Source organism: Cinclus cinclus, chromosome 3 (assembly GCF_963662255.1).
Source record: "Cinclus cinclus chromosome 3, bCinCin1.1, whole genome shotgun sequence".
NCBI classification, from domain to species: Eukaryota; Metazoa; Chordata; class Aves; order Passeriformes; family Cinclidae; genus Cinclus; species Cinclus cinclus.
In genome coordinates, this window is record NC_085048.1 from 81,345,979 (window position 1) to 81,417,136 (window position 71,158).

Below are 71,158 nucleotides of genomic sequence, written 5' to 3' on the forward strand. Positions count from 1 at the left end.
TGGTATCTAAATATGAGATTGTTTTGTGATTTCAATGTCGATTAAAAGTCTGCTATCCAGGGTTTCTGGTCTGCATCATCAGTGCAGGTAGCAACTGCAATGTCTACTCTTGGGGGAGTCTGAGTGTGGCCTCCTCTCATGAGATGGACAAAAAATGAAGTCTCACAGGTGATAAGGTGCATGCTGTGCTAATGAAGGCAACTGAGTTGATACAGTTTTGATATAAATTTAGAGATAATGAGGTATTTTGCCTCACATTACTTCGGGGACATATGAGCTGGCATTATGGGAGACTGCATCTGCTCAGTGATGCCAGACAAGCAGCTCTTCCTTTAAATGAAATTCGCTGTAAAGTCATTCTTCCTCTTGCTGAGGCAATTTGATTCCAGTGATGGCAGCAGAAATCCTCAAACTAAAGTTACTGGGTTTGAGGCTGAGGCTTAAGCATGGCTGTCTACAGGCATGTGAGAAGATACCTCAAAAAAGGACTAAATAGAAAAGGACTTCATAGAAAATACTCTTCCTTCTTTGCTGTTGCTATTTGATCACATCATGGAAAACACATAGATATTGCTTCATGCACTACAAAGACCCAAAGCCCAGTGACTACTGAAAGTGCTTTTCTATTAGGCACTTTGAGGATCATACACTTTCATCTCCCTTAACTTTTGATGTTTATGTTTGAGCTTCTGCTCCAGGCAATCTTTATAGCCAATGGAGAGAGATAGGCACTTCCAGGACTTGGTTCATCCGAGCGCTTTTCAGCATCTACCTTAAAATGAGATTATCCATGTCCCAGAATGCCTGTTTCTCTCTGCTGACTGTTAAAGTATGTCTAGACGTCTAGCTCTGATGTAAATGCCAACATCTGGACAGGTTTATCCCAAAAGCACAATGTCGCCTGGTAAAATCCAGAGCAATTACTATGTTTTCTTGAAAGGACAAACACCCAAATGAGGGGTGAGTGCAGAGAAGAGTGAGTCTGAAGAGAAATCCAAGAAGAGAATGATAAAGTGGTCAAATTTCCACACCACTTCAAGGCCAGTAAGGATTAGAATGGATGTGGAGGCCTGGCTCATCCCCTTATCTATGGATTTGGTGGGAAGAACTTGTAGATTTCAGAGGGAGGATCCAGGAGGATCTGAATGTTTTGATATAGTTTGTAGGAATGAGCTAATAAGTACTGGCCCTGTACGTAAATGAAGTTATATTGTCCTATTAGCCTAAACTCTATGATAGTGCTCTGGCTTTAAAACATGACCTATTATATGCAAAGGGTTTAAACATTTTGGGGGAAAAATTAAAGAAAGGAAGAAAAAAGAAAAAATTCTAAAAAGGAAAAAAAATTAAAAGAAAATACAACCCTTCAGTGTTAAAGAAGAACACAGACCCACTATGGCTTAGATCATTCAGTGACAGTTGTACTGTTTCTCCACAATAAGAGCAAAAAAGCAATTCTGGGTGGAGTATCAGCAAAGAAGACTGCTTTTTCTATCAGATCCCCCCGAACAAAGGACCCTACAGATAGCCGTTTTCTCACATACTTGAGAATACTTGACAATTTTCAAATTTCTTTCTTTTCTATACCCACTCTTCCATCAAACCAATAGATACTGAATTATATATCTCTTTAAATTTGGTCCCTTAGATACTGCAGCTTTAGAGTTGCTGAACTTGACCATGACAGTGCAACATTACTTGGTGTTCACTCATACGCATAGGTGACTTTTTAATTTTCTTTTTTTTCCTTTTTCTTTTTCTTTTTCTTTTTCTTTTTCTTTTTCTTTTTCTTTTTCTTTTTCTTTTTCTTTTTCTTTTTCTTTTTCTTTTTCTTTTTCTTTTTCTTTTTCTTTTTCTTTTTTCTTTTTTCTTTTTCTTTTACTTTTTCTAAAATTTTCTTCTTGAAAATTTAAGATGCATCTATTCCTGTTGCTGCTTGTAAAGGCAATTACTATTTTGTGTGAGCAACGCCCTCTGTGTGACCACAATATATATTTATTACTGAGTTTTCTTCTGTAATAGAGCCAGTTAAAATTCGTTTAGTGCAAGGAGTAAAATACCAGTGTGACTGGTGGAAAATAAACCAGCAACAAATGTCCTACATAGGTGTATTCATACATGACTTGTTATAAAATATGGCATAAAATATGAGAGGAGGAATGTTGCTATAATTAAAAACAAAGGACTTGAAGCAAGAATATCTGGTTTCTTCTTTTGACTGTGTCACACACACTCCGTGTGGCTATGGAAGGATCACTTCTTTCTCCTCTGGGTTTCCCCATCTGGAAAATGGTCTAATGATACCTTCCAAAAAGGTGCTTGAGAAGCATGACTCATTAGTATTTGTAAATATCCAGGGATCAAAGGGCCTGTAGATATACAATGTAACATATTATTATGCCACTGTTCTTAGCCAATTTCCCTCCTCTGTAAGGATGAGCTGTTTGAATTTATTACTTTTGACCCAGGAAAGTGGCCCCACGGGACTGCATGTTTTTATTGACTCCAGATGAAGATTTCTCATGTTTACAAATAAAGCGATAACTTACTGACCTCCAATGCCCACCCTGCAAGTCCTCCCTCGGATTTGGTTCCCAGTTCTCCCTGGTGCATGGCAGTAAGCAAAATGCCACATTTCTGGTGAGCAGAACCAGTTTTGTCTCTCATAGATGGATGGTTCCTGTGGGGATAGCACAAAGAGAAATGCCCTGAGTGGGAGTTTTGAGAGTAAGAAGCACAAAGCAGGCACAGGCAGCTCAGCTCTGACATAAGGAGTGGTCACAGCTACAGATTTTTTGCAGACCGTGACACAATGCTGTTCTACTAACAATTGGTCCTGTTTCCCCTGCTCTGGGATGCAGAGATTTTGCAGGTTTTCTTAGGAGGAAAATCACTTCTGCAGCTGCTCTGCTGAACCGGAAGAGCCAGAAAGCAGCTCTTGCAAATTATTTTCTCTAACTGAAGAGAATATATTACCAAACCAAAAGGGTCTCAGAAACATGTGAAAATAACACCAGAGTTATAAACTTCCAGCTATTGGAGTTTTAGAGAGAGTCTGAAAGTGCTGGAGTCTACTGGCAGATAATATTTCCAGAGAGTGATTCTGCATATTTGCAATCAAAGTGTTTCATCAGCCCTCAAAAAAACAGAATTTACTTGAAAATTCATTTATTTTTATTTTGTTCTTCAGGGACATCTGAAAAAGTTTTCACTCTGGTAAAATGAATGGGTAGCTTTTAGTTACTGAATACTTATGTCTTTTGGAGGTGGATAGAAACTGTGTTTTGCTTAAAATAAAATGTGTGAGCATTTCAGATATAGCTACATTTCTCCAAATGCACTGTATGACCCACTAGAGAAGAAAAAGTCTGATGGCCGAAAGCCAACATTGGCTAAATTAGGGACAGAAGTTTTACCCAGAGGAAAACTGCTTTAGTTTTGGGTAACTTTTAAAAAAATATATTATTCAAAAATGTTAGCTTCATGGGAACAAGAGGTTGCAGTAGAGGCCAGGGCTGGCCACTCTGAGCAGGAAATTATTAACGATTCTTATCTTCTGGAATTTGAGAAGATTTGGTTGGTGATCTTTATAGAACAATATTTATCTTTCCCTGGTGGACTTTCTCTTTGTCTCCACCAGCTATCACAATTATAACCTGGCGTTCTGCATGAGTGGTCTTGCAACTGTGAGCCAAGGGACCCAGGAGCAAGGACAATAGAATTACGGTTATGGTTGGGAAATTATGAAGACTTTTTGTTTAAAGGTTGGATGGTAATTACTGGAGATTGGGGTTTGTGATTACTAATGGACCTTCAGTCCCCTCTCCCATGTGAGTCTTTGCTTGTACAGAGCTGCAAGTAATTGCATGGAGTGAGACTATTTTTTAATATGCTCTATGTGAGTTAAGATTTCAGCATGTTTTTTTCCCCTTTCCCTGTTCTGTGTTTATGAAGGAGAGGAGAAATACTAATATTCTTTGGAGACCACCTGATGTTCAAAACTTTCTCATTCAAATTCATGTCTTCCTCAACCTCCCGACTGCCTTGGGCAAAATTTCTCATTTTCTTTCCTTCCTACACCACCTTATCTGTCCTTTCTCACTCATAAAAACCCTAGAATCTATATGTTTGCATGACTTTTTTCTTCCACTCTCTTGAGCTATTCCTGCTGCATATACAAGAGTAAACAATAACACAAATTGATGTTTGTTTTTTATTCTTTGTATATAAATGTGCCTAGTTCCAGTTGTTGGGAAAAGTTGCTCTTCACTTCCTTGCTTGAAAACTGGCAGTGTTTTGTGGGCTAACAGTGTGAGAAATGTCCTACCACAGAGGAAATCAGTGGTGGATTCCTTACCAGATAGGCCAGAGATATATTAAAATTTAACCTGTTGCTGGTGGGACTGTTCTGTCCCTTTTACAGCAAGGTCTGTGCTCCCTTACTGCTTTATTCAGAGTGGTTTTGTGGTGATGTGCAGCCCACAGATAAGGTCACATGCTGGCCTTTGTGTTGGTAGGCATATCAGTGTCCTTTTGTGTGAAAGGCTGAGGTGCATTTTTCCTCATGAACCAAATTCTGAAAGAGAGTAGGTTGGGGTAGAGGGGGAACTTCAGCAAGAGTTACAGCCTTATTTTGGCAAAAAGATATTGCCAAAGAGATGAGGTTATCCCATGGGTTTCTTGAGCCTCGGCTTTCTCCAGCTGGACTAATGATCCTATTTTTCATCTATGGAGTTTAGCAGCCTTACCACAAAGTTCTCTACACACAAAGAAAATGCTCAGAGTAGCTTCAGTGTGCTCAGGGTCAGGCCTTCTAATGGCCTGATGGGATCTGGGGACTACAAGAAATATGAGGTGTAAGGCCAGTTCCATTTCACTCTGGAATTTTTCTGTCTTCTTGCAGCTAGAATGCATTCCCTGGAAAACCCAACTAACATGCCCCTCCATTAGCTGCATGTTAATTATTACCAGCTATCTCAGAAACTGAAATCTTGACTCATTTTTCTCCTTAATCCCTATCCTCAGCAGAAAAGTCCTGTCTTCAGAGGATGGCCATCAGGAGGGGACAGGCCTTTCTTTTGAGTCCTCTGTTTGGCCTCTTAGGAATAACAACAATAGTAATAAGTTAATTTTTAGCGATCTCTTTCTGCTGGGGTTATGACCATCCTGTCAGAGGGCACAGGTAATGGGATTGTACTTCCACTTCCAGCTATGGGTCATGCTAGCCATTAATGACATTCCTGTTCACACACCGGCCCAGTGACCCTCCTTTGGTGCTGTTGAGTCTTTCCTATGGTGGCATTCACAGGCAGAGACTTCCTTGGCTCAGGTGCCTGTGTTTTCACGGGCATTTTTAATTTGTAGCGTCGGCCGAAAAGAGGCACTCCTCATTGTTCCCCTCATCCAGGCTGAAACTCACGCCCTGTCGAAGCACGTATCTGAGGGATATTTAACCTCACAGACCTCCAAGGCGCTGGAGTATATGCCACCGTGATCTTTTCCGGTCAGGATATGGAGCTGGCAGAGACAGAGAGAGGATGGAGTGAGAGATGGGGCAGGCTGCTGCGAGTTCCCAGCGCGCTGCGACCAGCAGGGGGGAGTGTGGGCAGCGAGAAAAGCCGGGCTCTTAGCTCCTCGGGTTAAAACTGACCAGCCCACCAAAAAAGCTGCCAGGGTGTCGGTGCCAGTGCATGACACGGGAGTTTGTCCTGGGTCCCTTCCCCGCTCTGCCATAACCCTGGAGTATGATGTGGGCGAGTTGATAGTCACGAGAGTTGCTTTACCTGGTCAAAAGTCGCCTTTAGTCACCCCCAAAGCGGCCGGGACTCAGGTCTGAGGCAATGACACATCTGCTCACTGTAGCTGAAGAGAGAGACACAGGCATCTTCCCAGGCGTCTGGAGCATCTTCTTCCAGAGACATCTCTTGGGACTGAACAGCAGGAGTAGGGTTGCAGGAATGTGAAGACTTGGGGACACCCAGGACAGGAATGGAGCGGTGGGGGAGCCAGGAGTAGCCTGTGAGAGTTTGAACCTTGTGGAAAGCAAAGGGGATGGCGATGAAGTAGACTTCTTCTTCTAGATACAGCAATGAAGAAGGAAAAGAGGCTGTCAGGAAAAGAATTGCAACTGGATGCAGAGAAACAGCACTGACTGACGAGCAGGTCGGTGTGAATCCCTACTGCAAACAGAGAAAGCAACAAATGCAACTTCTATAATAAATCACAAAACATAGGTCAGAAGGGGCTGTGGTGGCCATCTCATCTGATTTGTATAACACCTGACAAAGAAACTTCCTGACTTGGTCCTTGTTTCACTTAAGGATAAATATGCTCTTTTCTAGAAGGGTGTCTAGAAATATTTCCAGTTTTCAGAAAACCCACCAGAGCATCTTGTAATTTTCCGCAGTTGTATTTTTGCCTCATTTCTAATCTCCAAGATTTTCTTGCGTTATCTGTTCCTACCATCTCTTTCAATATTTGTAATCGGTAAACCAAGGAGAACCTCGCTGTTGCGTTCCTGTCTCCAGTGTAAGACTCTTACATACCATTACCAAATCACCCATGACCTTCTGTTTCATCCAAAACCAGGATGCATCATGGCAACCTGTCTGCATGGCATCTTTTTCAGTGCTGCACTCATCCTCTGGCTCTTCTCAGCACCCTCCCGACTCCTTCCTGCCCATGCAGTGAACCCAGGAACAGTTTTCTTGGTGCTAAAGGCTGGCATAACACAACCTCCCTTTTCCTGTTTAATAGTTCCTGTTTTGCAGCCCAGGATCTTATTACCCTTGACACTGTATTTCACTCTGGCAGATACTTCCATGACCTCCAAGTACGCTCCAGATTTCTGGCTTGCTTGGGTAGAAATCCCTTTCTGGTAGGAGGACTCCTCCTTTCTGCTACAGCTGAGTCATACATTTCTGCATTAAAGTACACGGTGTTTGCATGAGCCCATGCAATTTGTGTTGTTCTGCACCAAAGACATCCTGATCGCCACTTAGTCATTCCATCTTTACATTGTCTTCAGACTTCAATAGGAATAATTTTGTACACATTTTTGAGTTGGATGTGGATGAGCTGGGCCAAAAGCACCAACTATCAGTGACTCTTCACTTACAAGTATCACTTCCCAAGACCTACTAGCTGTCCGGTTTTTAATCCTCTTTATATGATCCGTGCATATTTTCTATCATTCCAGGGTGTGAACTAAAACAGCCTGAAGAAGTTAAATAAATTACATCAACCTTTTTACCTCTGTCAAGCAAACTTCTAATCTCACTGATAAAAGCTGCCATTATACCAAGCTGGTCCATTTTTCTATGTGTCTAGACTCACTGATGCAAATGATACTATCCTCTTGAATTAGTTCTACCTAGTTGAAAAGCTCAGGAATGGAGGCTTCGCCAGTTCTCTGGGTGTCTTGCTGCGGTGCCACCCAACATTCCTGTTTTACTCATGGTTATACTGGAATACAGTGCCACCTTATTTCTAGGCATATGAAATCTGTTTTCCCAGACTTATCAAAGCCCCTCAGAATCTTTTCCTAACACACTTTTTAGCGCTTTACACATTCGGGGGTTTGTGTGAGTTCAACCTAAATCACTGCCTTCAGGTTTCTTTAGCTTCTGGTACATTTGTAAAAAACTCCATAGTCTCTCTTGGGAAGAAAATATGTGTCATCACTGTCCAAACTCTACAACAGCCCTATTTGTTGGCTACAGCTGTTCCCTGTATCATTATAAAATAATTATTCACTAGTAGTACCACAGAGTAATTGTCTAGAACTAGTTTTTGATATCCTTTGGTTTCACTCTGCTTAAAGAAGCTGTCTTACTGCCCTTAAATCTCTTGTTCACTGATATTTTCATGTGCTTTTGCTCCCCATGTCAATTTTATACAGTTTCAATCAATTAAATGGCAGTAATTATTGCTACTAATTTCTCTCTTCCCCCTATATTTATATATACACAAATCCATACAGAGACCAACATCTACATATTTAATTATTGCTTTATTTTCCCTCCAAACCACCCTTCTTTCTCAATTATGATATTTCAGCACCAATAAAATATTCAGTTTCATAACTATTCCATTATTTCTGTTTGTGTTTCTCTCCCATCTCATTTAGCTTAAAGCTGAACTGTTTTCCACTTTGAAAACTGGCCTTTTTAAACCTTCAGGTTTGTATATGAGCAGTTTGGACTTTATTCTGTTTGCCTGTAACAAATCATATTGAGTCATGCTCGTTTCACTCTTAACTAATCAATAACTAATTCTCAGTTCTGTAGTTACTAGTTTTGCTCTAGTGCAGTGTACTATTAGGGAATTAATTTCCTCCAGAGGAAAGTGTTTTGGAACTTCCATCCTGACTCTTTCTACCCCACTCCACCTCAGTTTTTCCAGCAGAGATGTGTGCATCTCTTGTGGGGTCACCTTCCATGTTAGCCTAGACATGACCAGTGGTGGCCAGAGAAAAATATGTACCTGTCTTCTGGGATGCAGCTGACCGTTTTGGTCTTAATCCTGCAGTGCTTTAGAGTTGGACATGCTTTGGTGCCTTCGGGACAGGAGCAGCCAAGCAATAAACCATCCTGGATAGTTTTTTCCTGTTCGCCATCAAGTGACTGTCCCTAAAATGTCTACAATGACAGAGCACAGTCCATGCCTCCATCTAACTGTTATCCATCAGTGTGCAGCGATATCCATGTGGCCCACAGCCTGATTCTTGTCTGGTTTCTGCTACCTGGCCATACTGGGGAGGACATCAGTCCTGAAGTGGGAGCCTGCCTTAGTGATGACCCCATCTGAGACCTTCATTCTCCCACATGTCCAGATACAGAGGTGCCAGGAGAGCAGAACCAGTATGATCCTCTAGGTCCTCTCCTTGCCAGAATGAGTCCTGGACATGGGAGAACTGGTAGCTGACCCAATAGATACTCTCTGAAGCACATATGTATGTTGTTGGAGAAAAACGCAGCCAGCTCAGGCAACCTCAGCAGCTGCTTAATGAATCTTGACTCGTACTTATTTGCCTAACTTTTTGACTGGATGAAATTGGCACTGGCTGATGCAGTTCTTTCATTTACACTGCTCAGTCTGGAACAGAATGAAAGCCAAGTGCTTTTGACTGAAACCTGGCATGAGCCCCCAGCCACCAACCTCAGCTCTCTGTCACACAGGATGCTGTCCAGCAGTGAGGCCAGTCTGCACATGGTCTACACCTGGGTCAAGAATGCGTGTTATTAAAGAAGGCAACTCCCTTGGCAACCACTTCATTCTTCAAGGTGGTAGCCCTTGGGCTTCTCAGTGTCTCTGATTGCATCAAAGGTGCTGTTAGTGAACTGGAAGGTTGTTGTCCTCCTCTCGTGGAATTCTCCAGGCACCATCCCTTGGGTAAAGAGCTACAGAACTTCTACCATCACCCCCTCTATCAAGCCCTGCGTCATCTTCTCATCATGCACTCTGCCCAGCCCAGTCTTATGTGCTCAGACCTCTGTTCAGCCCCAAAAAGGCCAGGAATGAGGATACATGCACAGCGGGTATGCTCAACAGTGAAAGAACTGAAATACAGAACAAGTAAGTTATTTAGCTTCTAGAATTCACCTCTTCCCTTCAAGGATTTTAAAGCTACCTTCCTTTCAAGGAGAAAAGGCCAGCTAAATCACAGGCCCAAATGGTGCTTCAGCAGAGCTTAGCAGCTGGAGCCATTCACCATTACAGAGTCCTTCTGCTGAGAACCAGGAAAGATCAAAGCAAACTCCCCAAGTGAAATGCAATGAAATGTATCAGTGTGCAAAGAGGAGAGTAAGCAAATGTGTCAGAGACAGGACTGCTGGTCTCCAGAGCCAGGCTAGCTAGCTGGCCATGGCTAGCTTCATGAAACATACTTATTCTTGCACCGAGTTTCCTGCCTGGTTTCGTTTGCTTAATTATTTGTTCTCACAGATAGCACTGGTTTGTGCAATCATTTTCTTTGAAAACGGAATTCAGCTCATGTTATTTCACCTAACTGGGCTGATGTTGAGTAAAGCAAAAGTTGTTTTGCTGACAGCCCTGGTCCCCAGCCAGTGACTGTACCTGGGATGTTGCCTCAGAGAACAGTTGTCTTGTCCCAGTGTCAGGTGTGTCCTGGGGCCCCAGCACAGCACTGTACTTGGCACTGGGAGACATAAAAATGAACCTCCCCAAAACGAATGGCACACAACTCCAGCTGTGACATAAAGATATTTTGGATGGGCAGGATGGCTTTTTGCCATCCAAGCTTCAGGGTCATGAGCATACCATAAAAGGTAAAGTGATTTAAACATTTATTTAGTGCAGGGTAGAGAGGGTGTTTTCGGGCTTTTCCAACTTTTGATTGTCTAAATGCAAAAGGAAGATGGAAAGAAATGGCACGCTGCTGTTTCTAAAGGGTGAAGGAAACTTTATTCTAACTGGACTGCTTCTCTTGTATGGGCAAGCTGCTTGGCTTGGGACATGGGCTCTCCACATATAAATGCATTCCTGTAAGAACTGTTTTATGAGTCACTTTCAGCAAAGAGAAACTCTTAGGTACTTAATAGCAAATGGTTTTGGAGCAAGAGCTATGGATTTTCCTTTGCTAGGGAGGTGGCTTGTCGTTTCATGACTGCTGCTGCCTCACATTGCAATGACAAGAGAGTACTGCCCTGCGCAGGTCTGGACCACTGGGTCTGATGGTCCTGTGCTGTCCTGCAAGGTAAGAAAGGAATTTGTAAAGGATTTTCCAACACTGCAACTCAAGTGCAGATGGATGCTTGTCCATCCACAACTCAGCTCTTGTGAAATGTCCAGGAAGGGGAGCGGGGTAAACCTGCACTGTCTTTTCAGACAATATTCTAGATTCACTGGTGACTTATAAACTCACATCACTTCCTCTGTCTGTTGGCCTTTAAAAGACTTAATATTGTATATTTGGGAATACACGTAATACTGAAAAGAAATTTCTCTATTGAACTATAGATGTCAAAAGCTATGCTCTTTGACCTATAGTTTAGTTCCAGAAAAACCACTTCTTTTCAGATGAGCAGAAAATAAGCTGGAAATGATGAAACCGATCATATGTTTGAACTTAATTTTGTTGATGGATGGCATATGTATTAGTAGCTGTCTTCTATGGTTTTTGCTTTAAATCATTTGGGCTTTTAATATTGACCTTTCTGTGAATTGGTGACATAAGAAAACATATTACTCAATTCAGATTTTGCCAATCTTCTTCAAAAGTAGTTTTATTTATGAGTATCATATTTGTAAGAAAGGAGGCCTTTCTGACATCTCAGGCATTCTAAGCTTTGGCTACATTTTGTCCTACTGTTGTAAGTGAAGTTTTCCCAGAACTGACACTAGTGAACTGTTGTCTCAAGTTAAAGCTGTTTTGGACCAAAGTTCCTTCCTCCAAGATTTGGCCTCAGAACTCAGTTTTGAAATGCTAAGAGGAAAAAAGAATTTGGGAAATTATAATTAGCAAGGAGGAGTCAATGAGATTACCCAAGGATGAGCAAGGTTCTCCCTCACCTTCTTTTCTCAAGAAATGCTGTACAGCCTGCATTTCAGTTCCAGAGCTAAGAAGTGCTTCCCCAAAAGACTGAGAGCCAGAGAATTTAGGAGCCTTCTAACAGATTATTTGCCCTTCATTTTGATCTTTATTTAGTTGGGGTATTGCCCAAGCTTTTTTGGGGTGTGAAGGTGTGGTTCTGGGCAGACAGCTACCAAGGTGTGTGGGCATCTGTGGAGCCTAAAGACAGAAGGAATTTAAGAAAACTCCCCTGCTTTGACCACCCCAACATGCTTTCATGAAATTGCTCACAGAACTGTATTCAATAAGTTCTACTTAAGATCCTCACAAACTGAAATACAATCTTGTGTAAACTACAATTGAAAAGAGTTATAGAATTTCCATTTATCCAAAACAATTTGTAGGGTCTGTTATTTTTTTAAAAATTGCATGTTTTTAGAGTGTGGAGCCAGACACTAGAATACCTCTGAGATGGAAGCTTTGCAATTGTATGTATGGTTTGTGGTTTACACATCAGATAATAATCCAACATAAGTATGAAAATATTTAACTGGAATCCAGCTGCAGATTTCATTGGAGCATCCTTTGGTTGGGGTTTATAGCCTGCACAATTGAGTGGGCAGGATTTCCTGAAGAGATCAGGTCCCAAGTCATTTGTGGAGGTGAAACTGGGATGATCATGAGTTACTTGTGGGAAACGGGGTGGGAGGACGAAACAGTGCAAGGAGGTCTCCAGTCACCTGTGGGGAAGAGGTGTTTGGGGATGGGGAGATTCCCTACCTCAGACCCTAATTACTGGGGAAGAGGCACAGGTATTGTTTTGGTACATATACATTTCCCATGTCCCCAGAATTTATTCTGACTATCAGATCTGTGGGCAGGAGGGAGTTATTTCTGGATCAGATAGACACCACTGTTTGGGACATGCTACCTTTCTCTTTGGTGCTAGCTGCAGTGATAGTTGTGTGGGGCACTGGTGCAAACCACAGCCTGTCACTGCCAGGACTTTGGGGAGAGCCTTGCCCCCTTTATGTGGTGAGTTGTGTTTGTGGTATTTGGGCTTTGCTACAGCTCTGAAGTGCAGTGAGAAGTGCTGGGGGTCTTTGAGGCCCATGGAATGCAGAATAGGTGCTTTGTGGGTTCCTCTGAACTGAAGTCCTGTTTTCTTGTCTTTGCAGAGGACTGCATATGCAGAGGACTGTCCAACTGGTGTGTCTCTGTTATTGTACTCATTTGGTACTCATTGTGGTTGTTCTGATTTGATTGTTGAATAGACTTATTTATTGTTTAAGTCAATATTGCTAAATGCCACCCGATTTGCAGGGGAGGGATAGGCATACTTGAGTTTAGTTTTATTTTTGTTTGGTACTTACCAAAATGTCAAAATCTGAGATCAAGCCATATCTCCTTCAGCAAGCAACATGTGTCTAGCACCTGGGACAAACATCAAGTGATCGGCCTCAGACAACAGAACAGTCCTCCTGAAATTAGCGTTTGGTTCTTAGACCCATAGACATGAACAACAATCACTCCTTATGCTCAGAATGTAAAACGTGAACTCCAGGACAAATGATAATAAATGAGCCCAAATGAATTCTCCCCTCCAGGAAATGATTTAATAAGTAAGGCTGCCCCGTCAGATACTTCTCCAGGGAATGTGATGTAAGTGTAAGGTGAAGTACTATCACAAAAACCGTGTGTGTATATTCCTACCAGATCTATTAGCCAGGGAAATACAAGCCAGGGTCAAGATGACTGTACCCTTAAGCTGACATAACATATTGTTTCGGCAGGAAGAGCTGTTTTGAGTTTCTTGATGTCTCCGTAGATGTAAAAAAAATCCTGCTGACTGTTGAGGACCTGTCCTGTTACCTCCACTCCCTTGTCACTGGCCTCTGCTGCTTGCTGCAAAAGGATGATACAAAGATCCAGTGAGTGATAGGAAAACAGACAAAGAATAAGGAAAGGGATGCAACTCCTCATAACATGATGTGATTACTGACTATGGGAAAGCATCCAGGGAACAAAACCAACCCAGAAGGACAGAATGAGTGATGGTGCTGTGCATTCATGAGTATTTTTCTCTCTTTGCAGAAGCTGAAGATCTTTGGGAAACTCCTGAGTGACAGAGGTAAGTGAAACTGCCAGTGGGTGGTGCATGGGCATCTCTAATGCTTGCAGATCCGAGCTGAGCGCTGCCCTTACCCGTCACATGTATTCTGTTTGCATCACAGCAGAGGGAGCGTCGGCAAAGCATCTCAGAGGAGCAACCTTTTGTTATACCTGCTGCTCCCTTCCCTGTTAGTGCAACCGACACAAAAATAATCACAATAATAAGACTCATGCGGTTAATTGATTCACCATTTTGCGACCATTGCAGCCGACTTGGCCATAGCTTGGTTATTGCATCTTGTGTCCCTGTGATTTCTTACACCTGAAATACCTCAGAATGTTTAGGGTCGGTTCACCTGTCTGCTTCTCTCAACAGTTCACTCCATTGTGGCCTTTTTTCCATATCTGCTAGAAGGCCATACCAAGACGTTGATTTTTCTTGTGCTGTCCTCCATGCTCTGCGCTGAGGGACTATATTTGAAATCATTGAGTGAGCTGTGTGTTAAGAAATAGCTCTGGCACTAAAACGCTTAAAATTACTCTTTGTTTCTCTGACTTCTCTCCTAATTTGGATTATCCCCCCGGACTTGCCCACAAAATTGAATACTAAGAAAATATTGTTTTGTTTAATTTGTTTTTTGATGTCCACATTTCTCACATTTCCTGTTCCAATTTCAAAGTGAGTCTGAGATCCTCCACTAACATTGCTCTGGCTGTTATTTTGGGGATCTGAGAGAGGGGATTAAAAATAAACAAAGTGCGGGTAATGTGTTTTCTTGCCACAGGTTCTCTTAGGCAAGTCAGTAAAAAGTTATTGACATTTGTCTCCTTTCAGGTTAAATAGAGGGATTAGATCAAGGGTATTACTAACACAGGTCAAGGTATTAAAATATGGATGCCTAAATTTAGGCTCCTAATTTTGTATTTTGACCCTCTAAATAAGGCTTGATCTTATGCCCTTTGAAGTCAATGCCAAAGCATTGACTGAGTTCAATCTGCAAGATAAAGTCCTAAATTATTCTTAAAAGTTCTCAGGGTCTCACAGCTCCAAATAAGTTATCACCCTGCCTCTTTGCAAATCACGCATCTTTCCTTAAGTTCCTAAACATGGGGCTTGTGCTTTTAGGTATTCCATATTTAAAATCCTGCCTGTTGATGCTGTCTTTCTGTCTCAGGGGCCATGGACATGGGAGTGTAACAAGGCTAATAAAGAAGCGTAGCTGGGACACAGACAGATTTGCTTTGTGGTGAGCAGTGCTTAGCATGAACACTGCAGATTCTCTAGCAATGTCAGTATTTATTGCGGTGTAAAGTTAACATGGAAGGCACATGAATGTCCTTGTTGGTGCCAGAATTCAGCAAGTACATGACCATTTCCACAAACTTCACATACACTGCTCTCCTAGTAACAGGATGTTGGCAGGTGGGAAGATCACAGGATCCAGATGAAACATAAAACGAGGTGAGCAATCCCATAGTGGTAATTTTAGAAGTTGGGTTCTGTACATTATTTACAGTACATTGTAGCTTTACGGGGATAAGGCTGCCCCTTGCCACTCATGGATTTAATGTTTTCTGTGGGGTTTCTGTGGGGAACTTTTCTCAAAGCAGCAGCTAGAGGGATTTTTTTCCATATAGAGGAGGGTTAGAATTGGAAGTTACTTGCAGTAGAGCTACCTTCATTCATGGAACACTCATCTAGCATGAGGGGAAAAGGCATCTAAGACCTTCCACCAAATAAAAGGATTGAGTGAGTTAATCTGCTTGCTGCTGGTCTGATGTGCAGAGGCCTGGCATAAAGACGGAGCTGTTCACAGTGAACTGGGGCAGAGTTGGAAGTGGTCCCTGCCTCCAGGAACTTTAAATTGGCTTTACTTTCAGTTAATAAAATATCCCCTCTTTTTCCTGAGCAAGGTTGAATTCTCCCTGTCTCTTGGAAGCCATTTTTAGCAATAGCATCCTGAATAAGGGGAACTCCAGTTATTGTGGATGGGTATTTGTTTCTTCAAAAACCCCTCTGCAAGAGTTTGTAAAAAAAAAAAAAATACAGAAAAAGCGAAGGAAAAGGGATTATTTTGCAATGTTTGAACAACACCCAACACTCCACTGTAAGAACGTGTTCCTTGAGGAGAAATGGTTTATATTCTCCTTCAGGCTTTCAATTGGGCTGGGTTTCTACCCTTGCTCAGATGGAAGGCTGTGGGTACAAGGGGTGTGGGGTGTGACCTGCAGCTAGGGCAGTGGAGGGTCCAGAAGGGAGCTGCTCCTTGCTCAGGCAGATCTATCACTCACCACCCAGCCTTTCTCAGGGTTAGTGTGACCAGGGCAACATCCCCACATACTGCACCAAGAGCGACACAGAATCTTAAAAAATTAAACAAAGGGATGAACAGGTCTAAGATCTGCCAAAAGCAAATTTTTTTTTGGGGGGGGTGGGGTTTTTTCATGTGTTTCTCTCAGCCAGCAGGTGCCTCTATAGAGTCAATGCTTTGCCTGTATCACTATGAGTCTGTGGCACACCATTGGAATACCTGCTTTTAAATGACAATATAGGCTTTTCTTTCTTCAGTGTCTCTCCCCCTTACTCCTTCCTCCAGCCCATGGCGAACCCTGGGATCTGCCCTGGGATCTTCCACTCCATCTGCCGCATCAAGTCCTTGGAGGATGAAAGCAGAAGATGTATGTTGACACAGGCATATTGTTAGTATGTATGCCGTATTAAATGTTCTGTGTGACAGGAACCAAGTAGCTCAGCTGGGGAATGCCCGCGCCAAACTCAGCGAGACAAAGCTGCCTCTTTGCCCTTCCAATACCTTCTCAGAAAGCAGGGTGGGGTTTGTCCGGCAAAACCTTCAGTATAGAAACCCTTCTGCACACCCGGGCACCACTCAGCCAGCACAGGCAGACCGCTGAGCCACGGGAGAATAGCACTGGGTTAAGAGATAAAACCCACCTGAGGATAACGCTCCTCCAGCCCTTTAACACATAGGTGCTAAGAAATCACTGTATCTGAAAAGCCAAGTCCTGGGGGCTGGTCAGATGATGACTGTGATTACAATTTGTCCCCCGCCGCCCCTCTCCCCAAATGGCTCTGCTGGACTTTGGAACAATTCCCACGGGCAAAGTGAATTTTGACCCAAACGTGTATCCATCGCCATGGCAGAAAGCGCGGCGAGAAAGCAGGGCAGGGATCTGGGTTCGAAACGTCCGAGCCGCGCGGCTACGGGCGCCCGCGTACAGAAACACGGGGCTACGGCCAGCTTGGAGGGCGGGGAGAAGGCCGGGCCATCGCCGAGGAGGTGGGACTTGCCGGAGCGTCTCTCCCCGTGGCCGCTGCGATCAGTTGCAGAGTGCTGACGAGCGGCGGGCGGTGGGGCGGGCGCTGCGCGGGGAGCGGGCGCTACGCGGAGCCGCCGCTGGAGTGCGCGGAGCGGGGCTGCCGCCGCGCCGGGGGCGAGGAGCGCACGCCGCGCCGGCGGGGGACAGCGCGCCGCGGGAGCAGCCCTCCCCGGGCACCGGGACCTGCTGTTAGCTTGCCGCCTTGCTTTATCCTCTCGTTTAATTTATTTTTTTCCCCACCTATACTTTGATCCGCTGGGATTTTTTTTTTCCCTCCCTTTCCTACAGAGCCTTCCCACGCCCCAGTTCCCTCCCTCTCTATCCAGCTTGGATTTTTGTCCTTTTTTTTTTTTTTTTCATATATTACTATTCTGATTTTTTTTTAAGCGGTGGACAGAGAGAGGGAGAGACAGTAACAGAGAGGACAGGAGGAAAACGCTCTGTTCGTCCTTTCTGCCACCACCACCCCGATTTGCGGAGAGGTGTCGGGCCGAGCAGCGGCGAAATCATCCCCTTTCCCCCCGGGGAGGCGACCCCGGCTCCGGGAGCCGCCGGAGGCAGCCGCCGCGAAGAGGGGGCGCAGGAAAAGAGATGCATTGAAAGTTTCCGCGCAAACTTTGCCGTGAGTGCGCGAAACCGAGCGAGCGCGGCGCGGGTGCCTGCCTGCCCCGACGCGGGGAGAGCGCCGCGGACGGGCGCCGCTGTGGAGCTCGGACTACCCGGCGGCGGGGGCCGGGCGGCGGCAGGGCGGCCGCGGAGCCTGCGCTCGGCCCGGCGGAGCGCCCACGGAAAGCAGCAGCGGGGGCCGGCGCAGAGCCGGGCATATGGAGGGGTGAAACCGGAGACACGGAAGAGGAGCCCCCCTTCCCCCGCAACCCTTCGCAGCGCCCGACCGGCGGCACCCCAGGAGGCGGCGGCGGGCACGGAGGAGGCGCGGGCGAGAGCGCGGCGGGGCGGCGGCGGCGGCGGCGGCGGCGGGGCGGCGGCAGCGGCGAGGCGGAGCACGGCGGGCCCCGCTTCGTGGCGTGCGCCGGCAACCATGAACTTTCTGCTCACTTGGATCCGCTGGGGGCTGGCGGCGCTGCTCTATCTGCAGAGCGCGGAGGTAAGCGGCGGGACGGGGGCTTTTGTGCCCCGCGTACCGGACGGGGAGGGAAGGCAGACGGCCGAAAATACTTCCCCCCCATTTTTTTTTGTTTTCTCGTGCGCCCCCTCCCCCCCCCCCCTTTGCTTCCCACCTGCTCGGTGCGGTGCAACCGCGCCGCTGGCGCCGGGTGCGGATGGGTGCCCGCAGCACAGACACGTGTGCGTGCGTGCGTGCGGTGCTGCACCGGGGGACAGCGCTGTCCGGAGCTCCGCGGGGCCGCGGGGCAGCGGCAGAGCCGTGCGGAGTGCCCGCGCACATGAGCGCGCCCCGGCCGTGGGGTCCCGCCGGGGCCGGGGCGCTGCGGTCGGCGGGGCGCGGGGCAGGGAGGCAGCGCGCTGCCTTCTTGCATCAGCCTCGGGTCTCCTGACATTGCAAAAGGCTGTTTCGGCGGTATTTGCCTTGGGTCCCAGCTCGGGTTCGTGACGCCGAGTGGAGTTCAAAATGCCTAGCTGGAAAAACAAATAAGAGATCAAAGAGGACAAAATGGGCCCAGAATTTCTTCCAGATTGGGAAAAAAAAAAAAAAAATCAAAATACAGATCTCCTGCACCGAGATTACAAAACCAAGGATTTTTCTTTTCCTCTTCAGTCACTTTTACCTCATTGTCATTCTTGAGGAATGAGAAACCAACTCTTCCTCCTTTCCTCTTTTTAGAGAAAAAAGAAGGGCAGCTTTCTTTGCAAACCTGTCCTATAAATCTGTTTTCTAAAGAGTCGAGAGGGCTGTGTTGCCAAGAGATATTAAGGGGTTTAGACAGAGTGCCCACGTGAAAGTGGCTGTTCGCGAGGCAGGCATGGATTACGTTTTAAAGGTTATGACAGGCTAGTTCTCTCCTGCCATTTCTGCTCGGCACTTGGAGAGAGCGCGGGCCAGATCATCTCCCACAATCGTGAAAATAAACGTCGCTTGCAAACTAATCAGTTATTCACATTGTTTGTTCAGCACCGATGCTGGAAGGCAACTCCCCAATTAGGAGCCATTTCAGCTGTAACTGAAGTCATGCAAGCACTGCACGCTTTGTTTCTAGCCTGTTGTATCTCTACTTTATCCAGTGACAGCCGCATATTAGGCTGTGCTCGGCTGTGCTCGATGGGAACTGAGAAGTGCTCTTGAGTGTGGTACAGAGCAGCTCCCTGCTGCCTTCCTGCCTGATTTGACTGGTGGGACAATTGCTTCTGCTCTCCAGGAGTTTTTTCCACCGTCGCCCAGAATAGGGGTTTCTTTGCCTCCCATCTCCTCAGTAAACTTGTATAGTAGCATCTATTCCCCACCTATATATAGACAACTCTGTATCCGTGTCCAGTGATAACACCCTTTAACCCTCCCCTTGCTCCTTTTCCCCTCCCCTTCCTCTTCCCCAGAAGAGGAAACGGCAGATCAGGTAGAGTCGAGGTCTGTCTGTCCTCAGGAGTTGCATAAAAGCTTCATGCTGCCTTTTCTCCTAGGCTGGAGGGTGGTGCAGATGAGAAAACAGTATAACGAAGGACAAAATGGTAGGGAAGAATTGCAGGAGTTTGGGGGAAAATGTTAGAGGGACGGACATGAGAGATGGATAGAGGTTCAGGTACCTGGGTGATGTGGGCTATATAAGTGCTCAGGCAGATCAACGGTCAGATCTGCCCTTCAGTTCGGTCCTTATTTGTCCGTTGGTTGTCCAGGCACCAGGGTGATGGGAACGTTAGAAATACCAGCAGATCTCACGTAGGCAGCTCGATGATGACTCTGAACATGGCAGAAGGCATGACTCTTCACACGGGACTAGGGTTTGTGCTTTGGCGATAATATTTATCTGGCTGTCAGGCTGATCTATCTAGGTAGCCAGGCACATTAGAGGGCATTAAATAAAAGCCCTGACAGAGTCTGAGTTGGGGAAGCAGGGTCCAGCATGTGTCAGGCAGCTTTCCTGGAAGTGAAAGAGAGGGATGAAGGAATCATGACGCTCCTCTGGTAAAGTTTCAGGGGAATGATTCCTTACTGAGGTAGTTGTTATGGTTGCTCCTGCAGCAAGACATGGATGGTGGAAGTTGTTTCATGGTGAGGTCTGGGCAGCACTGATGCCACAGGTGTCTGCCTCCACTGGTGGTTATAGCCTTTCCATGCAGGCGAGGGAAGGAAAGGTGCTTTTGCACTGCCACCCTCCCAGCTGATTGTGCTGAGCAGTGTGCACAGTCCTCACGAACCACAGGATTAGAGAGGTTGCATTGTTGTCCCCTTCCAGTCTTCCCTTTCCTAGAGAACGGGGTATAAGTGGTTATTCCCCATCTTCCTTCATCTGCGGGTCTTGCTGCCAGCCTGGTGAGAGGTCACTCCTGATGATGGTTTGGGAGCTCTTCCCCTCCTGCCCTGAGCAGCAGAGGGACCTGGATATACCAGTTGTATTGCCATAGGGAAGAGGCAGTGATCAGACACTGAGGGAGGGAGAGCAAGCCTGTGACTAGACTGTTAATGATTGCACACCCACCAGGCTGCTTGCCTTTGCTGTGTCTCTGCACCACGCCACGATGGGGAGCCACCAGAACCTGCTTCCACAGCCCTTAGGCAGCTGGGATGCAGCAGGTCACCTTCCCCAGAGCCGTTCCTGTGCTCTGAGGATGGGCTAGAAAGAGGAACAGTCCTTTTGGAGCAGGGGAGAGGGATGTCTGAGGGGCTCACTGATTCCTGAGCAACCCCAAATCCATTCTCCTGTCTGTTCTGTCAGAGGTGCCTTGGCTGTGCTGGCAGCTTGCAGGATTACTGACCTCTGTCTGCATGTACAATGGAGAAGGAGTGCAGTGAGTCCCATTTCCCCCCCTCTCCTAAGCAGAAAACGCTGAGAATTTCTAGTGCCTAAGACGAAAAGTGCCTTAACTCCTGTCCCAGAGTCCCTCTCAAAGTGGATGGATTGTTTGTTCCAGTCCTAAACAGTTACAAAGCTCTTTTAATGAGGCTGCACAGATTAGGGGGAGGGGAAGGGAGAGAAAGAGTGCTGATGGTGGTGGTAAGGGGGGTGATGGTTAGAGAGGAATGACTTGATTAACCTTTTCTCTCCCTTCAGAGAAAAGCTTGCTTTGGACAGGGACTAGGGAAGAAGGGAGACAGGGGAGGTACAGACACATGGATGGTGTGAAGTGGGTTTATTTGTTAGAGAAGGTTTTACCCCGCAGAGTGAGGGATGTGCATTTGCTACAACCCACAAAAAGCACAGACAGGAGCTTCCTCTGTTCCTCTGCCCATTCCTGGGCTCATTTATCCTACTCTCAGGGCTGGGCTAGGGGTTTATTCCACACTACTGTGGAGTGCTGAAAATCTATTGGAAGGAAATTGTGTTACAGAGCTGTTGGGTAATGCCAAAAGCCAGCAGAGGAGAGCATGACCTTCAGGCTCCTACCGAAGGGCACAGTTGGCCTGCTTGTCCTGAGGAATGTTTTTGGTTCCCTATGTCTGATATGCAGCAGACTGTTTTGAAGTGAGGCACAAGGTCCTGCCTCACCTGCTGTTCTAGTGGACTTGCTTTGATGGCACTAGGCACAGGTGAAAGGCACTGCTGAAAGGGCAGAAAAGTTTCTTGGAATAGTGAGCAGAGAGCGTGTTACTGATAGTTCTGGGAAGCCTTTCTAGTTTCTGCTGAGAGCTCCCCTGGGAAAGCTCAGAAGCTCTTTGCCCACTTTGCACCAATCTCCTTTCCCATCTTTGGGGTCAGATCACATCTTAGGTCCAGGTGAGCACTGTGAGAGTGTTCTGGCTCCTGCTCCACTACATCAGGGGCAGGGCAAGGTGCTGGCTAGGCACAGGTGGGTAGCAAGAGCCTGTGGCTTGCTTCTGTCTCTGATCACTTGTGCAGCCTGTGTGCTTGCATGTGAGGACACAGCAGGCTTGGCAGCTGGCTGGGTAGTTCTGCTTTAGAGGATGGGTAAAAATGACCCTCAGGGTATCTCCAAGCTAATTTTGCTCAGTCTGTTATGGTCATTTTGTGTGTGAACCAGAAATCCCTCTGTGAAAAGTCTTGGGGGCGTTGTGACTTGAATAAGCTGACTTGGCTCATGATCCTCTTCCTGTGCCATAGCAGATTGAGGCTTTTCTACCCTTGTTGCGGTTTTCTTTTTGCCCATAGATTGTCCGGCTGAGAGGCTTTGGAAGGCCACTGCAGCCTCCACTGCCTCCATTTTGTTTGTGCTGTTGCAGTGACCTTCACACTTCAGGAATGAAACTGTTTCTAGGAACCTGTTTTTTAAAGTGTTGCCACAGCACTGAGACTGGGCACACAGCCCCCTCCTCCCCAGAGAAGAAATAGACTGACACACAGGGCAGCTCAGGACTGGGCTGGGAAGTTATGCCCAGGTATAGAAAGACTTTGGTTGAAATAAGAAATAAGTTTGGTCAGGGTGACCTTAGACAAAGGGAACTATGCACAGACACAAAGGAATGTCTGGGAGAGGGGCTTCTAGCTGGCCCTCTTGCCCCCTCCTTTTAAAAGCTGACACTTTCAGCTGCTTGGATGGTGGTGCTGCCCTGTGCACAGGACTGCTTAGAAGACCATAGGCGGTAGATTCCTATTGTGAGCTTGGGATAAACTTGGCCTAAATTCAGTTCTGTGCTCAGCTACAAGATCAGGGGACCTTTTTCTAAGCCTGAACGCTGCATATTGCTGACAAAGCAGTATTTTGTATGGATCCCCATGCTTCTTATGGGGCTCTGCTGAAAGGCTGCAGGTTCTGGGGTGGATGGCATCATACAGGTGGCAACATACTTCAGAGAAGTGAAGAAAGCTGGGCTTCTTCCATTTTGGTTCAGAACAGAACAGCAGGGGGAAGCCTGACTTGGCTGGAAAGTTACGTCAGAGCTAAAGCCCTCACGAAGAGCAGGAAGAGTCGCGTTCTTGTTTCACCTGGAATTAAAAAGACTTCCTTAGTAAAGTGGTGTAATATTTCTTCATACCACTTTGGGGGTGGGTTACCTGTCACCACTCCTGCCTGCATCAGTGCTTTGGAAATGTCCCTAGTCCCAAAAGGCAGCAGGAGTGACTGCAGAGCTTGCAGCCTTTTCGTTTTTGGCCCAGGGGAAGCTGTGGAGTGCAGGAATGGGATCCACGCAGGGGCTGGGAACTGGGACCAGTAGGTGAGGGCGTGCCTCCCTTCCATCAGAGAGGAAGAAAACCCGGGCGGTTTGGCGGCGTCCGTCGGCAAAGTGGTGCTGTCACTGTTAATCGCCCTGACACCCGGGCGGATGCCGACACCTCCGTGGCCACCGCTTCTGGGTGACGGGACATCTGTGACATTGAGAGGGGAGCGGTGACCTTCCGTGCCTGGCAGCTCTTCTTCCCGTTCTGCCCTCCCGGGCCAGATTCACTTTTACGGGGACGAAGCGGTGCCCGGGTCTACCGGTCGTGGCAGCAGCAGCAGGTCACCCCGTTACTTTTCTCCGCCGGGCTCGCATTTGCTCCCGGTGTTTGCCCGCGGTCACTGACAGCAGCTCCCCGGGGACGCGTTTCTCCCTTCGGGGCCTCTCTCGGGACCGGCACAGCGCCCTGCCAGCCCCGTCCCCCAGCCCTGGGCCGGCCCGCCCGTGCCCCTCGCGGCTCTCCCGGCGGACGGGGGAACAAAAGGTCCCTGTGTGCCCGCCGGGGAGCGGCTCCACCTCGGGGACGCCCCCTCCCGCGGGGCTCCCTCCGCCCCCCTGTCCGGCGGGGCGACGGGACCGGGATCCCCGGGGCCCCTGCCCGGGACCCCCCGCGCCCTGGGACCGCGTCACGGTTCCGCGTCGTGACCGATTTTCTGTTGTCTTTGCAGTTGTCGAAGGCTGCGCCTGCCCTGGGGGATGGGGAGCGGAAACCCAACGAAGGTAAGCGCTGGGCTGCTTCCCGGCGGGCGGGGACGGCCGGGGGCTGGGGGGGAAGGACCCCCCGGAGCCGCCGGCGGGCAACACCGCCACCTCCCGGGGAGCGGGACCGGGGGTGCCGGCGGGAGGCGCCGCCGCCATCAGCCCCTCGGTGGAGGCCGCAGCGCCGCCGCCCCACGCCGCGGGCCCGGGCCGGGCCGTGGGGCCGGGGGTGGCCGTGGGGCCGGGCTCCGGGGCGGCCGCGGTGCCAGGGCGGGCAGCAGGGCTGGCTCAGCCCGCCCCTGGCTTACCACAACTCAGAGGGAAACTGCGTGCGTGCGTGCGCTGGGGCACATACGCACGCTCATTTATATATATATATATATATATCTCTACACGCACACGGGCGCACACAAAGAGCTGAGTAGCGGCGAGCAGTTTGCTGGGGATTCGCCACAGTGCTATAGGAAGGGATTTGTCAAATTTTGCTGGCCGCCGCTTTCCCAGTGGTGCTGGGGAATGCCCAGCTGCATGGCCAGGGCTGATCCCTGAACAAAGGCCGGAACAGCCCCCAGACGGCACGTCTCTGAGGAAGAGAAGGAGAAAGGGGCAGTCCAGGATGGTTTTCTGGGCTCATGCCTCCCAGCAGTCCCAGGTACTGCCACAGACAGGAGATTGCTAAGCACTGTGAAGAGCCAGGCTTGAAAAATACACCTTTTTATTCTGGTTTGGGCTGGCAGACTTTGCAGATTCAGGGAGCAGCACTATGAACTGACAGGTTCTAGTAATTGGTTTGTGGTGGCCCAGTATGCGCAGGACCATTGCCTGGCGAGGAAACAAGGTGGTGCCTCTGCCGCTGCTGTGATCTTGTGTCTTTCTGGCTGCCCGAAGGCCAAGTTGTGACAGTGTCCCCTGCCTCGTTGGTTCATGTAAGTAAATGTAGACCAAAAGGGCAGTCAGCCCCTGGGTTAGCCAGAGATGCCTCCTGCGAGCTCCCTGTCTAGTGAAACCCTATGTGTGTGTCAGGAGGTTGGCTTCTGTCCACAGTCCTCAGTTCGGCAGTGGGATAAAAGGGCTGTGGACTTTGGAGCCTTCAGGCTGAGGTGATCATCACCTGCTTTAAGACCATCCTGACCGTGTTTTCCCCTTACCTGCATAGCCGAGCAGATTCACTTGTTGCATGGCAGGGTCTGGCAGACGTCTTGCAGGGTCCCCACGGGCTGTGACCTTCAGCGTTATTCCAGCTGGAGGTCAGCAGAGGGCTCCAGCAGTGTGGGCCCAGATTGGATTTTTCTTTTTTTTTTTTTTTTCCGTAGCAGTCGGTTTCAATTTCTGTAACTTTATTGGTGTGACAGGCTCCACGTGTGTTGCCAGAGGTTTGTGGCAGGCTGTGCTTGGGATAGGTGTCCATTTTGCACGGGCAAAATTTCTGATTTGCTGATGGGCTGCCGCCTGTTGCGCTTGACCCTTGCTCCTGCTGAAGTCAACAGAAGAAGGTTCAGTGACTCCAGAGGGATCAAGATGGAGCCTGCTGTGAGGCTTATTTTGGTAACCAGTTCTCTGCTGTTGGTAGAAATGAGCTAGTGTCCTCATCTGTGCCATTTGTTGTGTCCAACTAATCCCTCCTGGGGAGGGAAAGAATCAAACAGAATTAACTTCTGTCACAAGAAAGCTGATGGGATTGCAGGAGAAGCTGGTCGGGCAGTGTAAGTGGTGAGATATCGTTGTTATTGTCCTGGTAATGTTTCAGGTTCTGTGAAATAGTTGCATCTGTGAACTAGAAGTCAGGACTCCTGGCATAACCTTCCCAGCTCTATTTCTGTCCCATGGCTTGACCTTAGAGGTCCTTTCTTTATACCTCAGTTTCTCCTCTGTGAAGAGGAGATGGTGATGGGCCTCTGTTACCCAAGGATCGTCCTGTAGTTCCTTCTACTGAAGCTCTTTGGGGCTTGGGTTGAAAGGTGGGTTTGTGTCTTTGGCCGTTTTATGCTTTCTTTGAGATGTCAGTCTGTGATGGGTTTTTATTTGGGATGGACTTTCTCTGGTTGGAAACTGTTATTTTAGCTTCAGCCCCTACCCTTTTGTGTTCAAGAGAGCCTTCCACATGTTTTGTGGCACAGGAAGTTGTAGAGGAGTCAGACAAACACTCTTTGTTTCACGGGAAAAGATTTTCTGGTATAAATAAAGGAAACCACCAGCACTTGTGGCTGCACTTTTATTTTCAAAATAACAGTGTGTCTGTATTGCTGCTAAGCTGTTGATGGGGAGGGAGACAAAATGCTCATAGACTTTCTCCTTTTCTAGTCCAGCATGTTCTCACTCAACTGCTCCAAATTTGAACTTACGCCTTGAAAAGTTAATGTGGGTCCTGTCTGCATTTTAACCTTACTTCCCCTTTCATTCACAGTGAAGAACCTCTGACTCAAATCTGGAGGTGTTTTGCAGGGTAGGAGTGTGACTTAATAGTGGGATTAACTTCTAATGTGGGCTGAAGCCCAGATTGCAGGAAGGGAACAGACCTAATGGTATTAGTCCTTCGGTGACCTTCCTGTGCTTCCCCATGAAAGAGACCTTCTTCCATTTGTGACACAGCCAATGGAAAGTAAGCACAAGAAGAATCAGCCCAGCAAAGTGTGGAATATAACTCCCAGTAAATAGGAGTAAATGTAGGTATGGTAGAAGGGGCAGGGCTTTGCTGTGAGGTTGACTGTACCTCAGTCATGTGCTCCAGTTTGGTTTGGGTGGTGACTGTGCAAATGAACTACAGAGCATTGCGCAGCCTCCATGTGAATGCTCTGTGTCCAGCAAAGTAAGGCAACCTGCCTTTTGTGGCAGGATTTTCTGACTGGTAGCTAGGGAAAGATTCTCTGTTTCTTTTTCAGAGGCTGATTCAGACTTTGAAAAACTATCACGTGTTTAAGTAAAGGTAGAAACTCCCAAATTCTTAATGTGAAGGATTTAGTTCTGTCAAATCTCCCAGATCTCAAGTACAGTTGTCAGGGTGCAGCTGTGAAAGTAAAGTCCCTGCAAAAGGAGTTGAATGTGCTGTTCTGGGGCCAGTCTGTAATCTGGATTCTCTGATGTAATCCAAATGCCTGGGTAGTGCAAACATTTAGGAAAGCATGGCAGATGGCAGTTTCACTTCACTTTTCTACTCTGTTTTGGTTTCTGCCTCCTGTATGCCCCAGACTTGTGTGGTGAACAGCATTTGATCTGCACAGGTAACTGCTGCATTCCCTCCCTCTTACTTTCCGTCCCTCCCCTTGACGTAGGCAAGGGAGCATTTTTATCCTGAACTATGCCTTTACTGCTAGAGTTCTCAGATCCTGTGTCTGGCACAGTGTGAATAATCAACAGTGCAGTTCAGCGACTCTCTTTGTGCCTGCAGGATTTCCCACATGTTAAATTGTTCAACTTGTTGGAACATAGGCGGTGACTAAGGTCACTCCAAAGGGGAACAGGAAGAAGGAGGAGAAGGAGGTAGTCACAGACAAGATAGGAGAACAGACAGGAGATATACGGTAGTTATGGGAGGAGGGAAGAGGACGGGAAGGAACAAGAAACAGAAACATGTTGTCTTCTAGACAAGAAATACCAACAAGCAGTCCATGCCTGCCAGGTTACATTTCCCTTTCACAAGCCACTTTCTCTTCTAATAGCTGCTCACACTCTCTGACACTTCAAACTCCTTGGATGGAAGCTCCTCCCCTCTTGTACCCGCTCTCAGCACTTCAGAACTATGGTACTGTCAGCCCTGCATGACCTAGAATTAACTTTCAACAATTAACTGCGGGCTGTGAGCTCCAAGCCCTGAAGCTTTTGCATTTTTGTGGCAAAGTAACCTTTATGCCAGTTTGTCACAAGTTCAGGGCACTTTAGAAACGCTTACTGGAGACCATTATTTTCCATGATGCAAGCAGTTTGCTCTTATCACTCTAAGTTATCAACCTTGGTGCTGGAGGACTCTGCATACTGTACAGGTGGATCATTATAGTGCATAACAGCATGGGGCAGGTACTATCTCCTTGTGTATACTCTTATCCTCTGCTACATGTGACATCCTTTGTTGCCATTGTGGTGCTAGAGCTAGGAGGCCTGGAAGGATCCAGGCACTTGCTGTTTGCATACTATACTAGCACCAGGGTTTGTGTGTGTGTATTTATCTATACTATCTCTCATCTCTTTAAATCTCTCCAACCCTTGACCAAGCAGCAAAATGAAGCTTTGGCAAGAGACTGGGAAACATTGAGAAATACTTGTGAAATCAGTGCAGATCGCAAGCAGTTAGTGTTTGCCCCATTCGTAGGGAGGGCATGGGATAATGGCAGATCCACCCTGTTCCCCCTCCCACACTGTCTCAGTGTGGTTCAGTAGCCAAATATATAGTCTGGTTAATCCCGGGGGTGCTGTGAGCCTACTTTGAATCTTTCAGTGGGTGGCTTGGTTCCTTGGTCTGGGAAAGTGGTCAGTGTGGAGACATGGAGGCTGTGACTTGTAGTGGATGCTGTCATGGTTTCTTGGTGACCTGCTGAGGTGGATGTTCTGCATGGCCAAAAGAGGTAGATGGTAGGAAGGGTGAAGATGCATAGCTCCATAGTTCAGAGCCTCTGCTTGCTCTTAGAAGTGTCTGTGTGCTGAGGTCTGTATAAAGGATGCTTCTGGCTTTAAAACCCACTGGGGCATCCAGTGGCTGTTTTGAAAGGGAGTAAAGGGCAAACCAGTGAAGGGCCTTAATCCAGAGTGCAGATTATCTGCTGGAGCTTTATATTTTTTTTTGGCTGAGCTGATATTCTTAGTGGCAGCATACGAGGAATATGGGGAATAGCAGAGAAGAGGTTTGGGGAAGAATAAGCTGTGGCATGCATCATGGTACCAGGGAGGGAAACAGTGAGGCTCTCTTGCCTTTGCCCTGAAGCACCTGTAGGAGGAGATTGTCTTTTTCCCCTTCCTATTTGATGTGTGTGTATGTAGAGCACAGACAAAGGATTTAGGCCTGCAAGACTGTTAGTGAAGAGCATAGGGTAGTTGTGTTGCAACTGTCTGGCTCACTTTAAGGGGTGAAGCACTAGACATTCTTGAGCTAAGTTTGCATTAACTTATTCCCTCCATTCTTCTTTTAGTTATCAAATTCCTGGAAGTCTACGAGCGCAGCTTCTGCAGGACTATTGAGACCCTGGTGGACATTTTCCAGGAGTACCCTGATGAGGTGGAGTACATATTCAAGCCATCCTGTGTGCCTCTGATGAGATGTGCGGGTTGCTGCGGCGATGAGGGCCTAGAATGTGTCCCTGTGGATGTGTACAACGTCACCATGGAGGTGAGGGTCCAGTTTGCAATCTGCCATGCTTGGAGGGAAGCAAGTCAGCCATCACAGCCACCCCAAGTCCCAGCTCCCAGCTAATTCAGAGGAAGTGCAACCTGCCCCAGGGAACCTCTCTTCTGACTCTGGTGCTCCATGTTACACCACACAGGGTTAAAAGATGAGTTGCCTATGTCTATTTAAGGCTAAGAAGAGAGTCTTTTTTGGCTCTTGCCCAAATACAGGAGGTAGGAGCATGTGAAGCAGCGTTTCTACAAAGGAGAACTTTGTGCTTAGAGAATGCAAAGGAGCATTTCTGATGGTGTTATCTCCAAGTTCCCAAAGAATATACTCCTTGGGCTTTTGCTCCACCTTAACTCCTCACACAGCTGTTGTTCTGAAAGCACTGAGTGGGGCAAAAAAGGGGAGAACCTGTCAAGACTCTCTCCTGAAGGGCATGTGAGGTCAGCCTGCACCAACAGAGCAGGGAAATTGGGTCTTTAGCTACCCTGGCACAGCAGAGGTTAAAGGGGCTCTAAGAAACAAATTGCTTCTATGTCAGCTGGAAAAGCCATTCGGCCTCTGGGCATCTTCCTCCTTTGTTTGGAGGCTGCTGAATTTATTTCTTGGAAGAGACAGAGGTGGCCATGATAGCAAAAGCTGGGCCTATAGGGAAATATGCAAATTGGTCCAGAGAGCTTAGTTACTGCCCTTGTCTGTCATACTGGACCCCAGCTCTTGTCCAAAATCATGCCGGTGCCCATTACCCATAATCCCTAGCTCCCTCACCTACTTTTGTCCCTTAGTCTCTTGAATAGACACTGTAAATGTTGCTGTCACTTTTTAATATCAATGAGAGATGTGCAGTGCTAAATGATTAACCAGCAGGTCCTTTTACTTGAAACATGGGCTGTGTTTGAACTGTGTTGGAAAGCCTGCCTGTGCCCTTTCGTGTTTCCCCATATTGCTTTTCTACTTGCAGGCCCCAGCCTGGGGCAGAGCATACTAGCTTGGTGTAACTAGGGATAGTTTTCTTCCTACCATTCCTTGCTGAATTGCAGTTCTTGACTAGTATGCCTGCATGCCTGTAAAGGGTCAGAAGCACTTAAGCAGATCTCTAGAGCTAGTTTTCCAGCCATGTTCTGGGTTAAGAGAATGTGCCAGTATTCCATAGCTTCTAAATAACTTCCCTGGGGATACCTGGGGCTATGGTCTGGGTGATGGTCTGGCTTTGCAGGTGTCTTAAACACAGATCTCCAGATTTATTTTGTGTGTCAAGTTACTGAGAAAGTGAGATGTCAGCTGGGAAGGAAGGGTGGCTTAAGGAAAAGGAGTTGGATTTGGAATTTTTGATTGAGACTTTTGTGTGAGAATGAAGCATGGCTTCTGCACAAACAGGCTGAATGTTTAGCTACTGTCTGTCCAGCATCAGCCAGGGAGGGCTCACTGAGAACCTTGCTGTGGTGGTACACCCTCTCCCATGTCTGTCTCCAAGGCAGTCCACCGGTTTTTGGCACCGGCATGCACGAGCAAACAGAGCTTTGGCACAAGTTTGGTGTTGCTGCTCGCTTGTGATCAAAGGCCTTCCCTGGCTGGGAGAACGGGGCCTCAGAGCTAGCTTGAACTCTGCCCTGTTCTTCCCAGGAGCACCTGGGGTGTGAGTGCTTTGCTGCACAGCAGCTTGATTTGGAGCTGTGAATATGAAGAGTGAACAGGCAGTGACCCTCTGTTTCTTTCATTCCAGATCATGAGAATTAAACCCCATCAGAGTCAGCACATATCACACATGAGCTTCTTACAGCACAGTAAATGTGACTGCAGGTGAGAATGGAGCAGCACTGGTTCCTCTTGCAATAAACTTACTCTGAGCCTTTCTTTTTTTCTGCCATTGGGTTGGGCCTCTTGTTCAGACACTTCTGCAGCCTTCTTGATTGGTTTGCAGTGGGGTGACTGAGCCTGGGAAAATAAGCCCTCCGCTGTCAGGGCTCTTCCCTCTCTAGCTATCACAGGTGGACAGTGCTAGCCTGCATCTTGGGATCTTTTGGCACTATCCAAAAAGCAAGGGTCAACAGGAGAGCAAAAACACTTTGAAATGGACCACTTAACCTGTGCTATGGGCATCCTGCAATGCTGCCTGTACGTGTCCTTCCCTGGACTTGGTGGGAACTGGGGATAATACCAGAAGTATATGTAATAAACTCTCTTCTAATGAGGCCTTTGTTCTGTCTTTTCCCACAGACCAAAGAAAGATGTCAAAAACAAACAAGAAAAGTAAGTGACAAGCCTTTCCTCCTTTCTCTTTTGGTGGTTGGTTGGCACTCCCTCTCCCCACTGCCCCTTGCCCTTTTCTTTGGTTGCATATTCTCACTTTAAGAAGGTGTTTTTGAAAATGGCATATGGTACTGCATGGGGCGATGCTCTGAATCCATTCCAGGTGGTCACAGAAACCCAGATCTGATGGTCCTTCCTTCATACCCCAGACATGGACCTTGCATGACCCATGGCCATGGCAGTCATCTGTAATGCTTTTTCCCAAATCAGGGAAGTCCCGTCATGTCTGTCCTGCTGGAATGGATTCAAGGTGCAGCCCCCATTCTCCCCTTCCCTCTTCCTGGGGTGTTTCTGGTTACTGCAAATTGCTGCCTTTCTTTGTTATTAATTTTTTTCTTGCTGCTTGAGTGAGTACTTGCTGGCTTCTTTCACAGCAGCTTTGGTAGGAACTCTGCTGGCTACAGGGAGAGGTGGAAGTAGAGGCCTGGTGGAGACAGGACTGATGCCATGCAGGATGTGATGCTGGTTTTGGTTGGGTGGGGACCTGGGAGGATGTAAAGGGAGGTGGATGTCCTAGCTGGGTCTTGGTGAAGGCTTTCATCAGGGGTTTTTTGAATCTGATAGATTTGCTTTGGTGGCCTGAAGGAGGTTAAGTCCCAGCCTTCCCTTCACTTCCTCCCCAAAGTAAAAAGGTTGTGGAAAGTAGAAAAATAAGATCTAATCCTGCAGCAGTTTCAGGGATGAGCATAAAACATGAAACAAGAAAAGAAAATAAAAGAAAGAAAAGAGAGTTGAAAAGAAAGAGTGATCTCTCTGAGCGAGAGGATCAGCTGGACTGCACGTGACTGGGAAAGCAACTCCCCCATTCAGAGGTGTGGAGTTGGAGAGGAAGGAGTGAATATTTGGAGATGAGGCTGAATCTGAGACAGAGGGAGCAAACAGGAGAGAGGGAGCTTCTTTCACCCCTCTCCTGGTGATTGTATGTTTCTAGCTGCCTTCCAGCCTCTCCTCCCCCTGGAAATCTGCTCCTGGCTGCATCAGACTGCGTGCAGCCTACAGTCCTCTCTGCACAGGGCCGTGTCGGGGACGGTCGGTCTGTGTGGCTCTGCAGTTTGAAGGTGTGCGAGAGTTTGGTCTGTGTGAGCTCTGGTGAGGATGGGGTGTGGGTGTAGCAGCCAGCTCGGACTGTGTTGCATTCACTTTCCTCTTCTAACAGCACCTTGCCTGCTCTTTGCTGGTTCTGCACTCCCCAGGGAAGGAAGGGAAGGGATGGGAGAGACTGGTGTGCTTTGATTTGTGCTGGATTGAAAGTCTTGTTATATTGGTACCCCTCTCCTCCCTTCAGGTTGATTTTCTTCCCCTCACCGTCTCCCTGTGACTCCTGCCTGACATGTAGGGCAGAACCAGGATTGAGCTGATGCTCTGACACTCGTTCCACTGAGACGACTTGAACAGGGCCTAGGAGACACCTATGGTGCTTTCTCTTCTGTCCTTCCATTTCCCTTTGACAGCTCTCTCCTGAGGTGGGCTGCACCAGGGAACGAGGGAGCCTTTGCTGAACTGCCTCAGAGCTGGGACTCATTTGCCTGACAAGCCCTGGTGCTTTGCCTAGGGCCTTCTCCTTGCATGTCTCTCCCTTGCTCCTGTGCTAATGTGGCTCAAGGAGCAGTACAGGCTCCAGCCTCCCTCGCTCCCTGTGCTCTTAATGGCCCATAGGGATCCATGGTTAGTGTCCAGGACTGCGTGTCCTAGCCCCTGCCTGCTCAGCTCCTGCCCAAGAATCAGAGGCACCTGTGAGTTTTTCAGAATGGAGTCAGTGTCTTGGCTCCATCTGCTTGTCTGGCAGATTCACGTGGAAGGTGACAGGAGGGAAAGGAGGGAAGAACTGAAAGCAGAACTGCATACTCATTATCTCCTGGGTAAAATAACTAGGTCAGGCCATCCTTTACCTCCTCTTTACTCTTCAGTACTCAGAATGGAGGCTGCCAAAGGAGATGTTAAGGACATCCAAGTAAGGCCTCCTGGAGTCCTCTGAACCACAGGTGGGAAGTGAGGTGGATGAGTAAAGCCTTCAGGTTGGATAGCCCTCTCCCACACAGCAGTGCTGTGTAGATCAGATCTCTTCCCTTGTCTGTGGAGCACTCCCATCCCAAGGCAGGATTTCCACCCGACCTGCAGCAGAGCTATTGGAGCTCAGCTGCCCCCTCCTAGGCCCAGTGCTGGGCAGTGCATCAGGTCAGAGTGGTTTCCTCTTCCCTAAAGAGAGCCCTTTCACTCAGGTTGCCGTTCGTCAGTTGTTGTGCGCCTGTGCTTGTCGCCTGGAATGGTTGTCTGCACTCACTGCGGTGGCGTGATGCTTTCACAAAGCTTTCTGTTCTTTCTCCCTCTCACCCCCTGCCCCTTTCCCACTGCCCCCCTCTGGAGGGGGCAAGTGTCCCTCTGAGGCTCCAGCAGACCCGCCTCTGCTCGCAGCAGCCTTGCAGGAGGTGGTTTCTGCTGAGCTCCCTGGTGTTGGCTTGGCTGTGGGCAGGCTGGTGGTGGAGCTGACAGGAGCGCCGGAGCCGGTGAATGTGTGTGCGAGGTGGAGATCTGTGCTTCGGCCCCGGGATTTACCCTCCAGTCCTGCCTCATGTGCTTCTCCCCTCCCAGCAAGGCACATGGCTGTATTTTTTTTCTCTTCTTCCTTGCATTTTCTTCCGTTTTCTCTCTATCTCTCCCTCTCTTTCCCCCTCTCTCTCTTTCTCTTTTTTTTTTTTTTGTTTTTCTTCCAGAAAATCAAAGCGAGGAAGGGGGAAGGGTCAAAAGAGAAAGCGCAAGAAAGGCCGGTACAAACCACTCAGCTTGTACGTTTGTGTCCTCTGCTTGTAGACTCTTTTCCCTCCCTCTCCCAAACCAATCTGCCTGCTTGCTGCTCGCTCAAATCTCACCCTCCCCTCCTAGTCACTGGTGGGCTGCAGATCCTGCAGGGGCAGCACTGGTGGTGGCACTGCTCTGGCACTAAGGCTATCTCAGGGAAGGTGGCTTTAGCTTGCTTGACTCTCTAATCATCACTGGCGGCCATTGTCCCAAGGCACAAGAGTGTGGTGGGTGGACAAGTACCCTGCACCTCTTCATGCCTTCCGGTTGCAACTCTGTCATCTGCTTTCCACCACTTGTCTCGTGCCCTCACTGCTATGATGACTGGTGACAGGCAGGCTGGTATCTGCCATGCATGTGTGTGTGTGTGTGTGTGTGTGCGCGCGCGTGTGCACATGTGCGTGCGTGTCTGGTGGAGTCACAGGTGGAGAGGAGAGGTGGGACAGTGGGAAGCCAGAGAGGGGGTGTTGGGGAGCTGGGGGTGGGGTCTTTGTCTGTTGGGGGTTTTTTTGTTTTTTTTCTCTCTTTCTGCTGGATTTGGTGGCTTGTCTCTCCCTGTATCTTTCGCTCTGCTTCTCTCATGGTGGTTCACAAAATTCTGCATTGTAAATTCACGGCCCTTCCATAGGAGACTCCTAGGTGGAAAGGTTGGGATGGGGCTTATAGAAAGGAGGGCAGTACTGGCTGCAGGAGTCAGCATGTGATTCTGGAGCCCAGCTGCTTTCTAGGGGAGGAGAGACCCTGTGCATTTAACTCGTTTAGCCGCTGGCCTCTTTCTACTCGAATAGTCCACTTCAGAGAACTCCTTTCACTGATGTGTCAATAGCTGGCTGGGGCCTCTCACCTTCCCATCCTTGCTTTCCCCTTCTTCCTCCCTCTGGCCTGAGCCGATGGATCGATCCAATGCAGCATTTGTGAATACTGTGCAGAAGGCCTGTTTTCTTTCTCTACGCTAATGCAAGGGGTTGCTGTCCTGGGGCTGTCGAGGTGCTGCTGGAAGATCTGTCAGCCCATGGCACTCCAGTGGGCAGCATGGGGGCTGTGGGAGGGGGCAAGGGGATTGCTTTGATGTTCAGGGTGTTGCATGTGTATTTTCTTTCTGCTGAAGCGCTGTAGCTTAGACATCTTTCCTTTTGCCTTTTTGCAGTCACTGTGAGCCTTGCTCAGAGAGGAGAAAGCACTTGTTTGTACAAGATCCCCAGACCTGTAAATGTTCCTGCAAATTCACAGACTCACGTTGCAAGTCGAGGCAGCTTGAGTTAAACGAGCGCACTTGCAGGTTTGTGTCCTGAAGGATGAAACACATAAAGAGAAAGAGAGAAAGAGAGAGAAAGAGAAAGAGAAAGAGAGAGAGAAAGAGAAAGAGAAAGAGATAGAGATAGAGAAAGAGAAAGAGAAAGGGGGGGGAGCTTGCTTCCTGCTAACTTCTGGCACCAGTGCTATTTGATTACTTCTTTTCTCTGTCCTACGTGGGCTAGAGAGCAGAGGGACTAACTGGGGTGAGGACAGAGTTTCCTTGTGTCAGAGGGCAGCTGTGTGTTTCAGGTGTGCTCTCAGGACTTGGATGGGGATGGCTCCCAGAGACAGGCCCTTTGTATCTCAGGTATTCTTTACCAGAGAATAGGATAATGGAGTTCATGTTGCTGAGGTAGGCAGGGGGAGGGTCTGTATCCCTGTGTACCTTACTCTTACTTGCACGCAACTCTGAGTATACTGTTGGACAAAGACAAATCCTTAACTGACTAGGATTTGATCACCCCTGTCTTCCAACCCCTTTTTCTGTGGCTTCTAGATACTCTGCTATGTGCAAAATAAAGAAAGCCACTAGGAGCCTCCCTCGAAGCTGAGCCTACATTCTCCTTTGCCTCTTTGTTCTTCTAAAAGCCAGGGAGAGCACCCTGTCTTCTTGTACTGTGCTCACAGTCCCCTATCCATGTCCTGTTGTGGTTTGAGTTGTGGTTTGAGAGGCTGCACTCAGGACTGTGAATGGAATACAGCAGATTAAAGTCTGACCCTGGGTGAAGGCGGAGTTGAGTATTTCAGGTGTTGAGACAGAGTCACTGTGGGGTTAGTGTTAGTTCAGAGATCCATGCTTTGCCTGTGTCATGCAAGTGCTGTCGCACACCATCTGTGGCACAGACACATAAAGAAACCGATTCCTGGTTCTCACCTGAGCACTTTGGTGATCTCAGTGGGGTGTCTTGACTTGCACAAGCCATGTGTGCACCTCTGGTGTGGGATCATCCTGCCTGTGTAGAGGCACACATAGAGGTGGGGTTATTAATGAACACCTGGCTGTGACTCTGAACTTGGATCCCTTTCACAGAGATCTAGGAGATTGTTCCTGTAGTATTGCAGTTGCAGGGGCTCAAGGGGAGAATACAAGGGAAAGAGATCCAGAGTCCTCTGTGGCTATATCTTGAAAAGAGGAGACATCCATTGGCTAGGTGGCTAAGGCTGATACAAGTTGCAAGTGCTTCCTTTGGGTGTGAAAATGCTTTGTGTCCAAGCCAGAGAGGCATTGGCACTGCCAGCATGGTGGAAACTGTTCTGTATACAGAGAATTTTTCTGGGGTGTTGTAATTTCAATGGGAAAGTAATTGATGGAGGGGCCAGAATAGAGCAACTTGCAGATTTAAACTTCTAGCAAGCAAAACTCTGAAGTCTGAGACCAGACTTAATGTTGGCCTTTTTCCCTTCTGCTCCTTTTCCCAAAGTCCAGAGTAACTGATAATTACCTCACAGAGTTTGAAGGGTGAGAAATAGTAACAAATACAATGAAAACCCAAAAAATACCCCGAAAAAATCATGACGGCAGAAGGGGTTTGCTAGTTTCACTTACTAGTCCCTCTCTGTGATGGCATAATTGCCACTAAGGGAGGTTTACAGAGGCAATGTGTTGGCCAGGAAAGTGGGAAGGAGTCATAGAATGGTTAACCTATCAGTTCCCTGATAAAAAGCTGGTTAAGCTGAAGTTCCTCTTGCTCGCTCTTACAGAATTAGAATTGGGACCTACAGGGGAGGGTGAATTCTCATTTCTCCTGCTGCTTCTTCAGCCGCTGCTGTTCTCTGGTGCTAACCCCCACTCACAGTAGCTAGTGGAATGAAAAGCACTTACTTTTCACCTTCTTGCATGCATGAGGCTTGTTTTCTGCACTGCTTCCAACCCGAAAGAGAGGCTAGGTGGAGGGCCAAGGGTGTGTCTCTGCATGCATTGCTTAGCCTTGTTTTTCTGTGTTTGTGTGTATTTGTGTGTATGGTGTGCAAAGATGCAAACAAGACATTCAGCTTATCTGTGAGGAAGCCACTAATTCTGCTCCAAAATTTACCCTTGTTTGAGTACCCCCCCTGCTCTGTCTAGGTGAGCATGGGGGAATAGAATTCATTGACTCGTTTTGGGGTCGAGATTGTCAGCTGATTGGCCCCATCTGCACAGCACTTCACCCCACCAGTGACGTCATGCCATGTCTTAACACCATGTGCTCTTAAACACATTAGCCACCACCCTTCCTTCCCTTCCCTGCCCTGGTTGCACCCCCATCACAAACATTAACCCCATTCTCTTTTTTTCCTTCCTTCTCCTCTTTGACAGATGTGAAAAACCAAGACGGTGAGCAGCGGAAAAGAAGGGGAAACAGCCCTGTTTCTGGAGCCTGATTTCTCGCCTGGACAGAATAAAACAAAACAAAACACTAATCCAAATGAACCCTAAAAATGAAGGATCGGTAGAGCACAGCACTTTCAGTACGGACGATGGACTCCGGAAGGAACATTCCCCAAGGCACCCGCCGCACAGAATTCACCTTTGGGTTTTGAACTGTTTTATTTTATTTTTCTTTTTATGCTGCTAAATAATGGAGCCAGGAAGACTTATAGGGGTGTATTTGATGGGTTTTCCCATGCATACATATATATGTGTGTATACATGCATATACATATATATATATGTATATATATTTTAACCACATCTATATATACATATATGTATATCTTAACCACACACACACACATATATATATATTATATATATATATATATATATATATACTGATTATTTTTTTTAACATTGCTAATGTTATTGGTGTCTTCACTGGATAATACTCGACTGCTGTGGACACAAGCGGGCTACTTGGGGCATAAGAAACAAGCTAAGACTGGACTTGAGTAGAAGCGCTGGGTGTAAACTTCTTAACTCTAACTGACTTGTGCGGCCTCCGCTGTTTCTCTGTAGAGTGTGCTGTACCACAAACCACCTTCTCCTTGCCTGGGACAGGGAGGAGAGGTGATGGAGAGGATGGGCAGGGAGTTCCAAAGAGCGGCATCCTAGGGTGTGATGGGTCAAAGGCCAAGGAAATGGCCATCTCCGTGATCAAGGATTCCTCCTCCCCTCTCTTCCCCCAACCTTCGCCCTTACTCGTCTCATAACCTGCCTGCCTTGCTGGGACATGGGATGTCAGTGTACATTTTGCGTTGACTTTATTCGCTGTAGAACCTTTGCCAGAGAGACATGCTGGCTTCTCATAAGGATGGTGGGCAGCTGATGCGCACTGACTTTCTGTTCAAGGAATTATCACAGGAGTCTAGATTTCCCGCCCTTGGTGGCTGCAGAAGGACACAAGGTCTACAGTGTGCTGAAGCAAGAATGGGGACCGGTGCATAGCCACACAGTTGTTCAGCACTGTCTGCTTTCTTCATGCACAGAGCTGCCACTCAAGAGCATCCAAGATGCTTATGGAACATTTCTGGAAAGGGATATTAATCAAAAGTATATACACAGTAGTGGGGGTGTGTGTGTATGTATGTGAATGTATGTGTTTGTGTGTATGTATGTATGTATGTATGTATGTATGTGTGTATTTTTCTTTTTTATATATATATATTTATTTTTATACATATATATATATAAAAAAATAATATATATGTATGCCAAGATTGTAGGGGGGGGGAAAGCAACTTTTGCTGCCTTCAGTTTGTCTGCCCAGTGTGAACGACCCTAAAGAACATCAAGATTTTTTTTTAATGACGTACTGTAAATATCAGGCCCCTTTTCCATGTCTTGGGCTGGGGAATCAAATGTGAAGACAGCTGGAGTCCCTTAGCTGTGTCATGATGTTCTTGGCTATGTGTGTATCTGCAGTGTAGGCTGTGGTGAATGTGAAACCCACCTTACACACGCGTGCACACACACACACACACCCCTGAAAGTGTGTTTGTACATCTATGTGGATATATATAATCTAGTTCTGTGATTAAAATTATTATTAATAATAATCATCATCAAAAAGGTACTCGGTCTGTGTCAGAATGCTGCCAAACATCATCTGCAATTGAATTTTCAACGCCTGATAATGTACAACACGGAAAGCTTCCAAAAAGACAAGACAGTCTAAAAACAGACTCACAACAAGCGACTACTAACCACTAGGATCTCCCCATTCAACTGATGGCTTTCAGAAGGAGAGAAAACACACGGGTGGGGGCTTGCATCTGCAATGTAGAATACTCATGCTGCATCATGTGCAAGACAGAGGCTTCCGATCGGGGGAGGGAAGAGAAAGTGTTTTATATACTTATTTAATATCCCTTTTTAAATTAGAAATTAAACAGATAATTTAATTAAAGAGTAGGGATTTTTCAGTATTCTTTGTTAATATTTAATTTCAACTATTTATATGCCGTACCTCCTTTTTTTTTCTCTTTTTTTTTTTTTTTTTTTTTGTACTGGTTGTGTATAAATTTAACCTTCCTGTTGTCCCATCCCGTCTCTCCCCAATTGTTGGCAGAGTCAGTAGCATGTTATGGGCAGTTATTTAATTAATTTCTCTAACACCTACCCCTACACATTCCTATTGAGACAACGGTTAGATATACATCTACATACTATATATATATTTGGCTATGTGTTTGTATATATATATATGTTTATGTATATGTGTGATTCGGATTAAATAGACACTACGATTTTTTTATATATGTAAAAAGAAGAAACAGGAAAAATAGAAAATTCTACATCTTGAATCTCTCTCCTTTTTAATTTTAATATTTGTTATCATTTTATTTATTGGTGCTACTGTTTATCTGTAATAATTGCGGGGAAAAAAGATATTAACACTACATATTGTGTCTAGTGAATTTTTTCAAGATATTCCTTAGTACATATTTATTTTTAAACAAAGAAATTACAGATATATCTTAAAACAACAACCACGACGACAAGCAAACATTTTTTTGTATTAAAGAATTTAATTCTGACCTTGATTTCCTTTGCCTTCTCCTTCTGCCTTGCATCCTGGTTTTCTTCCATTGTGTAACAGTTTCTCCATCATTGCCTCTGGAGGCTACAGCGCATCAGCAACCCACCAGTTGGACTCTGATTTGGGCCCAGAGCCTCCAAAAGCCTCTAGGTACCTAAAACCCGTTGAAATGAATGGGAGATGGGCACCAGAATCCTTGTGTGGAGCTCAGCCCAAGTTCCTGCTTGCTGAGAAGAGGGTGGTGTGATGGGCAGGACCAAGGGGGCAGGACTCCTGGGTTCCTTCCTAGCCCAATGCTGAGCAGTGTGGTGATGGTCCCAACCCTGCCTCTCTTGTCAGAAGCCAAGTCCCATGAGCTGGCTACTGAGTAGTTGCAATCTCCTGGTGAATTTACAAACCAAGATGAAAGTAATGCTGTGTGCCTGCCCTTTCTGGTCATGAATTTGGTGTTTGCAGTTGGACTTGTGCGTATGTAACTCACTGTTAGTGATGGCTCAGCCAGACCTTGCCATCCTGGACAATGCTGAACAGAAAACTGTTTCCTCTGACAGTGCTCATCATTTCTTGAGGGAACTTGATACCATTGCATCTTTTGTGACGTGCTTTAGGGTCCATGAGGAAAAACTCTGGAAGTGGTGTCATTTCCTTGTCATCCATGGAGATGAATATCTCATGTGTGAGTCCACATGGAAAGTCCACACTGGAAAGGAGCATGCAGGATGTGTCCTGGATGTCTGGGAGGTGACTCAGGGTAATAAAGACCACTGAGCTCATGGCTGCATCATTCCTGCTCTTGCAAAGGTAAAGAATCTGGCTTCTATTTAGGATGGACTCGGGTAGCTCAACAGGTGGACATGCAGTCACTGTCACAGCAGAGGGTGAAGCAGAGGAAAGAGGATGAGTACCTGAGGACACTTTGGTTCACTGTGTTCAGTAACATCTCGTGAACTGCAGCAGCAAGGTGAGAACGTGAGCCATCTGGATGTTTCTGCACGAGGAACCCAAGGAGTTGCTTCCCTTGTATATTCACTGGCTTTTGTTCTGTGTGGATCTATGGGCTCTTTTCACATGTGGCTGTGCAAGGTAATGAAGACAGCAAGCCTATCCTCAGGAGACCTGCACTGCCTGTTTGTGACCTGGAGAAGGTTTACAAGTCATCAAATCGGAAAAATTGAAACCAACAGGTAAATACCCCTGTCCTGGGCTGAGCTGGATGTGAAATCTCGGCATGAAAGGACCCAGGTCTTCTGGATGGATGAGTCAGCATGTTCTTGTCAGTCACAACGCATCCAACCCTCATCAACCCATCAAACCCAACACATCAAACGTCCCACTGGTGGCAAGCTGGACTGGCTACTTCTGGTGCCCGTCTCTTTTCCTACCACTAAAGGCTCAGGAGAAGTAGGATATCTGCAGAATGAGGTGACCTGGTAGCCACCTACTTCATGAGACAGTGGCTAGATGGCATATTTCAGGCGGGACAACTCAGAATTTGTGTGGATGCAGCAGAGCCAAGGTAGCTGCCTCAAACAACTGCAGCAAGACTCTACCCAAGCTAGCTCTGATGGGGGTTACTGGGGGCACTGGAAGCAGTCCAACTCTTTATTCTCCAGAGTGGGTATAACGGAACTGTCACATCTTGTGAGGAAAGTGATCATAGCTTGGTGTTGGAAGTGAGCTCAGGCTGGTTGGAGAGGCTGAACATGATTGAGAACCCTGCCTGTGGAGAAGCTGGGATGTAGGAGAGCAGTTGGCCCTCACCCTACCCAGAGTTCACACCTGGTTCGCCTGCGCCCTGGCCCGAGGTGAGGCGAGGACACATGGAGGGAGGTCAAGTTTTCAGGCTGGCACTCTGATCTCATCATACAGCCTTTCACCCTGTGCACGAGAACATTCCCTGAAAGGCTTCTAGTCACATCCACCTTTTGGTTGCTGGCTAATTAAAATGCTAACTTCAGGCAGCCAGCTGATGCTTTCGTCGTGCCTGTTGCATTTATTCTGTGTGATTCAGAGAGCAGAGGCACCATGAAAGGCAGAAAAGGGTGCCCTGGGCAGACACAACAGAAAATCCCACTGGCATTGGAATAAAGAGTGCTTTTGGTTGGAAGCTCTGTCTTCCTCTCCCTTTTGGCACCTGCTAGCTGGTTTAACCCCTTGTTGCTGATGGCTTGCACTGCTCATCAGGTCTGTAAGTTGGCCAGGTTTTGCTTGGGCTCTTCCACCACCTATAAACCTCCTGTCATTTAGCATGGTCCCTCAAAGGACCTTGGAAGCTCAAAGGAAATTCATTTCACAGGCCATGTCATCCACTGTCTGCCCATGGAACCTTTGGTAGTGAGAGATGGGTATTTTTATAGTAGTCCATGTGGTGAGTGTGCAGGCTGTCTCTCTGTGCTTGGGATGGCTGAAATTCAAGGCTAATCCAGATCATCCAGCAGTCCTGGTCTGGGCAAGCACTGTGCTTGCTCCCAGCTCCCCATTTGGGGCCAGGCCAGTGTGGCCCTGGTGGCACTATGCCACCCCACAAGTAGCTGCTGTCTGTTGCTGTGTCCCACAGCACTTGACACCCTGCATGATGGGGTGGCTGAGCTGCTGGCCATCCCAGAGCAACCAGGCACTCATGCCTGGACCTCCAGCCAAGTGCCCCATATTTCCTAAGAGGTGGCGAGTTGTGGGTAATAGCAGGGAGGCGATATCCCCTGCACAGCAGTGAAGGAGGATGTGAAAGGAGTGCAGAGTGCCTGACCACAGCTTTGGGGAAGGGTTGCCCTTTGGTGTGGGGAGGTGGGAGGACCCCAGGGGCTCTGCATCATGAAGGGGAGAAGGTTCCCCTTCAAATGTCAGAGGTTTGCTGGCTGCCTACCTCAGGATAGTATCTCCAGCAACTCGCTGTCTGTGTGAGGTGATTACAGACATATAAAGGGAAGTGGGCTTGTTGGGCAAGTGCCACCTGTTTACTTGCCCAAGGCTGGCTTCCCAAGGCTGGCTTCCCAAGGCCAAAAAAGCCTTTCCATAAAGATTTCTTTAAACTTGCTGCCTGAGCTGCCTCCATATATTCAGGTGAGCAGTGCTGCCCATCCACATCTGGGAGAAATCAGGAAATATCTGCAGTTCTGGGCTATAACTGTATGTTGTGACACGGGATTAATCTTGCTGGTTCATGCTCTGTATTTTTACCTCACTTTTTCAGATGCCCCAAGCACATTCTTTGGGAATGAAATAAAGTGCCCCATCTCTCCCTAGCCTGCGTGTGCCCTAGCATCTCTTTAGGTGTCATGGTTGCCCACTGCAGCCATCTGCCATAGGGCTCTCTGTGTGTTTAGCACCCAGGTGCCTCTGCTGCCCAGCCCACCACATTGCCCATCTCCTGGCCAAGCCTGGTGCATGCAGCAGGGGGAAGGCATCCTGCAAGCCTGATGCCAGCACAGGAGGTCTGTACTTCAGGGCTTGCTCTGACACCTCCTTTGTCAGCTATTCTGAGAGTTGTTGGTGCACTCCATGCTTGGAGTGTGTTACGTGGTGGAACCCAGGCTAGGGAGGGCATCTGGCTCTGCTCAGCCCCCTGCCAGCACAAAATGAGCAAAATTATCAACTTAGCAAGTCATTGAGTTCCACCACCTCTTCAGAGATTCTAAGACCTGAGCCCTTCACCTTCATTTGCCCATAACTCCTTCCTGAGCCATGGTGTACACTTTAGAATGATGGCCAAGGTGCCATCTCACTGCCTGGCCTTCCTGCCCTTCTCACCTACAGAGAACCTGCTGGCACTGGATCCAGCCTCTGCCACAAACATACAGATACCAGGGATTGTATGTTTCTGTCATTGGTGTCTTCTCCAGAAGCAAGTCTCCCACCAGCATCCCTCCCTGCCCTTCCTTGTGTCCTCAGCTCTGACACCATGAGTGCAGAAGCAAAAGCCCCAGTAGAGATTTATGAAGGACTCATTCCTTTCAAAGAAACCCCTCACCTGTGCAGACACCTGTGCGGGTACTAACTTCTGGAAATGCAACTTCCTGTTGATCATCTCTACTTTTTTTCTTCACAGCTTCAGTTTGTCCATTCCCCCTCCAAGTCCCCTTCCTTATGTTCAAGTCTTGTTTTTTTGCACTGCAAGGACCTCACATCTGGGAGAAGCAGCCTGAAGACTCTTGAGCAGATTATGTTTGTTCAAAGGTGTTGTTGCTCCTGGGGATAAGAAGCTAACTCCTACTTACTTTGATTTATCTCACTACTGGTAGTGTGGTGAATGGGGGTCAACGGCACAGGATATGATTGTTTCCAGTCTTCATAGGCATAATAAATTATGAGTCATAGGATCATCCTGAGTTATTCAGTGACTAATCTGAGGCTGGTCTTGAGGCTGAGGGCCAATTTTTTGTTTCAGTATTGGCTTTCCAGAGCTCTGTGTTGTGGATGTGCAGTGTAGACCTAGTCAATACACACTGCCTGGGAGAACTGGCTGAGCTGCCGGAGGAGGTGCTGATGAGTCAGGGAGTGGCATTGCCCTCTGCACCAGTACCTCACTGGGGTGGCTGGATGTACAGTGCAAGTGGCTGTGACTTTTGTGAGTCACTTTGTGGGACTGAGTGTGAACCACACCCTTGCTGAATTGTTGGGACCAGTCACGGACTCAGAAACATCCCAAGAGGAACAATTTGTGGCTTTAGGTTGTCTTATTAACCTTGTGCTGCTGCCCTGAACAGCCTAACCTGTTGTACTGCCTGGACTCAGTCTTTATCGTTACCTTCTCTTTTCTCTGACTTGATTTCACCCTTAAGTTTGCAAACGTGTCAGTAGGTGTGTTTCCTTTCTCTCTGACGTGGACCCTCATATGCCTGTGGAGTCTGATTACATCTCCTCCAGTTACTCCTGGAGTAACTTCTTAGCCAGCAACATAAAATGGATCTTTAAATCCCGTGGTGTCAGCTGATCTAGCTCTGCCCTCTATCATTCCTCTTTCTTATATCCCAACACCTTTAATATATAAAAATAACACTCCTCTCCCCTCAAAAATTGTCTACTGCTGAATACGCTCAAAGGTGAATCGCTCCCAAACCACAGAAGATGCAGCTGGCTCTGAACATATACCTTTATGTCTCTCTCTAGATGCATCTCTCCATGGTTGCTCTTTCTCAACCTCTTCTGGCAGTTCTGCTTTCCAGGGTGTCCCCTCCCACTGCAAAGCAGCTTTGCCCCAGATACATTAGCTTATCTTTTCCCAAGTTAAATCTCATTTTGTTTCCTGCTCATTTCTAATCTCTCTAAATCCTTTTGGAGGATTTCTCAGTTTGCTCTGGAATTTGCAATCACTTCTGCTGGAGGTGCCAGCTTGGAGAGTTCATGGGAGAACCTTCTCCTTGGTGCTGCTGAGTCAGGAGGGTGCTGTGGCTGCCAGTGCTGGGGTGGTGGTGGTGGTGCCCACGGAGTGGATGCAGTGCGGTCCTGCACGTAGCTGTGCTCAATCATCTGGTGAGCCATGTTTCTGCCTCACCATCAGATAGGGATTGCCTCGCGCAGCTGAAGGAACCGCGGGAGTCAGCGAGTCCTGGTCTGTAGAACAGAGTAGAGATGTGGGAAGAGAGGGAGCTGAGTTCAGTTCCTACCTGGATCACTGATACCTCACTTTCCCTCCCTTGCCTTGATTCCTTCATGCATAAGACAAATCCTATCCTCCCTTTTTGGACCCTTGACAGGCACCAAGTGCCATTTACTAATTCTTATTTTATTTCCGGTTAGTAGAAGGCTTCCCATCTTGCTGAAAGGGTTAGGGTTCCCTGTATACCTTTTCCCAAAGCAGGTAAGCCACTGGCCTCTCACCATGCAGTCCCAGTGACAGTCACATCTCACTGCTCCTCTCCATCATTTAAGAGAGAACCTCAACAGTTATTTGGTTATCAACAGCATCTCCTTCCATCGGGTATTTAGGAAGGAAACAGGAGCAAACAGGAGATGAGGAAGAGGGGAGGGGGGGCAACAACACAGCTCAGGAGGGGTTTTGCTGGCTGGGAGAGGCAGGACATAGAGTAAAGATGGTGAGGGTGGAAGGCAAGAGATGCCCTGTGAGGTGAGGTAAGGTGAGGTGGGAGCATGAGAAGGAGTAGGCTGGCTGTGTCTCAGGAGAGGGGTGGGGCAGGGCTGAGATTATCTGGCAGCTCCAGGTGCAGGGAACCCTCCCAGTTATGAAACCTCCTGCACTCCTATGGTCACTTTTTTCACTGGTGTGAATTGCTTTGAGTGCTGGAAAACTCATGGTGAGGGCTTGCAGAGTGGCCTGAGCTTCCATCCTCCCAAGCACCTGGTGCACCTTCCCTGGGCCTCCTTGGCCTCCCCGTGCCACAGAGAGCCCTGCTCCAGACAGAAGGGTGGTGAGATCCTGTGGCTACTGACTGTGCAGATGAAGAGGCACCTGCTAGAGCCCAAGATGGCCAACACTGAGAATCCTGTGCTACATACACTGGCAAAAGACCAGTGTGGTGTGAAAAACTACCTGCTCTTAGCCAAACCAAAAAGATTTTGGTCTTTCATGCTCCTAAAGATATGAAATCCAATATGACCCAGGTATACTAAAAAGCTCAGAAGGCAAACGTCCCCAGATTGCATTAGTTTTCAAAGTGCTCTGAGGTTCAGCTGGCCAAGTGGTTTGGCAGCTATGACTTTCCTTCCTAGCCTTGAATCCTGACAGTGAGTCCCCTCAGGCATGCTTCAGACTCTGCTCTTCAGGCTCCTGCCATATCCCTTTACATCCAGTTTCCACCCTATTTTTAATCCACTCCCCATCTTCTGGTGCTGTCAATCTCAGATCTTTCCTAAGACTGGAAGGGAGCTGTATATGCATTCTTGTCTTGCTGTGGATATTTTACAGTTTCTCACCCAGTTTTAAGTCACTTGAGCTCTAATTGCCTCTTGGGCTGTAAATATACACAAACCCCAGACATCCAATCAGGGGTATCCACAGCAACTGCTAAATATTTTTTTCCAGGGGGAGCCTTCAAACATCGGTGAAGAGGTGAAGTTCCAGCTGTTCTATGCCAGGGTACTCACCTTCTGCCTATCTGGGGGCCCTTTCAGAGGGCTGCTACACTGCTTCACACCAAAGTATCTTTACATCCCTTTCAAGCACCCCAGACATCCCAGCACCATGAGCCAAACCCATTAGCTCCTCATCCCCAGTGTCCTGGGATCACTTGGAACCAACCAGAGCAATGGCACCCTGCAGCTTCCTCACTGGAGGCTCTGCTCCAAGCAGCAAGTTTTCACTTTTTCTTTAATCACATCACCAAGTTTTAATGCCCAGCAAGAACTTTGACCCTTATCCAGGGATTAGTAGTTATCCTTAAGAGCTTTCTGCAGCAAGCTTTATAAAAGAACTCCAGCTTCGGAGAATGTAGGCAAATCATGTCCACTGGGTTAATTTTCTTTATTAGCTGACTACCTAATTTTTCCATCCACAGCTCTCAGATATTGTCTCCATGCTCTAGGAGAAGGACTGTTCCCATCAGTTCACAGGAAGTTCACTGCTGGGATTCTTGCTAGCACCAAGCCACCCTTAGCAAAAAAGGGGAAATCTTGGCTTTGGTGAAATTAAGGGAAAAATGTTATGTTCCCTCATCAGGCTGTTTCACATCCCACCCCAGCACAATTAGGCAGTGATGGAGGGCTGCCAGACAGATCCTATAAAGAGGCAAAGCGTTTTAAATAGGGGCTGTAGAGGCAGCTGAGGTTAAGCAGAAATAGCAAAATCCATTTGGCTGATTAGCAAGTTTCTTCATGAAAAGAAATATGGGCATCTGTGTGTCTTTCCTTGCATCTCTAGCATAGCCTATTTCAAGTGTAATCCTGTTTTCTGAGCAGGATTTCAGCAAAGCATAAAGGGGAAATTCTGTTCGGATTCTTGGCTGTTATTTTTCATGTGTGTGCAAGGTACACAGATGAGGGAAAACCGGGAGCACAGTGTGTTTTGGTCTAAATAATTAGATTCACAGGTATATTCTGGCTGCTTTCAGCCTTTCCCGTGACAGAAAGCAGCTGCACACCCAGCATTAGCCAATCTGCTAATAGGCTGTGTCACAAGACACAGCATCACCATGTCTCACAAAGCAACTGCATTGTCCTCCCTAAGCTTATTGTGTGAAATATCACGGGAACACCACCAAATCGTGTTCCACAGACCATTCCAGACTAAACATCCATGGCCCAGCTCCCTGACCCAGACTGAGGGTCCTTGAGGGAGGAGAGAAGGCACCTTGCTTTTGCTGTGCTGAGAGCACAAGAGGTCTGTACACTCAGTCAGCATCTCCACGCAGACCCGCCTGTGTGAACAGATGCTAATGCATCCAGAGACTCCTCATTTTCTCCTTCAGATGATAAGTGTGGGAACATGCTAGTGACAAAAATCTTTTCTGTGGATACCTTTGAACTAGATCCTTTGTTCTTTCAGTCCAAGCAGCTTGTAAGACACCAGGAAACAGTGGATCCTTTGAGTTTGGGGTGCTGGCTAGCACTGGATGACTGATCTCTAACTCACTGAGAGTGAGAGAGTGCGAGTAAAGACGGAAGGCACTGTAAGGATGAGAAACCTGCTGGGAGGATACTACAGAGAATGAAAGGAGTTTTGGATAGGCTCTTGTAGCCAAGACAAATCAAAGCTGCAGCATCTATAGAAGATTCTTTTTGCCAAACACTTTGTTTCGTCTTGGTGTAAAAGAAACTCACTAAAAGTTGTGGTGTTGTGCATTACAGGTGATTCTGTATCTTGATATTCTGCCAGAGCTGGGAGTCCTGGGTTGTCTTCCCAGCTCTGTCCCTTGTTTCCTAATTAGTGTGGTTTCAATCACTGCTCTGGTCTGTGCCTCAGTTTCCTCAGCTCTTAGTGGTGATAACAGCACGGTGATGACAACAGTATTGAGCTGCCTTGGGGCATGATCTGTAAGTGAATTAACGGTGAGGAGTTAAAGAAGAGTTAACTGGTGGCATCTGTTGAGTGCTAAGAGATTCCTCGATAGTGGGCAGTGAGTGGTGAGCAGAACTTTTGTGTGCTGTGCGGATGCACGGCTTCCTCTCACATCACAGCCTGTTCCTGGGCCCTTGCTCCTCGCGGCCTGACTCCAAAGGAAAGTCACACTTTGATTAGGACAAGCGCTCATCTGTCATGTAATGTCATTTCCAGGTGTGCAGCGGGCTGTGTGGGAACGGTGAAGCAGCTTCCCAGCTGCAACTCATCTTCCCTTAAAGCTATATGTAATGAGATAATCCAGGGCAAACATTCTCTGGGAGACCCCTGCGTGTTGCCTGTGATGACAAAGAGAAAGGAAAAAAATAGGAGAAACAGAGTGAAGTGGGATGTTTCTTGTAGCACACTCATGCTGTAGTGTTTTAACCATACACTGGTAAGAACTAGAAAGCACAGCTCTTCAGGAGAGAAACCTGAAGAGTGGGGAGCATCACATAAAGTTTGCTGGGACAGTAAGATCAAAAACTGGAAAGAAATGTCTGGCCTCCAGCTCCAGAGTATGAACTGTGAGTCTGGGGAACGACAACAGCTTATTAGGTTTCAACTTTTTTTCAGTCTCTGAACTTCTGCCCCTCTTTTAGGGCTGTTTCAGAGCTTTTCAGAGAAGTTGGGTATGCAGATCTTTGCAGAACACCCAGCAAAGCATCCTACTTCATTGATTCTTCTGGATCACTAAGATGTAGTAATGAAATACTTGGAGATGTCTGGAACACGAGCAGTAGATCCCCCTTGTTGGATCATTTCTCCTCTCTACACCTCAATTTCCTTTCCTGTGAAACAAGGATGTTAAAAAGTCCTAAACAGCAGCTTGGTGCCTAGAGCTTGGCAGGGACAGAGCAGGGGGGTCACATGTGGGTCTGAGAGAGGCCTGAGGAGATCAAGACTCTTCACGGGTAGGGAAAGGTGCCTCAAGCACAGCTGAACGCATGTTTTGGGAAGAAGTTGGGTGCTCAGTACTGGGGTCTGCCCTGCACCCATTTGCACGAACTGCACTGGGTGTTACAGCAGTCACTCTGGGGCACTGGGGCCCCCCAGTCCCTGGGGGCTGTCCTGTGTCTCAGGCCAGGATGCTATGCCTGTAACCTGCTCCTCTGCATTCACAGCAGGTCCTCGAGGCAGCCGGGCTCCCTCTCCCCATGGTTTGTGCCTCCAGAGATGGAGCCTCTCTCCACTGAGAACGGAGCAATGTGGCAATGCTCCCAGACCTTGGCTTGTAACAGCAGTAACCTCCAAGCTGCTGACTGTTGCTCAGCAATAAACACCACTCGTGCTATTAATAAACACTATCTGTCAGCCTTGGTATTTTTAATGCTGGGACACTGTGCCCTGGCATGTGGAGCCACTGGGAGACTGAAGGCCGGATTCACAGATGAGCCTAAACTGCTGAGAGGTTCTCCATGGTGCAGCCCATGCCTGCTGCAGGGTGGAAGGTCTCTGTTGTCCTTGGTGTGTTAGACAGGATCCAAGTTCCACCCCACAAGGGATTTCCCCTCCTGTCCTTTGCAATCCCAGAGCACTGACACCCACAGACAGACTCTATCCACTGTCATAGGCTGGGACAGATCTAACAGGATCTCTGGACCCGTGTGAGTCAGTGAAAATACTTCAGCTTTTTTCCCCGTGATGATGTGCCAGTACATTCAGCTGAATCAGCAAGGGAATGTTGTCTACTCACACTGTGTCTTTGGACTCGCAGTCCTGCTATAGGAGGTTTCAGGCAGCAGACCTTGAGAAGGGCTCCCCAGTGCACAGAGGTTGTTTAGAGAGTCCTGATGGGATTGGTGCCTCTGAATGATGCACGTGGATACTTCCTGCCACATGAAACCACTCCACCGGTTGCCTGGAAGAAAGATAGGAAGGAAAAGGAAAGTGAAGCCTTTATGGGGGCTGATCATGTTGTACTGAAGCTGCTGGCTGCTTCCAGCTGGCCGCAGCGTGAGCAATCCGTGCATCAAGCTGGCGTGTTCTCTGCTGAATGGCATTGATGTGAAGGGTGGCTGCATGGCTGACGGTCCGGTGCAGCCGCAAAGAGCTGGTTTCACTTTCAGCCTCAGTGTTTGGCCCTGATAGCGGAGCTGGGCTGGTGGGTGTGTGGCAGAGCCCAGGGGAGGGGTGCGAGCGGTACCCGAGGGCAGCCGGGCGGCCCCGGCGCTGCTGCTGCTGCTGCGCACCCCGGGCTCTGGGGCTGGCCGGGGCTGCCTCGCCCTTTGCCACCGCAAGAGCAGCCGTGGAGGGTGTTGGAGGGGCGGTGGGAAAGGAATAGTCGAGCAAACAGTGAGCTGGCCGAGCAAACAGCGGCCGATGTGAAACATTCGGGTCCCGTTCTGCTAAAGCTCAGCAAATAGTGCGTGAGACCTGCTGCCGGCAGTGGTGCTTGCCCCAGTCATCAGCTAGAGCGCTATCAGAGGGCAGATACAGAACAACCTGGGGAGGCAGGGAGAAGTTGTGCAAGAGAAAGCTCTGGCCAGCATGACTCAACACTCATTAGCAGCGGCACACCTACGAGAAGCCCATTAAAACTGAAAGGAAGAAGCTCAAGTACCTTATTTCTTCCCTTTGTTGTAAATAATCTCTTTTATCGCACGCACATCTCGGGGTCGGCGGGGACGGCAGCGGAGAGAGCAGCGCTGTGCATTGTGATGCGCTCCCAGCCCTGCCTGGGCCCATCTCTCCTGCCCCACGGCCCCCATCAGCCCAGCCCCAGGGTCACAGATCTCCCACAGACTGACGGGTTTGTCAGTGATCCAAAGCCATTCCTCACCCACCGCCGTGGACTCTGCCTTCTTCAGGGCCATCCACCCTGATGTCTGCTACCTCTTACAGAAGTAGCCAAAGGACAGCACTGTCCTGGCGCTGTGAACCATTCTGTGCTGGGATGGCAGTGCCCACAGCGCAAGTGTGGATCTGCACCTGGGTGATGCCCTCAGCTTTGAGGTTCAAGCTGGGATCTCTTGGACACCATCCACCTGCCACCTTGCCCTTGCCTGCTGGCTGGTTTCTTGGACGTGCAGTTGAAGAAAACATCGAACTAGGGAGGGAGGAGACTTTTATATGTCTAGGTATAAATACCCTGCCCTGGGGGATGTGTGCAGAGTGGAGACAGGAGCAGAAACTATGTCTGCAGTACACCTGACAATGGTGTTCCTTGCTGGTACATCACTGGGAAAATGGCTTCATGTTTCGGTTCCTATTACAGGCAACAAAACATAGGTTTACATTGAAAGGCTTAGTACACAGCTGTAGGACTGGCTGTGGAGCAAAACTATCCTAAATCACTTCTCCATAAGTATTTTACAGGGAGATAACTAAACCCAGTCATCCCTTGTACATGTCTGCATTACATTCCAGCAAGGGGATTGCATTTTGGTAAACACACCCTGATGAGCTTGGGTTTTAATCAGAGTTCTAGCCTGGTTTTCTGGCTCACAGTATGGATCCCAGTAGTGGCATCCCAGCCACTGAGATGTCTGGACTGCACACCCCTCTTAGACCAAGCTTGGCTGTCTGCTGCCACTGCCCATACTCTCTCATTAATCTCCACCTAGTTTAAAGATAAAGGGATGTCTTCTCAAGCCATTCCTATGATTTTGGACTGCTCTTCTGTCACTTTATGTCACTGTCAATCTCTCATAGCATCCTCTACTCCAAATCTGCCCCAAGTATTCCCCTCCTGCCCTGCTGCTCCTAATATGTCTGAGCTTTTGGGCTGGCTGGTCTCGGCTAAGGTGGCTAGCCCTCTTGCAGTTTTGAAGAAGGGACCTTACTGCAAAGGCAGGGGCTCTGGAAGGTGTGCTGTGTGCTGCAGCGGGGATGGACGGTCCCAGCCCTCTGAGCTGAGAGTGGCTTTGCTGTTCTAGGCTGTTACCTGCTGCAAAGGAGATAGTTCATCCTGCCCCATCCTTCCTCCCCTGTGTCCCTTTCCCATCCTCACAGTGCCCATAGAAAGTCTTGTGGAGGGGTCTTCTCTCTCAGAAATACCATCTTAAGTCCACTGTCTTTTATCTGATTCAAATTAAGCTTCTTTCTGCTTCTCTTTCTGCTGTTGACACACAGAAGAGTGATACCCCCACAGGGGAGGGTCCGGATGTGCTCCAAATGATGTCAGCTTTGATTTATTATTGTTTAATATCATGTTGCTTACTGTTGCTATTTCATGGAGTTAGTTCAGTTTGGGAAAGACTGCTATTCTTTGGACAGGACAGATGGTCTGAAAATTAATTTTTTCCCTTGCCTAACTAAATACCCAAGGCAGACTGTTCTGTCATCAGAGCTTTGCTTAGGCAAGATCTTTCCTTGGCAGAAGTGGTGAGGGAGAAAGGGGGGATAAGGGAGTGAGCAAGAGGGAGATGTGTGAGCTCTACCACAGCTGAGGTTTCTCAGTTTGTCTCCTTGTCCCCCTCCACAGAACCTCCTTCCACTCTTGCCAGTTTCCCAGTGGTTTAATTCAGTTACATCTGGGATGGGGCCAGTGCCAGACATTGCAGGGAAAAGGGGCAGGAAATGCAGCTGCAGGTAATTATAAAACAACCTCCTCAGATACGTCATTTTGTCCCTGTCAGTCAGGGCTGGCTTGTATTTTGCAGGAAGAGGGCCTAGATCTTTTACATTTTTTATTCTATCTCATGTAGCTCTGGATGTTCTTTTTTATCCATTGAAACATTTGATCCTGCCATGCTCCCTGCAAAGCTCTTGGCCTCCCTGATGACAATGATTTCCATCTGTGCTCTCACTCAGATAATTTCCAGGCTCCTTTTGGTGAGCATGTGGATTCACAGGGATCTGGGCTCCTTTTTGTGAATGAGCTCAAGGGAAGACTGCTTGAGCTCTTGCTGTCTCTGAAGCTCCACAAAGCTCGGCTCCCCATCCTGCAATTAGCCTGGTCAGTCTAGATGGATCCCCATCTGGATAAAGAGAGAAAGAGAAATAAAACTTCATTCATTGTCACTACCACTTTTAGTATGCAGTTCTCAAGTGCATAGACTTATATAATTTCAAAATGTTTGCTTCTTTTGTTTGGCATGAATTCTAGAGGACATAACTGTGGGTTTCCAAATATTTAAGGCCAATGTGTTATTTATAAGCCATGTAGGAAACATCCCGAGCCTGTGGATTTTAGGGAGGAGAGTCTGGGTTTGGTATGTCCACACACCTCAGGTTTGCCATTCTGCAACGCAGTCTGTGGTGACTGCATTTGGGTTAGCAGTGTCTGTAGTCGTGCTAGATTCATGACATTATCTTCTCAGTATCTTCAATCTACTGGCAAACAGCAATGAAATTTTAAGCCAGGTGGTGAAGGACTGAGTGAGACCCTGCTTTTGAATCCCTTGCAGTGCCCCTGTTTAAACTCCCAGTAGCCGTCCCTTCCCTGCTCCCTACTCTCCTTTGGCCCTCAACAGAGCCCTCACCATTTTAGTCTGAGATGGTCACCACCATCCTTGGCATAATACCCCAACCTGGAACTACATCTACAGGGAGGAGCAGGAGGCAGACAACTGAGCCTGCTCCTCTGTGTACTCTGTCCACCCATCCCTCATGCAGTTGAAACAAGGCTCATCTCCATGCTGGCTGCCACAGCATCCATCTTCAGCAGCCTTTCCTCCAGCATACACAATCCCTGCAGAACAACTGACTGACAATTAGCCAAGAGCCAGAGCAGCTCCTGTGGCCCACGTTTTCCTTCTGCAGGAGCAATTAGGCTGCTCGAGACTGTCTTCAGTAGGCCGATGTTATCTCCACCATGACGCAGGCGAGCAGCCCTAAGCCCTTGTGGTAACTATGCCAGGGTCACAGAATCACAGAATATGCTGAGTTGGAAGGGACCCACAAGAATCATCGAGTCCAACTCCTGGCCCTGCACAGGAGTATTAAATTTCCCCCCTCTGCCTGTGTTCCTCTACCTGCAAGATAGGCTGAGCTTCAGAAGTCTTCCAGCTATCTCCAGCCAGCAGGCAAAGATTTTCCTTTAGCAGCATCAAAGATCAAGAAAACCCTTCTGCTCTGTGCTTGAGTCAAGCCTGCAAGGCTTTTTGGAGTTGTATTCTGAACTGCCTGCAGAAGCCATGCTTTTCCTGGCATGTTGAGAGTAGGGAGCCACTCTGGCTGGTTCTGTAGGGGAGACCCTTAGATTTCTAGCCAAACCACAAAAGTACTGACATTTTGCTGCCTGCTAATTGAGACAATGTAAGTGTGCATCAGGGATGCCTGTTCCTGCTGAGACTGTCATATCCAGAGGGTCTGCTCTGCTCGGGTGTTAATTGTGTCTAGGAGCACTTCCAGCCACTCTGTGTCACTGCCCAGGGAGAAATGATCTCTACCCTGGAAAGCTTTTACCTAATTAGACAAGACAGATAGGCAGGGAGACAGAAAGAAGGAAGTGGCAAAAGCTTTGCCCAGGGCCACGTGTTGGGTGAGTCGTGGCAGCAGGATGTGCAGCCAGGTCTCATGATGTTTGCACCATGGATACACATTACATCCACCACAGGGATCAGGCGCAGCATGGCACCAGAGCCATCCCAGGGTCCACCTTCCAGCCAGCCCTTCCTCTGCACCCATGGTCCACATGAGGGTACTTCACTCTCCTGGCACAAACCCCAGCTTGGCAGGGAAAGCCTGGCTTGGCTGGGAGTGTGGGTGGAAAGACACAGAGGTAAGCCCTGGGCAGTCAGCAGCTGTCAAGAGCAGATGGGGGGTTTGGAGCATTGTGTGAGCCCAGGGCTCGAAATTGGTGTGTCTGATGCTGGTGATAAACACGCAGCCACAGGAGTGATGTGGTGAGCCTTTCCTGTGTACTGGTGGTGGGTCTGCTTCCCAGAGCAATCCCGGCACTGATCACTGAGTCTGGGGTCACCTCTCTGATGCTGTGGTGTCTGATGCTCCATCAGTCACCAGAGAGAGAAGGCCAGGGTCAGGGTCCACACATGACACTGGTTTTGCTGTACTCTGTCCTCACCTAATGTGGAATTTGTCATGCGTCAAAGAGGCCAGATTGGCACCAAAACTGTTCCTTTGATACCTGCCTTGCCTTGAATGTCTCCAGAGTAAAATTAACTAGACTACCAATGCTCCTCTGTATACTGTGGGACACATTCTCATAGGTCAGCGAGACACTGCCAGCCCTGTCCTGTTCTCACACTGGCCAAGGCTCTGCCCCATATCATCCAGTTTTGCTGCAGCGCTGGGATGTTTAAGTGACAGGACATAGAAAGATACCAGTCCAGGCTAGAGCCCTTCTTGATGAAATATTTTATTCTTCTACCCATGATTATCTGGGGTACATAAGACCTTTAGTTTAACATCCTGGAAGAACAGTTTATATCTTACAGTGACTGCAAGTTCTTTAAACAGCAAGCCAAGGTCTTGCTGAGAAGAAGGGCAGGAATGAGAGAAAATGACCCTGAATTGTGAGACACTGAGTTGGAAAAAAAAGCTTATTTCAACTGTTTCAGCAGAGTTTCTTCTATATACCAACAATCATTTGGGAGTTGCTTGCTGCTGCCAAGAGAATGGGAAAGGAGGTAAGATAGGAACAATGTGTTTCCAGCAGGCTGTGAGGATCATGTCTACTAGGCTTCAGATTCAGCTTGATTTGCAAGCCATTTCAGTGTATACATGCTCGCACATTATTGCCCACAGGACTCCTAGTGTAATTCTTCTTGCCCTGTTCAGCAATTTCTGACGTTTGGGATTGCCTGGCATTTGGCTCACGGGCTTTGTTCATTGAGGAAAGTCAGCTAGGGCAAGAAACAAGGGATTTCACCTTTCTCCCTGATTAGATGAACCAGTCCAATGCAATTAAGCAGCTTAGCTTAAGGCAACAGAAGCCATTATTGCTGGGCTCCTCTGCTCTGCTTGAACTCTGTTATCCACACCAAAAATGTCAGAGGAAAAAAAAAATTCCTTCTGTCCCTGGCGTCTCCCTGGCGCTGGCTGAGTGGCAGGTGCATATCTGAGATACCTCTATGTGCATCTATCTGATCACCTCCTCTCCCTATTTCAGGCTGTCTCTTGTGAGGTGAGGTGGGAGTCAGCCTCATAAGAGAGCAAGAACATCTGGCCAGGTGTGACTCTCAGCCCTCTTTACAGAAAACCCCCTTGTTTTGGCAACCTTCCTTGCTGTCAGGGAGAGAGCTCAGCTTGGCTGCTGAAGCACCGTGCAAAAATCTCCACCTGCCCCTTAGGAAACATAAATAAAGGTTGATAAGTGTTGATGAGAACTCCTCTGAGTTCTTTGTGTTCCTTCATCCTTCTTCTCCACTAGGCTTGCACCAGAGCAGAGGTGATGCCTGGGGAAGGTATGTAAAACACTGCACTTTTGGGATAATCCTGTGACTTTTTATCTGAGCCTGATCTTGACATGTACTGCAGGGTTGGGAGGGGATTTGCAGACTGGCATAAATATTGCATGGAGTATTCTTTTCTGCTTATGAATATCCATGCTGCAGTCTCACTCCCCCTTATTTCAGAAAAAAAAGTGTAACATTCAAAAAAAAAAAAAGAGACCCACAGATGCATTCATGTACATACATTCATACACAACTGGGCAATGCACAGAGCCAATCCCTATACCCATCCCCAAACACAACTGGAGCTTGAGGGTAGGGTATATTCACTCCTGTCCAAAACCACAGACTGTCTGTTCCTTCACAGCTGGTTCCAGCTGACTTCCTATTTACCCAGATGTCACAAAGCATGGCTCTGCTACTCAGACAGGCTTTCCAGTAATAACTCACTGTGGGTTTCTACATTCAGGTGCTGTTATCACCCGTTCATATACTAATAAAGACAACTAAGGGCTTGTGCTTAGAAAGAAAGAAATCTCTTTCCAGTGAAAATGCCTCTAATCCATCTTGCTGGTTAGAAAGTTTTCAGTGTCCATTTGGCACATCAAGAGTTATGGTCCAGTAGTCATTTCCAGCTAAATAGCCTAAGAAGATGTCCCAAGCTTTCTGGAAGGGATGTGGGCACTTCCGTAGCACTTCAAACACCACTTTTGCTACTGGCTAGAAAGTGTCCCTGCAGGAGATGTTGGCATTTATCACAGCAGCTGCAACGTGATGCTTAGGAGAACAGAAGAGCAGAGCTTGAGAGACACAGTACAGAGGGCAGAGTATGAGCCAGGAAAGGGTACAGAGATCAGTGAAGGTAAACACACACCAACACAGACTCCTGTGGACATAATAGAAACTGCAATTATGGAGACACCTCTCGCTTTCTTCCAACAGATACAAGACTCACAATGCATCCCGGGAGAAGACCAGAATGGACTGGTTTGGCTTCAAGGTGAGCCTCTGTAGAGGATTAGGTAGGAACATGAGCTCTCATTCTCATGACAGATCTCTACTAGAAATGAAGATCTCATCCCTTTCCTTGAAGAGATTGCATGAGTTTTAAAAGCAAAACTGCTGCAACGATCAACAGAATTTGCTGCCAAATGGGTAGAGCTCCTCTGGGCTGCCTGGTGGGAGAGCTGTTTGGTGGGCTGGATAACTGTCTGCAGGAGCAAAAGAGCATCACAATCCTTCCCATATTCTGTCTCATACATGAGAGCACTTCAAAGCTGCTTTCTCTTCCTGTGATACCTGGCAAGCAAAATAAAACACACACATTACATTCATGCTTCTGGCTGTGGGAGGGGAATGAGGAAAGGAGTCCCATAGGGTAGATGTTAGTCAGACTGCCTCAGGTGCTACCAGGAGGTCTTCAGATACCACCACGATTGTTTGTGTAAAAAAGGGAGCAACTCCAAGTTTGTGTTACTGTGGGATGGGGGTCATGGCTGCTGGCGTGGAATCTGACATTTGGGGAAGAGTCATCAAAGTCTCAGAAGTGAGAGAAATGTCTGGTCCTATAAAAATGACACATGGATGGGGAATAAAAAGGAGAGCCTCTTTTTGTGAAGTGGTGTCAGGAGAGTGCTTTTTTCTCACTTCAGCAGGTTGCACATTATCCTGGGATAGTCAATGATGGTTTCATTTCTGAAGCTGCTTGTCCCTGTGTTCCTGCAGACACAAATACTCTCCCCGAAGCTTTTCCAACGCAGAGAGGAAAGTGACTTCATGGCATTCCTTTTCTGACTGTTCCTCTGACATGTGCTTTCTAAACATAGATCTAAAAATCAGAAAGCACCGGGAGAATTACGGGTTTCTACACCCTATTGTGCATTATAATAATTATAATTATTGTAAATACGGCCCAGACACTGTAATTTTCTGCTCTCCATTGGGTCTTTCTTTTTCATTTTGTTCTTCTTTTTATGACTGTTTTCTAAGAAAGTTTTCATATGTCACCTTATAGATGGGAAATGGCAGAGTCAGCTCTTAAAATAAAAGGAGAGGAGTGGCTTGGGGGGGATGGAGAAAATGATGAGAAGGGAGTGAGGAGAGGGAAATGTCATACAGTCTGTGGTGAGGGCACCAGTGGAGACAATCAGGAGACCTAGTGCTGTACCTAACCTGTGGCCAACTTGCTGTGTGATTATAGGCTCCATCTTTGTACACATTTTTGGTTGTGGAAGCCTTCTCTTATCTCTTATCTCATTGCCTGGCTCAGTAACTATTTGGTCATAAGTTTAGAGGTGCTGAGCACTTCTTACATGCAATGTCTGCTTTAAGCTACTGTAAGAAGGTATGGTAAAGATGTTTGAATAGGTGGAGTTTTTGCAGCATTGTTCAAGTACAGTCAGTAAAAGCTGGTTTACAGTTTGGCTAGAGTGGTACGCTATGGTACAGGCTCTGGTTCTATGCCCTGTGAATGTCCAGAGCAGAGAGGTGGCTTAGATGTGTCTTCTTGCACAGGCAACTTGCTCCTCTTCCGGTGGACATTAAGGCATGGCATAGAAACATGGAGACCGAGAATCAAATATATCCAGTATTTGTCCCACCAGGAAATCAGAATGTGGCCAGGGTATGGACTTAGATGTGTAAAGCAGAAAATGCTCCTGCACCTTAGAGAACAGACACGGGTAATGCCGCCTTTAGTCAGGTGAGCAATGAGGAAAGGAAACATGCAGCAACCAGTGTCAGGAGAAACAAAATATCCAGACACCCTGGAGTCAGGAAAGAGAGTTTACTCTGAATTCAAGACTGAACCTGAAGAAAGAATTGGAAAGAAAATGAAAAAAAGATAGAATAAGATGGATAAGACCTGATGGATGTAGTGCAATGGACAGTAGGAAAACAGAAAAAATGTCTATGTGATGTAGACAATGGGAAAGAGGAAGGCAGGCAAAGGAGAAATCACCTGGAATGAGAATCAGTGTTTTGAATAATGAGCTGAGTTGAAACATCACCACCAAAAACACAGCAGAGATTCAGACTGAACTGCAATGATTTATGCAACTTTTGTTTGAACAGGAGCAAAATAGTTTTGAGAAGTCTGTCGCTGAGAACTCGGACTTCTTCCTCTCCTCAAGAGTCTTCTCTGGAGACTTCCAAAGGAAACTAAAGAGTAAAAAAATGCACTCTGCCACATGATCAGGGGAACTTTGCTTTTAGATAATTATAAAGAAAGTAAATTAGTCTTTCTGGGTGACTTTCTACCAAGAGTGTAAGGTTTAGAGTGTGAACTAGGGGTATGAGGTATTACTCTGGCAATGAAAAGGGAAGATTGCATCCACTGGCTTCTCATTCAAGGGTGGAGAAGTGATTTACTGTAGCCTAAAAGTGGGTTAGTAGAGTTTAATTTCTGCCCTTTCCACTGTTCTGCAGTAACCAACTGAATCACTCTCTTAGTACAGCAACTCCAATCAGTTGCCTCGCAGAGGGTTTCCTTGATGCTGAATTTGCTGTTTGCAAATGCCCAGAAATCTGCTGCTGAAAGGAGGAACATTATCCCTTTGCTGTATGGGTCAAGAAGTTCTTACAAGAACATCTGTGTGTTTGCCTCTGGCTGTCCATAAATAGAGTGCTACTGCAGGCAATGCAATAGGCTGAGCACAGCCTGTGCATTAATAGGAACATTTGCCGTAGTATTTGGAAATAAGTCACATCATCTGCTATCTGCATTTCTTACAAATACCACAGATTCCTTAATTTGCGCCTTCACCATTCCAAGCTATTGCTTTGACTTGCTAATAGGTTTCTGTTGTAAAAAAAAAACAACCCATGTGTGCTTTTTAAATTTTTTTGTGGAGCTAACACTCAGATGTTACTCTGTACCCAGAGAGACAGCAAGGCCATGGAGTCTGCTGGATTCCAGGAGGAAAGGTCTGCAGGCTCCTGGCAGGAAAACTGCCAGGCAGGTATTTATGAAAAGAAGGTGATCTGGTTTAATGCAAGACTGTATTACAAGCTGTGTGCTTATCTGGTGTCAGTTGGGAGTTTAATTGAATTAATTGGAGTAATGGTGACTTATAACTACTGAGGGTTTAGAAAATTCTACATAAACAGTTCTAATGAAGCCCCTTTCAAGGCACCAAGAGTCTGCACCAAGAGATAAATCTTGAAGAGCTATAGGTCCTTGCCAATTGTCTTCCAAACTCTGCTCTTCTTTGTCACTGTAAAGAATGTATGGAGCTTTCCTGATCCAGGTTCAGCCAAATCACTTTGCATTGTTCTCATCTGTACTGATACAACTCCGCCAGTCTGTGCTGAGTCACTGAATACAATTATAAACCAGCAGCAATCTTTATAAGGAGATGGATATTCCCACAAGGAGCTGCAGCATGTGAGGGATGGTGTATGGAGCTAGGGTCACGTGCCAAATTCTAGTTTGACTCGTGGAGAAATACACACCAATGGAGCAGGATCACTGAGCCTTGTGCTCTCAGGTTGGGATTGGCTGTCTTTCCAAGAGACAGGTGTTCACCCCAAGACAAGGTGTTACCTTGTTCAGCAATCACCAAGGCTTGCGGAGGAGAGGACTGAAAGAAAAGTTACGGCTAGTACCAAGCAGGTGTTAAGAAGAAAGCTGGATGAAAAGTGCCTGAGGATCCCTGTGGGCATGCAGAGGTAAGGATTTCGCCCCTCAGACTGTACCCATCCTTTGTGGGCTCACATCACCTTCCCTGCAGTCCTGTGTGTGGTGTAGCAGCAACACACAGCAGCCATCTCCCCAGCAGTGGGTGGAGGATAAGTTAGCTACCACACAAGATTGCCAGAGGGCTGTGTAGCATCTGCTGCAGCTGCCTGGGCCATGGGTATTGCTGAGAGCACTCGAAAAGAGGAGAGCTTGAGGATGTCCAGAATAGGCAGCTGGCAGTTTAATTTCAGCAGGGGTTGGTACAAGGTAATGCAACATGAAAAATCAATTTAAGCTACTTATGTAACATGACAGGCCCTAAATTATTTATTTCTTACTCAGGAAAACATGCAGGTCCTTTTCAGGCTCCTTAAGCAGTAGCGATCACAATAGCTAGCACTGAAAATGTTGTATTATGATACCTTCCTATGAATCAAAATTATGTCTACATTTGAAATTATGTACTCAGATTTTGTCACTTTTCTGAAGGATATATCAGTAATAGAACATGTCTAAAGATAGTTCATACAAGTTATTAGAAGACCTAAAAGGATTTCACAAAGAAAAGTTTAGGACTATTAATTTAGTGAGAGAGATGTGACATAGGAATTAAAAGAATATTGTCAGGGAGAAGGCACACAAGATCCTGGCATTTACTCTTTATTAAAATATCAGAATGAGAAAGAAAAAGATCTTGACTTAAAATACTGTACCTGAAATGCTGAACTACACAGTATGCAACCTGTGGAATTTGCTGTGTGAAAGCACGACTAGGGCCAAGAGCTTGGGAAGACATTACTCTCACATTTTCCATACAGAAGCAATAAAAATATCATCCACCCCTACACCAGCTGGGATAAAAACCTACATGGGATATAAATCTTCATCTTGCATGACAATAATTGCTGCGAGCTAGACAAGGAAGCCTGTTGCATAACTGTCCACTATGAGGGTTTTACTACCTCCCATGAAGCATGTGGTGCTGGCAGGGATGCTGCTGCTCTCCCTTGCAATCCCTCCTGTTCCCATGAAGTCTTTCCTCTGGAGCAAGTCCTTTGTTTGTGCTGGGGACCTCTACATCAGGGGTAGAGGACCTTCTTTGGTGCTCGCAGCAGTGAGGGCTGTATTTGGTGTGTGTGGCATTGTTTTGGTGAGTTGGCTGAAATGAGACGTGTCTCTGGCCTTGGGAGATGGGAAAGCTGGGATTCATTCCTCTGGCTCCCTGCAGGGGCAAGCTCCATGGGTAGGAATCAGCTTCAGGGAAGATGTCCATCAGCTGCAGACATCAGCATTCCCTTGAAACAGAAAGTTCTAGGGTGAATCACAGCTGCTGAGAGCGGCCACCACCACCAGAAAGCATGAAACTGTTCCCTTAGGCAGCCAGCACCCAGACTGGGAATTGGTCTGGAGAGAAGGGCTGGAAGTCTGGCTATGGCTCAAAATTTGGGACAGAGCTAGTGCAGAGAACCAAAGGTTCTGATGTTCAAAGTTGGTGCCTGATCTGGAGTTAGGGGCATTAAATTTGTGGGAAAACGTCTTTGGAAAGGCTGATTCAAAATGTGAGTGCAGCAGGAAAGAGGTGCTGTCTCCTTGGCAAAAGATGCTTTACTACTCTTCTTCTGCGGTGTGATCAGGTGCCAGTCAAGAATGGGATTCTGCTACTCAGGGCAAGGTTCATACAGAGCAGCAGATACAAATCTAACAGATGTGGCTGTTTCAATGTCTAGAAGTGAAGAGGAGCCAGGGAACAACAAGGCTGTGGGTTGTCCTAACATGCCAAAATAATTGTCCCATGATTTTCTTCTTAGCCCTTGCCTGCTGATTTTCAGGGCAAGACCCTCAACTTTTCCATGTGAAGAGTAATTCTGAAATATATTTACAAATCAAATATTTTTTTCCCCCCTTACAATATGGATCCTCGTAGTGTTTCCAGTTTGGGGATTTTGGAGTTTACATTTTGTATTTCATTTACATCCTGGAATTTCAAAGCATATGTTAAAAATCCTAACTCATGTCCTTTTGTTTGGTGTTTTACAGATTGCTGCCTGTTTTAGGACAAAGTTTTAGTGCATGATATGACGAGAGATTTGAAGCCTTCCATTCTTCTATTTTAAGCACAATTGAGGGCAGCTGTTATAAAGTACTAATTAAAAAAATCTTATCTTTCTCTACAGATCAAAGTGACTTTTGTTTGTAATGAAACAGTCTGACAAAAAGTCAAACACGAACAGTGTCACACTGCTTCATTACAAAACAAACAGGAGACACTTTGATCTGTGAAAAAAAGATAAGGTGTTTTAATTAGTACTAAATAGCAGCTGTCCATCATGATTTAAGAAAGAAAATAAACCAGCAATATTTCAAGTCTTTCATATGGTGATGTGCACTGAGAGGCTCTCATTGAGTTAAAAAGTATTACAGTGAAAATTGCAACAAAATTTTGAGTTTTTTAAATTTATGAATATGTATTTCTCAACCCAGAACAAAGAAGATGCTCATACTGACAATATTTTGCCACGGAAATTTCCACTGATATCTGCTTATTAAAAACTATGCATTTGTTCTAAAAATTTTTGGGACAAAAAGCTGTGTTTAAAAACATTCCAGCCTGTGTCTGCAGACACTGGTTTTGGGTGTAGTCATGCTGGGTGGGGTATGGAGGTAAATAACACAATGCAGAGGCAGCTTCACCAACCCGCTGCTGACACATCTGCAGACAGGTGCAGGGCAGCACTCCAAGCACATGTCACCTGGCCGAGTCACTCTGGCCTTAAGGCTCAGCCCTTTTCACTGCACCATGAAGCCACAAACATTCCTGGAGGTGCTGGGGGAAGGCAGATGAGCTGAGGTCTCACAGGTAGTGCTGGCTGTTAGGAAGCAGCACCTAATACCAGTCTTCTCTTCAAGGAACAAGGCGCCCTCTCGGTGCAGTCCTACTGAGCTTTTTTATGTTCCTGGTCCAGGGCAAGTGTTTTGAAGCTGGCTATGACAAATGTTGCCAACAGCAATGCAAGTCTGCTCTTAGAAAAACAATGGTTATCTATCTGTAAGTATTTCCACTGATTCTCCCCGGCTCTGTGTGTTGTGCAAACCTGGTGAAGGGAAACTCCAGTCCCAGGGAGGTGTACTAGCAGAGGGACCATAAACTGTAGGAGGACCCCATTGCTGTTAATGAGGTCAGTGTGATGGATGACCAGGCAGTGGGTGAGCATGTCAGAGGGTCAGTCAATGGTCTGAGCTATGGAGTTCATTTTGTTCTTCTCTTCCACTTTTCTTTTAACAGACAGTGAATTTCCTACAGGACCCCCATGGAAAGGGTCTTCAAAACAACATCCTGTGATCTCAGGGGCAAGCAAACATCAGTCTCAGTCCAATTCTTGAACGTCAACTCTGCCCCTTGTTCCCGGATCATTGAGAGCTGCTGGGCTCCTGTTTATCTCACCTTTGGTCCTGCTCTGTGTTTACAGTTAAGCTGTTCATTCAAGTGCCATATAAGTTTGTTAGGATTTGCTGAGGGAGCAAAGGTCTCCAAGCAGAAGATGAGAGGAGAGGAAAAACAGCCTCTGGCTGCCACGCTTCTCCAGGGCTTGCTTCAGAGATGTTACTCAAGATGGGGTGTCAGCCAATAAGTACAAAAAGGGAGCAGTAGCGGAAAGTTGGCAAAATTTGGAGGCCTCTGAGACTCCCCTTTGTGGTCGTTTGTGGTTGACTTCTCAGTGCCTTTATGATGGTGATGATGCATTCATTGCTGATTTTCCTTCTCATATTTTATCAGGAATGGTTTTTATGGTTGCACTAAATTCTGAGATGTAGATGGGGTGACTGCTTTTGTTGCCTCACCCCAGCCCTTCATGTTTAAAGTCTTCCATATTTGTATTATATCTGTGGTAGATAATTTAAATAAATAAAGTGTCATGGGGAGAAAGTATACCTTTTGCTTGCATCAAATCACACAATTAGGAAAAACTTCGAGCTTTAAGGCATGTAAGGGCAGGTTTTCCCTGACTTGCTCATATTCTACAGTAATGTAAGACATCAAATTTAGCATTTTAGTTCTTCAAGGAAGAAAATCTTGTCAGGCTAGGTCTTTTTGATAGGATCCTTGATATCCGTGTGAGGAAGGCACAGGCCTCTAATGCTGTAAGAATCCCTCAGTCATTGCTGTGACTGAAATACAGTGCAATTATTTGGGATGCAAGAAATTCAGGGCTGTGGCTGAAAGGCACATGTTACTTATAAGGTAAACAGAAGTGAGAGCCACTGAAGAAGAATGTTAGCTCAGGCAGGGACTAAAACACCCATCTGCATAATGAAGGACAGTCAAAATATTGTGTGAAGGTAGAAAACAGGTGATTGTTTGTACAATTTCAAAGGCACCCTTAAAATAATATTTATGAAGGGTCAGGAGAGGGAAATCCATATTTTTATCCAGGAAGCCATGATGAAAAAAACTGGAAATGGCAACAACACCAGGGGTCAAGACCAGGCATGGACATCATGTTTCAACCACTTCCTTCAGGCTGGCAGTAGTGTCAGGAAAGGGTGGCCATGCAGGTGGCTGGAGCCTTGGGCTGTGACTCTGATGGCGAGAGCAAGCCTAAAAAAGCAAGCTCCTGTACAGGCCAAGTCCCTCTGGTAGGCAGTGTGATATGAACCTGAAGGATTAGAGATAAGAGTCTATGGGGAGGAGGTGGCTGGAGGAACTGAAGGAATAAACATGCTGGAGGTGGAATTTCATGTTTTGCTGTATTTTCCAATTTGTGAGACTGGGGAATCACAGTTGGGTTTGCAGGACCAGCTCTAAGTGCTACCCCTGTCCATAAAGTCCATCTCCATACCACATATGCCCCAGTGGCTGCCCTGCCCTGCATGTCCCTTCTGCCTAGGTCTGTCATTTTAGGGACTCAAGGATTCCTTACTTTCCATAGCCCATATGAATATGTTCCCAAATCACAGCCTCTTTCTCCACTAACCATGCCTTCCCAGGTTCATAAGGGAAGGACAGTCAGCCCTCCAGGCACTAATCAGCTTCCTTTGGAGCCTTCCTGAGGTGGGAGGACCCAGAATCCTTATGCAGTCCACATGCTCTGTAGCCATACCAGCTACAGAGGGGCACCTCCTGAGGCTGCTCTGGAGCTGCCCCTTGGACAGCATTTCCATATCTTCTGTCCCTTCTTTGCTTTTCCCCTCAAGATAGCCCCAAAGATCAAATAATCCAACACACACAACACCATGTTGTGGTGTAGTAACTGCTGCTGGGGTTGCAGGGAGGCAGTGGGATTGCTCTCACCAGTGTCCCTTCAGCCAGTTTTCTTATCTCCTTCCTTTTCCAAGCAGGCATCGAGAGGGGAGCCAGGTCTGGTGACCTGGCCATCAGCAGTGCATGTGAGGGGTCTGTGGCATCATGCCATGTAATTCAGGTTGGCAGTATACACATGTACAAGCTCTGCCCTCAAATCCCAAGGAACCCCTCTGGCCTGATGTTCCAGAAATAGCACAGCACCTATGTCTTACATGTCTTACATGTCTTACACATGCCCTATGCCTTACGCCTGTTCTCCAGGATGTTAACGTGACTGTTTCTGTCAAGCTATGCCTCTGGAGATGCCTCACACTCCATGCTGGGGTGAAGGGCTGTGGAGATCACAGTTATCTCTGCTCTGAGCTAGGCTGGGCTTGTGGCCTGGTACATATTTATCCCATAGCCACAGAGAGCCTTGCCCTGGTCCTGTGCTCAACATAGCGAGCAGCATCTTATGTTGCTGTTTTATATCTCTAGTTGAGGATCTGCTCATCTTCTGGTAACTGGATCTCCAAATAGCTGCATCAGTCCTCAATGGGAGAGGGGCACAAACTTTCAGGGGTCATGACCTCTTCCAGGGTACACCAGGAAATTTGTGGACAGGACATCACAAACCCTTTTCTTTCTTAACAAAAGTCACATCTAGACGAGATTATGGGCTTTTGGCCTGTGTGGAACTTCCCACCTACTGGTTCCACAACTTAATTGAGAATTAGTTTTCAGCCACTTCCTCTTAGCAGCCACTGTGAGAAGCTCTGGTCCATGAAAACAAAGCACTTGCCTTGGCCTCATGCTAGAGCTGAGTATGCCAAGCAGATGGCCAGCCGGCCGTTTCTTCCCATCTCTGCAGTGGGAGATCGCAGGATGCTTTGATCATGTCCTCTGAGTGAGGACAGCTGGGCTGTAAATCAGGGTCCCTGCTGCTCTGAACTATTTCGTCCACCCAGCCACCATGGAGAGGAGACATGTTTTTCCTTTCCATGCAGGGGTGAACCAGGGTGAAACCTAGACCTGACAGCTGGGCCCATAGACCTTCCTGTGCCATTCATTTCTTGCTTTTGGAGGAATTTTCCACCTTAAAACCCCATCTAGCTTCACCTCTTCCATGTAAATAATATAGGCAAGAGGTCAACTTCTTTCTTGTGTAAAGAACAACCAATTACACTTAGATGATAAGCTGAAAAAGTGCCAATTTTCTTTTTATAGCTTCTTTATTGCTCCGTGTCTGTGTGTATAGAGTGAGGAGAGCTGTGACTTACATGGTAACTTTAAGGCTGATCTGTGGAGACTGGGAAAAGACTGAGATAATTTTAAGGCAAATCGGTCATAAAAATATAAACAAACACTGGGTAGCTACTGAAGCATGCATGCTGCCGTTTCCATCTTAAAAGGAGCAAAGGTGATGCACGTGAGGGCAGGACAATAATTTGGAGGGAAATTCGAAGAAGGCTCAATATTTCTGACATTATCCAACCTCTAGCCAAAGCTCCACTTCTGCTATCACTTTTCCAGTGAGGCTCATGACCTCTGCTAAACATGCCATAACCCTGGAGGGGTTGTGTTCAGTAACTGGGCTCTGAAACAGACTTCTACTCCAGGCAAATACCAAGCCCCTTTTAAGATGGAATTCAATATATTCCTGAAATGTAGTGCCTGTAAGAACTGAGAACCAGGCTGGGTGATCCAGGCAGCCCTTTCAATCTCACATTCCTTGGCTGGAGACAGGTAGTCAAGTGTGCAATTCTTGTACAAATCAGGTGTACAGTTGATTGGATTTTTCTCTCTCCAGCTGTCACCCTGTATCACCCTTGTCATTTGGAGTTTCCAGATCTCTCTTTTCAGTTCCAGAGGGGTTCTGTCTGGCAAAAAAACCCATTAATTGAAGCCTGTATTGATACTATCACACTCATTTTGTGTCCTTACAGATGCCAGGTGAGTGAAACAGCCTCCCTGTCTGTGCAGTCCTCAGAGGACTGCTGATCCTCTCTCCACATTCCATCTAGTGCAGGAAAACACTAGAGCATTAGAAAGACACCCGTAAACTTATGCATTTGTGTGTCCTTGGTGTTGTAAAAGCACCATGCTCTACAACTTCTTTACTCAGGTGGCCATTCTATGCACTCATATACAGGTCCAGAGAAGATCAGGATGTAGTCTCGCAAGACAGGCCCTTCCTGAGGGCTGTGGAGGAACTTCCATCTCCTGCACCAGGATTTCTAGCATCAGCATAAAATCTTCAAGCAAATGAGGCTGGGTTTTGGACTGGAGTAATTTCATTTCCCACCATGTATCTGACAGTGGGCTAACAGGCTTCTTGCTTTGCTCGTGGTACTGCCACTGCAGCATGTTGATCTGCTGACCGTGGTGAGCACAGAGAGGGTAAAGTTGCCATGGGACCTACCTGCCTTCCTTTGGGCCTCACCCCCAAGTTCAGTGATTGAGAAGGAAACGACCAGGTCCAGTGAGCCCCTGGCACTGAGGTTTGCTGGACCCTCTGGGTCATGGTGGGCTGCACACACATGTTAGGATTTCTTCTTCTTGGGACCCGATTTGCTCAAAGTTGGGTGAAGGGAACAATTCTTTGGGTCATGCCTACTGCCAGCACTGCCTTTTCTGGTCACTGCTGTTGGATGTAATCCCTACTCTGAAGCATGCTTTGAAGCAACCAAGCATGTTAGAAGCATTGAAGAGCATTTTAGCTTGTGGTTCTTGCATGAAGGTGCTGGGGGCGTGAGTTTCAAAGCCTTTTGGTCAATTGGAAAATCTCAGTCCTGAGATTTAGAGCGAAGATGGAATGAAAAGGTAACACACAGGACGTACGAGGAAGTCACTGCTTCCTCCCGGGCAGCAGTTTCCCATAGATAAACAGGACATGTCTGCCATGCAGAAAAGTGTAAACAGTAAGTTCTGCCCATATCCATTGGCCAGCGTTGTGTTTTGAAGAGGCAGGAAAACCTGTCACGCTGGCGCAGCTGCCCATGAGAGCAGGTGATTAGAGTACAATAGGCAGTCCGGCAAAATCACCATGCTGATGCCAGAATCCTGCAGTTGCTGTGGACCATGTCTGAGTCATGTGCAGGGTCCAGAGACTTCCCTTGTGGTGCAGAAAATGAGCAAGGCTTTCCTCTGTGTGTTCCATTTTTCCTGGTGTAAATTGTTGTTGTGACCTCCAGGTGCAGGCACATCAATTATAAAACCACACAAATTAATGCCAGACCCTTCTAACATACCAGCAGAGGCAACACACAGGAAACATCCTGAGCTATGAAAGAACCTCAAAGACAC

The 71,158-nt window shown here is 47.2% G+C and overlaps 1 protein-coding gene across 2 annotated transcripts; it reads left to right on the forward strand.

Annotated features, from left to right (window-relative positions):
- The first annotated feature begins 18,023 nt into the window (after window positions 1–18,023).
- Window positions 18,024–37,964, forward strand: VEGFA (vascular endothelial growth factor A). 2 transcript variants are annotated; one of them, XM_062489214.1, is made up of 8 exons: window positions 18,024–18,089; window positions 23,897–23,948; window positions 29,045–29,241; window positions 30,968–31,044; window positions 31,462–31,494; window positions 34,266–34,337; window positions 35,498–35,629; window positions 37,943–37,964. In XM_062489214.1, the coding sequence occupies exons 1-8, from the start codon at window positions 18,024–18,026 to the stop codon at window positions 37,962–37,964; spliced, it is 651 nt and encodes a 216-aa protein (XP_062345198.1). The 2 variants fall into 2 exon arrangements, with proteins under 2 accessions (XP_062345198.1, XP_062345199.1); XM_062489215.1 differs by lacking the exon at window positions 34,266–34,337.
- The last annotated feature ends 33,194 nt before the right edge of the window (window positions 37,965–71,158 follow it).

Coding starts and splice junctions, on each gene's coding strand:
- VEGFA (XM_062489214.1), top strand. CDS start 18,024: ATGAACTTTCTGCTCACTTGGATCCGCTGGGGGCTGGCGGCGCTGCTC. Junction 31,045..31,461: donor CACAGTAAATGTGACTGCAG/GTGAGAATGGAG, acceptor CTTTTCCCACAG/ACCAAAGAAAGATGTCAAAA. Junction 34,338..35,497: donor CGGTACAAACCACTCAGCTT/GTACGTTTGTGT, acceptor GCCTTTTTGCAG/TCACTGTGAGCCTTGCTCAG.